General features: G+C 37.4%; 1 protein-coding gene and 1 long non-coding RNA gene across 2 annotated transcripts in view; both read right to left on the bottom strand.

The window, feature by feature from the left end:
* Positions 1 to 9,736: 9,736 nt before the first annotated feature.
* On the bottom strand, positions 9,737 to 42,599 carry LOC129267237 (uncharacterized). The gene is made up of 22 exons (XM_064103269.1): positions 37,179 to 42,599; positions 35,646 to 35,828; positions 34,436 to 34,593; positions 30,616 to 30,650; positions 29,465 to 29,797; positions 28,113 to 28,360; positions 26,389 to 26,517; positions 26,117 to 26,279; positions 25,825 to 25,858; positions 25,171 to 25,439; positions 21,218 to 21,248; positions 20,270 to 20,538; positions 19,746 to 19,853; positions 17,045 to 17,365; positions 15,834 to 16,082; positions 14,911 to 15,246; positions 14,155 to 14,372; positions 13,467 to 13,601; positions 12,689 to 12,845; positions 11,851 to 11,884; positions 11,072 to 11,364; positions 9,737 to 10,439 (listed from the first exon to the last, which is right to left on the bottom strand). The coding sequence occupies exons 1-22, from the start codon at positions 42,597 to 42,599 to the stop codon at positions 10,372 to 10,374; spliced, it is 9,192 nt and encodes a 3,063-aa protein (XP_063959339.1). The 3' UTR covers positions 9,737 to 10,371.
* A 26,080-nt stretch (positions 42,600 to 68,679) lies between these two features.
* The window catches only part of LOC135155055 (uncharacterized), a 3,614-nt gene continuing 204 nt past the window's right edge, over positions 68,680 to 72,089 (bottom strand). Inside the window, exons 1-2 of the long non-coding RNA XR_010294406.1 lie at positions 72,023 to 72,089; positions 68,680 to 71,450 (exon numbers count right to left, since the gene is read on the bottom strand). The exon at positions 72,023 to 72,089 is cut by the window's right edge and continues 204 nt beyond it. This is a non-coding gene — a long non-coding RNA (uncharacterized LOC135155055). The remainder of the gene's footprint in view (positions 71,451 to 72,022) is intronic.

Genomic DNA, 72,089 nt, shown 5'->3' on the forward strand with positions numbered 1-72,089 from the left:
GTCTCTGACGGGAATCGAAGCCGGGCCCCCAGCTTAGAACGCCCTAGACAGCTAGCAGCCGTCTCTTTCGAGGAATTTTTTAACATTTTTTTAAATTTCTCCTCGTAGACAGACGGCTCGCTATCGTGCAGCCACCATTAGGGGGTTAACGATGCAACCCCCCCCCCCAACGGGGCTCATTGATTTTTGTCTTTATTTCATAAAAATATATAAAAGGGAACTGTTCCAAAATAAAGATTATTATTCCGTTTTGGCCTGAAATGCCCCAAAACGGGGGAAAATAAGGGGGGGGGGGAACAGTGACTTACTTCGGCTGTCGCGCTACTTCACTTTCCTGTTTTATCCGAACTTAAATACATAAGCATATGGCCATTGAGTCCCCTGTACAGATCGAGCTACAACTTCGGTCTCTGTATTTGGTGAGTGTAGCCAACGGAGTTCAGATGAACAACCAACATAACAGAGACCGAAGTTTTTTTGGTCTTGGAACGCCGGTGCCTTAACCACTAGACCACAGAGACGGGGTAGTGGCAAGGGCGACCCCGATCCGATTGACCGTTAGATAAACAGATTTTTGACATTATAGGCCTACCAATTATAATTTTCTTTGTCGGGTGTAGGTGGGTTTTGAACAAATGACAAGCCGCCATGTCTCAGCTGAATCAAAGCTATTGCTTAGATACGGTACACGTATGGGAGAAAGTATACAAATGTGATAAATTATACATGTACAACAGCTTTGTAAACTCTTTTATTTAATTATTTTTGTGAAATAAAGGGATGAAGAGAACAATGGTATGCGTAGCTTAAATCAAGGTCCCCAGAGCTATCTGCCCTTTGGAAAAATTGGTGATGCCGAAAAATTGTCTATGCCGGGAATCGAACCCGGGCCCCAGCTTGGAACGCCGGTGCCTTAACCACTGGAGCACAGATACGGGTTAGTGGCAAGGGCGACCCCGTTTGGATCAATCGTAACTCTTTGCAAGACAGCACCAAACGTTTCATGGCTCATTCAGGGTGACCACACGTCCCGTATTTCCCGGGATCGTCCCGTATTTTGCTCCTTTGTCCCGGCGTCCCGACAAACCTTTCCCGGGACGCCTATTTATCCCGTATTTCAGAATATTGATAAAAATGTAGTTCATACTTTTAAAAGTGATGAATTGTCATTAAATAACCAACAGATGACGGAGCAGAGACAACAATAAAATCGATAACTGTAAAATTTTGCAATTTCTGCGGTGATTTTCTTGCTAACCCAATACATTGCAAACGAACTGGCCTCCTGCCTCTGCGTGCCAGGCTTGGCATGATCGGAGCAGATTCTCAATAGTGCAAACAATCTCACATGATAAACAGTTTTCCACCAAAATAATCACAAAATCGGCGGGAAATTGTTATAATTATATTATGGATTCTCAGATTGGTGATTTGGAGATGTAATCAGAAGAACAAGTTATTGAGTTTTCATAACTAGATCTAGTTGTTTCAGCTTCGTTTTGAGACTTGGTGTGTATGATGCCGCGATGTTTCATCTAATTTTTAAGTTTGACAATGTTTCACTTTCAAATTTTATTCATTTCTAAAATATTTTAGTTTTTAAAAATTTCAAAAATATATTTAGAAAACACCAAATATCATGATTTTTGTTAGATGATTGGACTTGCTTGAAGTTTGAACTTTTTTCCACTTTCTTTCTTTTCTATCCTTCCTACTTGCCTTTTTTGTTCCATCTATCTTCATTTCCTACCTTTCTTTCCTCCTTTCTCTTATTTTACTTTTTTAAAATTCAATTTCCTTTTTTTTCATTCTTTCTTTCCTTAAACTTTTCTTTGCTCCTTTCTTCCTTCCTCCCTTTTTTGTTTTTTCTCTCCTTCCATTATTTTATTCTTTCATTCCTTTTTTCCCTTCTAGTTATTTCCCCTTATTCTTTCTTTCTTTTCCTTCCTTCCGTCCTTTCTTTCTTTCTTCCTTCCTTCTTTCAGTCCTTCCTGTTTTTCTTCTTTCATTCTTTGTTTTTTTTCCTTCTAATTCTTTCTTTCCTCCTTTTTTCTTACTTTCTTTTTGTTCTCTCCTTTACTTTGTCTTTCACACATTTGTTAATCTTCCCTCTCTTTCTTATTCTTTCTTTTTATATTCCTTTCAAAGTAACTATGACGAAACATTTTATTCTCTCTTTCTTCTTTTCATCCTTCTTTTATTCTAATTTTATTTATTTTTTTCCCTTCATTTTTCTTTTTTTCTTCTTCTCAATTCATCTCTTTTCTTTCCGCATCTTTTCTTTCTCTCCTTCATTCTTTCATTCACCCTCCCTTCCAAATCTTTATATTTTTTTTTTTCAAAAAGTCTAACACTGTGTAGCCTTCTTTGTTGATCTTTTTCAATCGTCCCGTATTTCATTTTGTGAAATCTGGTCACCCTGGGCTCATTGTCAGTGGCGTAAAAAAAATTCGAGTGCTAAATATGACGTATCGGGTACAATTTTTTTTAAAAAAGAAAATAAATCATAAAAAATCGAAGCGAGCAAGCAAAATGTTCGACATTTTCATTCAAGAAATACAAGTTTGTGATAGCCATACATATTCAAAACACGAGATGTTCTGCATAATATGAAAAACTTACATTTGTGACCAAATCTTTTATGACATGACCTTTAACCCGGACGTTTAATAAATACCATGTGATCCATATATTGACATTTTACTTTTCATTACCTTCAATTTATACCAAACATGGTTCGTTGAGTTCGTAAAATAGAAAAATCATAATTTAATAAGAGGAACGTAAAATGGCAGGTGTGGCCAGTGGCGTATAAGGGGGGGGGGGGGAAACGTGACCCCCAATCGGCCGCCAAGATGAGGGGGGGGGGGGAGAAAGAAAGAGGAAGGTAATGTGTTTTATATTGCATAATATAATAAGACATAAGAAAAGTTTTTTTTTCATAACTTTATGAAACATAGTTTGCTTAAGGCCTTAATAATCACTCCCTGTGCTCGCATTGTCTATTTAATGAACTAAATAATACTGTTTAATGAGATTTTCATTTGCTTTAATTCAATATAGAACATGATATGTTTCATTCTGTAAAATGGCAAAATTCTAATCAGAGGAATGTGAAAAAAATAGCCGTGGTCTATGACCCCAATAAAAAAGCCAGACTCTTTCGGGTTCTCTGAAGAAGATAGGGCCTACCCTATACGACAACTTTGAAAAAAAAAACATAATGCATTCATACCAAACTTGACAGCCATTCCATTTTTTTTAAAATTATATCTACTCGACTATAAGGAGGAAACAATATTAGAAGAACGAGGTACACTCAAGCATGCATGAGATGTGCACACTGTCCGGTTTCAACGCTATTTTATGTGATATATATATATATATATATACACACACATAAATACATTTGATAAAAATGAAATTCCTTATTTTTCTTTTTGAGAAAAAAATATGATTTTACATCAATTCTTTACGTATTCTTATTGTCGAATTGCAACAACAAAAAGACAAAACTGTCCTGGATAACTTGTGCCCCGTAAGAACAATAATCTAGAAAGAATATAATTTTCATTGAACAATTAAATGAGAGGTTCAAGGAGGAAACAAGGTTTGAATTTTAAGGTTCACCTAAGAATACTGTAGAAACTCAGTGAAACTATTATTTCACAACATGCATTTTTGACAGTATTAAGCATAAGTACATCTTCTTTTCAGTTGATTTTCAATCTTTTTTTTTCTCACTGTTTGAAGACCAAATGACTATTTTTTTTTACTACTGTCAGAGATCCTTCACAGGTCACGTGTTGTTGATTTTCGGGTGGCTTGTAACATTACTAAGCGCTGTGGCTTGAGCTTTACACCAACATGATCAAGCGTAATAGGGATGAATAAAACGTTTATTTCCGAAATCATTGTTCACCATGAAGATTAAACTGTTGTCACAACATTATCATAATACCATTTCAATGAGCAGATATTGATCACATCATAAGGTCATGTATACAGCACGATTAAAGCATTTTGTTTGCGTTCTCACAAAAACATTATATGATATTCCGGTTTGATGTGAAAAAAATACAAGCAAACATAAAAGTGAACCAGAATTAAAAGAAGTACAAATTCAAGATGTTATTAACAGTAAGCCTATATATTTATTGAAATGATAATCGTCGCAGCCTCTTGGCTAAAATACAATGTACAAACATGTATGCAGAGTGGAGAATAATTATGAACACATGATTGAAAAGAAAAGGGGAAAGGAAGTAGAAAGGATAGAAGAAGGAAAATTGGAGAGTAAGATAAGAAAAAGGATTTATTTCATAATGATAAAAAGCTCAATATAGGCATACCCGAATGATAAAAGAATCGAATATTTAGAAACTAATTAGAATCTGAATAATATATCATATCTTTAATCTGAGAAATATAATATTATTTCAAGTAAATTGTTATAATTACATTATATGCATGATAATATGGACCAGTAGGAGGAAGTGTTGATTTATTGATCTGTAAAGGTAAACAAAACATAAGTCTAAAGCAATCAATTTAGTTAAACTAAGACGATGAAATAGGCTGGCATACTGGATAAACATTTATCATATATCACATGCCCAAGAAAAAACAATCATATTAAAGGAGTACAAAATTATGTTATCAGGAATAGGTCGTTATCAGAGTACTGATTCAACATCTTTTACCATTTATATACACACAGAAAAACAATCACCAAAAATGGATTGAAATTATGTTATCAGGAATAATTATCAGAGCACTGATTAACATCTTTCACCATTCATATACACACAGAAAAATAATCTAATCACAAAAATTGATTGAAATTATGTTATCAGGAATTTATGGTTACCAGAGTACTGATTAACATCTTTTAACATTTATATACATATACAGAAAAACAATCACAAAAATTGATAAAAATTATGTTATCGGGAATTGATCATTATTAGATCACTGATTAACGTTTTTTACCATTTATATACACACAAAGAAAACCAATCACTAAAATGGATGAAAATTATATTATCAGGAATTGATCATTATTAGATCACTGATTAACATCTTTTACCATTTATATACACACAGAAAAACAATCACAAAAATTGTTTGAAATTATGTTATCAGGATTATTGATCTTCATCAGATTACTGATTCATCATCTTTTACCATTTACATACACACAGAAAAAACAATGACAAAATGGATTAAAATGATATTATCAAGAATTACGAGCCCCACCCATTAACCGCCCGCTATCTTACGCCACCCGTCCATCTTAAACACACACACCCACTCACCCACCCACCCATATATTTAGTTCGTTCACATCCTACGCCACAAAGAGCCACTTCACGGAGCAATCTGACTCCTCCTACCAGCATTCGGACTTTCCAAAGACAGTAACTCCAGCTTGCTCAATATGGATGCAATATAAGATGACATTCGAATTACATACACACAGTGCCGCATGTACTTGGCCCCTTTGATAGAGGAGAAATCCAAGATGTATATAAATATTCATTGAAATATGGTAGTATAAATGAGTTGTAGTAGTAAAAAGTGAAATTTACAACTATTTACATAATATAAATTGTACGACATCGGAGTATCCACAGTGTAAAATCGTCTTCACACTGTTGAATTTTATCAGTTAAACAGTGTGAATAATATATTCTCATGGTCCACACTGTGTGACAATGTTATTTCCAGCTGGACATGACTTTAAGAATGACAATAAAGTTGCATAAAACGTGTGCATTGATTTTCATTGGTAGTTTCACATTAATAATTGGGTGATATTTCTAAAAACTTTTTTTTCGTTTTTTGTTAAATAAAATTATATACAGCATACGAAATAGGCCTAGTTATCGGGCCGTTGCAGAAAAAAAAACGCAGCAAACAATCAATGAAGTTCAAGTCCCAAAATAATATTTAATGGATTAAATCACGCTGCATCTGATTTATTTTGTTTTATTATACTTGATATAAATAACATATACAAATATGTGCATAACCTAATAATATTTTTCGAGTTTTCTTAAGTTTGCACAAGCTGTTATAAGACAAGATGCATGCGAACCTCTTAACCAGACCTTTGAAGAGATGGGCTGTAAGCGGAATTTAAAGTAATAGCTATATGGAGATAAGACTTAACTAATGTATGGAATTTAAAATATGAGGTACTAAGAGTAAATGAAATGTTCAATAAGAGATACTAAAAGTTAAGAGATATATTCGAACTTACATTGCGAGCGATCATTATTAGAGTACTGATTAACATATTTTACTATTTATATACACACAGAAAACCAATCACCAAAAATGGATTAAAATTATGTTATCAGGAATTGATCATTATTAGATCACTGATTAACATCTTTTACCATTTATATACACACAGAAAAACAATCACAAAAATGGACGACAATTATGTTGTCAGGAATTGATCATTATTAGAGCACTGATTAACGTCTTTTACCATTTATATACACACAGAAAAACAATCACAACATGGATTAAAATTATGTTATCAGGAATAATTATCAGAGCAATAATTAACATCTTTCACCATTCATATACACACAGAAAAACAATCACTAAAATGGATTAAAGTGATCATTTCACTTTGTCCTGATTTAAAAAATTCTCATTTTGGTTCTTGAGAATGGGCTTAACATTAGGCTTATAGTGTAAAAATACCATCCCAAAAGTTTCAAAGTATTATATCCACAGGATCAATTTTAAAACCTTAAAGATGTAAACCAAAGTTTGAAAATAATTGGGAGTTGGTTTCAATGACTATGTGTATACAGTGAACCTGTGCACCACAACACACGAACTCTAGATGAACACAGCATGGCCTACATACAGTGTGTACTAGGTATACACTGAATGTTCAGTGTAGCTAATAGCGTGTGTGTGTAAATAGGAGATACACACAACTGAAGGCAGTCAACATAGCCAACGGACATTTTGAATTGGAGTAAACTGGTCATAAGCTTAACCTGTCTACTAGACGGTTCTCAAAATCAAGCTAATAAATTGCTACTTGTATCTAAATTAGAGTTTTTCATTCTATATTGTGGTTTGTTTCAGGGTTTTTGAGGACAAATACATGCACTCATACACATGTTTTGTCTCAGTTTGAGAATTTTTCAAAACAGCTGCTCACAAAGTTAAACGATCCCTTTAAAACAATGTTATCAGGAATTGGTCATTATTAGAGTACTAATTAACATCTTTTACCATTTATATACACGCAGAAAAACAATCACAATAAATGTATTAAAATAATGTAATCAGGATTATTGATCGTCATCAGATTACTGATTCATCTTTTACCATTTACATACACACAGAAAAACAATGACAAAATGGATTAAAATGATGTTATCAAGAATTACGCGCCCCACCCATTAACCGGTCGCTTTCTTATGCAACCCGTCCATCTTAAACACACATCCCACGCCAGAAAGAACCACTTCACAGAGCAATGTGACTCCTCCTACCAGCATTCGGATTTTTCAAAGACAGTCACTCCAGCTTGCTCAATATGAATGCAAAATTACATACACACAGTACCACGTGTGCTTGACCCCTTTGATAGGGCATAGGAGAAATCCAAATTTCATTTGAATATTCATCGAAGTATGGCAGTATAAAGCATTTATCATATGACAATTATTAAGGGGATATTCATTTCATTGAGTAGTAATAAGTAGTAAAAAGTGAAATTTACAACTATTTACATAATATAATCTGTACAACATCGGGGTATCCACAGTGTGAAATCGTCTTCACACTGTTAAGTTTTATCGGTTTAACAGTGTGAATAATATATTCTCATAGTCCGCACTGTGAACACATAGTGGTAGCACTGTGTAACACTGTTTTTTCCAGCTGGACATGACTTTATGAATGACAATGAAGTTGCATAAAACGCGTGCATTGATTTTCATTGGTATTTTCGCATTAACAGTTGGGTGATATCTGTAAAAAAAAAATCCCTTTTTTATATAATTATATACAACATACAAAATAGGCCTAGTTATCGTGCCGTTGCAGAAAGAAACGCAGCAAATAAGCAATCAAGTTCAAGTCTCCAAAATAATATTTTATGAATTAAATCACGTTGCATCTGATTTATTTTGTTGTATTATACTTGATATCAATAACATATACGAATATGTGCATAACCTAATAATATTTTTGAGTGTTTTTAAGTTTGCACAAGTTGTTTTAAGATTTGGAAATTGGAATTGGAATTGGAATTGGAAATTAGAGCTACTGTATTCTGAGTAAATAGATATATATGTGATCAGCCACTCCAAACTAAATTAAGTGGCCCAAAATGGATTTTGAGATTTTCCCTGCGCTTAGAAAAGCATGTCATAGGCTTTCAAATGATATAACTAATCAAAATTTAGGCTGTGTAAGAGTTAAGCTATACAATAATGAAACAAATGAGAAGGCCCTTACGATGGAGTTAAACGATACAGGAAATTTACAATAAAATATGTTACTGGTAACAGGTAGGCTATATTATATTTGCATTAAGAGCTTTCAGAATATAAGGAATATGTGGTATTTACAATAAGAGCTACCATATGAAGAGTAAATGGACGAGTTATACAATGAAAGTGTGGTTAAGAGTAAAGACTGTAATGCACAAATTAAAATATATATTTTAAAATAAAATTTACAATAAAAGCAATTTGAGATCATGGTGATATGAAAAATGCACAATTGTAAACAAATACGCTGCATCTGATCAAGTTTGTATAACATAATGATATTTATGTTTCGAGTGTTTTAAGAAGGTTTTTGCATAAAAGCTGTTATAAGATGAAATATATACTCTAATGAGCTAATAAGTTAAGAGATAAACGTAATTTGCATTAAGAGCGACCAAAAGTTTAAAGATATATAAAAACTTACAATACAAGCTTTGACGAGTGAAGCGTTATTTGAAATTCACAATAGGAGCTGTTATGATTTAAGAGGTTAGGATTAATTTTGATTTTCTTTTAACAGGAGCTATAAACAATAATACAAAAACAGCTACAAGCAGATGTATGTACGTGAGTCAAAAGATTTGTGACATTTACAATACGAGTTATCGAAATAAGAGATACAGAAACATTTAAACAATAATTATGAAGAACATATATATATAATTTACACTGAGGGCTACTAAAAAGGGATACAAGTCATATATACATGGATGTAAGTTACAATATGATCTGCTAACAGTAATGGAATATGTAAATTTTGCAATTACAGCTAATGTACTATAAGTAAATAAATATAGCTGCAAACAAACAACAAGTGGCTCTAAATCAATTTCAAGATTTTCATTGAGCTCAGAAAAAGAATGTATTAAGCTTTCAAAATTTATCAACAATAACCCTCAAATATTCTTGACTGAATGCAGAGGAAATTCAGCAAGCGCTACAAAAGAAAAAAAAAATAGAAAGCAACTTTTTGAGGTTCCAGGTTCAGTCAAGGAAGAGATGGGCATACTGTGGTATCGCTTATGAAACGTTCGGCCTTTTTTATGTTCACTCTAAATTTACTCCAAATCGAATGGTCCTTGATTTCACTATCAATGTGAATGGGAAAAGCTAGTGAAAATTTTCCCTTTTTTTTAGAGAGTAAGATATACACGGTATATGATTGTGTCAGACAAGAGTATATTCTGATTTTTTTTCTTCATGATTATAATGACATTATAAATTTAAATATAAAATACGCAATAAAATTATACTAAAGACAATTTTGCTGTCATAATTCTTATAAGACAATTGTTTTGCAATCATTAGCATTGTATTTTAGAATGGACTAGCAGACGCTTTCTGCAACTTTCAGAATTCATTAAAAATATCCGTCAAATCATGATGGATAGATGATAGAGGTCATTGTCGAAAGTCGGTGGATCAGGACAACACCTCGTCTTAGGATTCGAACCTGACATTTATGTGGTTTGTCCAGAGTCCATGACGACACTGCTGTTTTGATTCACCGATCGTTTGATAAATGCTGCTTTGTCATTGAAGGAACGACTTTTGACAAAAGATTATCTACGTTATAGAAAACTCCTGCGAAGTAATTGCTAAATCTCATAAAGTTATTTTCATATAATCCATGAGGTTAATTGCTAATTAACCCCTTAATATTGACGCTAGTATCACATCACGACACATTTTGTTAAGATGAAATTAAGAGGTGAGCTATCCCCTCAGACATCCTCTGGTTAACCAGTTGACTCCAACTCTCGAATCTTCATACATTGGCAATCTAGTTCCAGAGGTAATGGTTTAGCATTCTTGAGGTCAATGAAACAGTCGCTTTCTATTTAGGACTATTTGACTCAAGGTCTATCACGCGCTGAGCAACGCTGGTCTTAGAAGAGATGGCCACTATAAAATAGTAGGAATAAAATTGGAAGATTGTGTCTTACTTTCTGAGGGATCACATACAATCGATCAAATAAAAAGATATTTCAGTTTCAGTTTGGTTGATTTTTCTTATCTCACAAAATATCAAATATAATGTAACGTCCATCAAAAGACAGTAAATCATTAATAATAAAACAATACAATACTTCACCATTATTCATAATAAATAAGATAAATGTTATACAATAAACGTTCAGATTGGAGACATATATATCAATAAGATGAGGGTATGAAGGATCAAGCAGAGCTTGTAATTTATAGTTTTCCTATTAATAAAATTATAATTGTCAACTTGTTTTGATATCAATATGTTGATATATATATATCAATATGCTGAATAAAACGATATGCCAAAATAATCATTTTACAATAATTTTTTTTTTTACAGGGTTATAAGCTTGTTCTCTATTTTTGCACATCTTAAGTTTCCCGAAAAGTTTCTAAATTACTTTAAGCAGCCACTTTGGAACCATTTTAGATTCTTTAAAACAATCATTACAGGTTCTTTTGTACAGAAATGACATTTCAGGAAACATTTTCCCCGAGGGTTCTAAATATAAATAATGAGGATAAAACTATATAGAGGCACTCACCACCATGCAGGATGGTCTCTGTTACATAGCTCTGACCAGCATCTTTCAGGGCTTGATGAAGCTTCTCTACCTGCTCACTAGGTCGGGCTCTTCGTCTCCACTCACTTAGCATCTCAACAAAACCTGATCTTGAGATTCTCTTAAACGACGAGTCTTGTCGATTGAGGTATTTCTCTACAGTCGAGTCTGAGAAACCAAGACGGCGGCCTAGCGGGATTGCTTCGCTTTGCTTGAGAATCACATCAGCCAGGGTTTCAATGAGATTGTTGGATAAACAGCTCATTCGCCCTTGCCTGTGTAATTATAGAAAATCCACAACGTTCATAGAAACTTTTATAATTGCATAAATAAAATAGTTTTCTTGTAATAGCTTATTGTGTAAGTTTAATGCATGCTAATTCAATTTTCGCGGGAAGTGGAGGGTGGGGATTCGCTATTTATTTCTTTACCCCTACCCTTTCCTGGTGTGTTATCGATTTGTCATGCATTCGATTGAGTACTGTTTTATTGAAAATGCTCATCATATTGATCATCACATCACTGTTTTATCATTACAATAACGTGTTCTATTTGATATGCTGTGACTCTATTTGTAAAAACTTTATTTTCGCTCTCACTATCAAATGTTAAAATATGTAATGAAATCCTTCAGTTGTAGAAATCACCACGCATGCATTTAATTATTTTTATCGAAAGCAATTAAGCACTTAAAGACGAAATATGTTTGCCGCAAGGTCTTATTCCAAATTAAGTAAATAATTTATTGACAAGCAACTTACGAGTCCCTACGATTGGCCGCGTAATCCGGTTCATCTGAAAGAAAAATAAATACAGCAGCAGTAGTGGTACTTGTACCTCTAGTAGTAGTAGTAGTAGTAGTAGTAGAAAAAGTAGTAATTCAAATTGAAACAAAAAACATATAAAAAACTATGATAAAAAAACAAGAGTTGATTATATAAGTGGCAAACAATATAAAAGAATAAGATATTACAAAAACTACAAAATACAAAGAGCAACCCCTTAAACCAAACATTTGTAAATCTGAATATGGAGGAATTGCCAAAAGCTAAAGACGCTTACCAAGGGCAGTCCCAGAATAAGATTTTTGAAACATACATTATACAATGTGAGAGACAGAGAATGAGTGATAGACAGGCAGAAAGGGGGTAGTTGGAGAATGGAAAAAGAAGCGATAGATGGAATAACATGAGAATAGAAAATAAATAGGAAAAGTTGCGTAGGAAGAAGAATATAACCAAAAAAAAACCCATGCTATGTGCATTAATCCACACGCAGTACATAAGCCTTTTGTTAATGTTTGAACGCTGACAATGAAAGACATGATTAAAGTTTGAAAAAATAAACATGTTAATGAAAATATGAAATGATAAGTCTGATTACGATGACACACTGACTTACATGTACTAGGTAAATATATTAGGCTAATCATCATGATATTTTTCGCAAAATCTTTATTAATGGGGGTGTGATATATATATTTTTTTAATGGTGATGGTTGCCAATCTAGGGATACCATACAAAAAAATAATAAAGTGCCTATACTTTACTAATCTAAACAGCTCTAATCAAATCATTGTTGAAAATTTTCACCAATACCTTCTATTGCTATGTTGAATTCTCTTACTGATGTGGCCTCGTGTCCTTCCTGTATTGCAATGCGAATGATCTTCTTTCCCTTTTCCTCCGGGGTAAACTGAAGCATGAACTTCAGAGGAGTACACTGATGACCACTCAAAACACTTTTGATGTGTATCTTCGTTGGAGAAAATAATATACAAAAGAACTATACATGTAAAATAAATCAAGGCAATATTCTCAGTTATTGTCATGATATCATAATCAGTGGCGTACCTAGGATTTTCTACAGGGGGGGGGGGTGGGCAAATTCGTCCGCCCAAAAATTTGACAAGCAAGCAAGCAAAAAAAAAAAAAACAAACAAAGGTCTTCAAGCTCGTCAAGGGAGGCAGGGATACGTCCTTTACATGGGTTGTGACTCGTCAGGGGGGGGGGTAGGCTGTCCCCCCTGCCCCCCGTAAGTACGCTAGTGATCCTAATGAGTACGATGACTATATAAATGATTAATTACTAAAGCGAAGGTAAAAGCGGAACAATGTCAGTAACACATCACTACGAGGATTTGCTGGGTTTGTAAGGTTGGGAGTGAAGATGTAGAATGGGAACACATCTTGAATGTAATCGATTAATGGATACTGATGCATCTAAAAAAATTGCAGCTATAATTAATTCTATATTTATTAGAAATCATTTTAAGCCAACATGAGTGCCATATTTGAATTGCCTTGTAAATTCATAAGGATTCACAAGCTATCATTCCATGATAATAGATATTGAAACTTGTAATAAACGCCATACCTTTCGTCTGTGTTGCTTCGACTCTTCATGACAAATAACCTCCAGGTGTTTTGCTGTTAACCCTATAGAGAATTTGAATCCCTCCTCGACTTGACAGTAAGGTACAGAAGAAGCCAGTTCCGTCTTGATTATATCCTGAAACATGCAAAAGATTGACATTTGATTCACAATAATTCCTTGATAATTCATGACAGAGAATAAAGTGTTAAAATAGTTAGTAAAAATGACCTTTATCGCAGGGTGCTTCAATAAGATGCGCCACTTTTTTTAATCAGATTAAATCCGGTAGTATTTTACAAAATTGATTCAGAGTAAATCCTTTGTAGTTAATGGCAAGTGTAAGCAATGATGAGTTGAAGGCTACTATCACTTATCCATATAAGGCTCTTAATTGACTTTTATGGTAATATCAATACAAGAATACTTAATTAGATTACTGCTTCATTCTTTTTATAATATCCGGAGTTAAGGTGTGCCATCGTCTTTTTAACGTTGCAGCAGAAATTATATAAATATTTACGAATAACGATTAATTCAATAATATTGCATAGAAAGTTCTTTTTTTCATGAACAAATTTTCCAATTTTGCATAGATTGAAATATCTTTGTACGCCGGTAATATTTTGAAAATCCTGAAAAGACGCATGCGTCAAGATGCCAAAAAATGGTGAAAATTAAATAGAAATACCTGATCATATGTATTGTATGGATAGATTATGTACACGTGTATAGATGGTTGCTGTTCCGGTGTCTTCATAGTGGGCTGGAAGACTAAGCATGTCAGTTGAAGTTCTCGAAGATTCTTTGAAGACACAGCCAAAACTTCAATATGACGCGTACAAAACTCAATCGTAGATTTTGAGATTCGTGAATCGTCAACAGTCAGCATTCTGCGACCGAATTTTCCTGAAGTTTGGAAATGGACGTGTTGTTAATTCTGGATCTTCATTAAAATTTGGTTATCGCGCTAAAGTGCCGGGAAGACGAATATATTTCAAAATCAGACATTTCTCTTTTACATCAATTGAGTATTTTCTACTTAACTATGCATACATTAGTTCTGTGGAAGTGAGTTCGAAATGATGCGGATTCGGTGCAGATATTATCCTAAAGGTTCTTATCCTTATGAGGTAATTGTTCACCTGATGAGATTGTGGCCGTCAACGGAATAACTTTGGGTCAAACTTGACCTGGTGTGTGTTTCATAAAGCTATTTGTAAAATTACGCACAACCTTACGCACGACTGGAACATGTTTTTAGGTCATGAATCAAATATACAGGGATATCAATTAGCTCAAGAAAGGATCACCAGTCGTGCGTAAAATCATTCGTATCTTACGAACAGCCTTATGAAACACCCACCTGAACTTCTAAGAGTGGATACATTCTGATTTCAAACTACAACCAAGGTGAATTGGACGATTTTCATGACTAAATTCATACCTGACTCGGTCTTGGTGTACAATACAACAGAAGAATCGTCGTTTTGTTCCCGGAACTTAACACAGTGTGGCAGTACTATCGATGCCGGCTTGAGAAGTTCTTGATGGACAGAAGTCTCGATGACCGGAGTAATAAGAACTTCATCGTCGTGTATGGGAATTCTGGGAGTATTGCGGATTGATACGCGAATGGTGACGGTTGATCTCATTCCTTTCGGAATAGCCCCTTCAGGAATAGATACAGTAACTCCAAGTTCATCGAGGGTCAGCCTTCCTTTCTTATGATCAATGATGCCGTACGAGATGAAAAATGGATACGTTGAATGACATGACAGGCCTTGGAGGGGGTGGGTCAATATAACAAAAATATATTAAAACATACTATTTTGTTATAGATGATTCTTTTAAAGAGTTTCACAATGAAGTGAAAATCGTCAGAGGCGATGTACGAATGAAACGGATGTTTTAAAGGTTCTATGACACTTGCTAAGGCGAGAATTGCTCCAGTGTAAATTCCAAACACTGATAGAATGACTAACCCCAACCCTGGATTTAACGCTATACTCTATCCTAAACCCAATCCTAAGCGTGTATCATTTTCCATCGAGGCAGCACCCCAGGTGATGTGGAAGATGTGTAAAAGTTGAAAGATGTATCCAAATGACCTCCATTCTTTAGTGAATTTTTTTTATTGTTTTGCTTTTAAAATTTCTCTGGACCAATAAGATTTGTAGAGAAAACCTTTTTTTTAAATTTCAAATTTACATCAGCACCCACAGTAAAAAAACATCGATCCCAGGGCCCTGACCCTAAGCCTAACATTAAAAACTATTGCAACTCTAACTCTATATCTTACAGGATATATAGCCCGGAACAATTGTCGCCGGAGCAAATGTCGTATCACCGTTGTGGTAAAAGCGTTACCTTTTTCTAAGAGTTCTGCGCAATTAAAACGAAAAGCCTGAGCTACAACCAGAAGCCTCTCACGAGTTCCACCCTTGTTGGCCCATTGTATCAGCAGTTGCAGAGCAGCAGAAACAACCATGTGTGGTGCAAAGTCTACAGATGTGTTAATTATCTCCATGACGATGGAAGGCTGAACTCCCAAATGACGAATTAAGACGAGTAGATCTGAGTCAGACCGAATGAGTTTTGCTATTTCATCATAGCCTCCTGACAAAGAAGAACAATATTTGACACGATTATGATGCTCATATTTACATAAATACAATTGAAATGAATATGGAGGGTCTTGACATAGGACTTCATAAAGGGGATTCAAGGCCCGGTCCCACAGCACTTGCCGATGCATAGCGGATGTAAAACGGAAAAAAAAACTTGCCATCCGTTGAAATACGCTCTCTCCTTCGAGCATCCGTCATCCGTCAACTGTGATTTCATCCGTGCAAACAGTTATGAGCTGCACAAAACTTTCAGAACGGATGAACTTTCCACCGTGTACGAATGTATACGCGAAATAATACGAACAACTATGTCCGTTTTCATCCGTTTAACGTCCGCTTCATCCCCTCTGCATCCTCGCAACTCAGATCCACTGAAGCTTAACAAGGGAAAGAGGGACGAAAGATAATACATGGAACGTCTATACATCGTTAGTAACAAGGGAATAGAAAGGATGTAAGTGTATGCATCTCGTAAATAAAGTATTCAAAACCCCCGGTACCCCTTCGGATCTTATGTACACTTACGTACACTTATGTGCACTTATCCATGCTTATTTATAATCCACCTCCGTCCGTTTTCATCCAAAAGATTTCCGATGAACAACCGTTTAACATCCGCGGTACTTATACCCACGTTTATTTTTGAAATTTTTTGGAACGGATGAAAATGGATGGAAATTTTGCTCGTCCACTGTATCCTTTATTAATGTGTTTTGCGTCCTTCAGCTAGTGGGACCAGGCTTTTAAGACTACCGCAAGGAAAAAAAACCGCTCGGCTGAACGGAAAATTGACTCAGACTAATGCATTTCAGTTTCAACCAATATGCCCATTCCTGTAATATGTGAAGTACACTCGCCATTTTGCTTTAGAAGAACTTAAAATGAGAACGTTTCTGAAAATTCATTCACAGGTTGCATAGGCTAGTAAGTTAAAGAGAGATTTAAAATAACCTGTTTTGTCACCGGTGATGTTGTACTTCATTATAAGCTCGTGGAGTTCAACCTCCCTTAATCCTTCTTGTAAGCCATCATGCCACATGAGAAGGATTTGCTTTGCTGTAGCATCCAGTAATGAAGGAGTCTGCTGAGTGACGAAACCGACTATGCTGATGTCATCAATGCGAAGGGCTTTCCCAAGTGAACATGCTATTTGTAAGGTTTTGACTTGACGAGCCACACTGCAAAGTTCTTCTGAGTTTGGTATTCCACCGTGTTGATCAAGATCCTCATGCGTTTCCCCGTGCTTACAAGAAGGCCCGAGTGGATCATTATCTTAAAAAATATATAATTATGAGAACAATAAATAATCATGATTGATTTGGACTTGGAAATATAATTCCATACCTTTTTTGCTTATTTTCCAATTACATGCTTCCTATTCAATAAAAATAATACATATTTTATCGTTATACCAAGGCCTTAGATATACAGTGCGTTAAAAAAAAACACTTTTGAAATTGCTGCCAAATAAAAAAATGTATCACTTTGGGGGAGAAGACTTATATATTATACTATATTATACATATACATATATATATATATATATGTATATATATATATATATATATATATGTGTGTGTTAAGTTATACATGTACCACAGCTTTGGCAACTCTTTTATTTAAATATTGTGTGAAAGAAATGGATGAAGAGAACAATGGTAGGCGTAGCTTAAATCAAGGTTCCCCAGAGCTATCTACCCTTTTGGAAAAATTGGTGATGCCGAAAAAATGTCTCTGCCGGGAATCGAACCCGGGCCCCCAGCTTTGAACGCCGGTGCCTTAACCAGGGCTAGGGCGACCCCGATCCCACTAACCCATCTCTGTGGTCTAGTGGTTAAGGCACCGGCGTTCAAAGCTGGGGGCCCGGGTTCGATTCCCGGCAGAGACATTTTTTCGGCATCACCAATTTTTCCAAAAGGGTAGATAGCTCTGGGGAACCTTGATTTAAGCTACGCCTACCATTGTTCTCTTCATCCATTTCTTTCACACAATATTTAAATAAAAGAGTTGCCAAAGCTGTTACATAACTTAACACATTTATATATATATATATATATATATATATATATACATATATATATATATATATATGGAAAGCCAATAAAATAAACTTTTAAATGACACCAAAAAGTGAGAAAACTATTCATGCTTGAGTGAGCACTACCCACTGAAACAAAGGGTATGTAAATTAGTCTGGGCAGGAATAAGCCTTCCAATTTCTGCCAGTTTTTAGAGGCGAGTCCATTGGAACTTGAATGTGTTACAATTAATGATCAATCGTGATCAATTGTGGCTGTTTTTAGCAAATCTAATGATTATTAAATCGAAATTTATTGCATGAGTGAACAGGAATTGCAATTTTAGTGCAGCATTTTAACTTTTCATGTGGATCTCCACATAGTATTTATGGGAGTCATGAGAATAGGGGATGAGGTAAGGATTTAAATGGTTGATGAGATAAGGGTCAACAGAATATTTAAAATGCTACACTAAAATTCCAAATCTTGTTCACTCATGCATTTAATTTCAATTTAGTAGCTCGTGTAATTTGCCTTAATAAGAAACTTATCTCATTTGATCATTAATTTAGTATAAACTCTTCACTTTGCAAGTTCCAAAGGACTCACCTCTTAATAAAGTGGAAGGTAAATTCATGCCCAGCCTGGCCAAGCCTAGTCTCTCGGGGGGTGGGGGGAGGGGGGGGGGTGAGAAGGAGGGAGGGGATGGCTAGATGTTCTTTTGACCCTTATCCCATTAACCTACTTCACCCATTTAAGTCCTTATCTCTCCCTCATACTTTCATGTCCCCTATAAACACACGTCTGAGATCCGCGTGGAAAGTTAAAATGCTGCACCAAAAGTTGCAATTCATGTTCACTTGTAATGCATTAAATTTACATTTTATAACTTATGAAATTTCATCAAACAACCAAAACAAGCGATCGATCATTAATTATTATCACAAGACCCTCAACTTTGCAAGTTCCAAAGGCAAATGATCCGCCTCTCAAAAACTGGCAGAAATTGTGAGGCGAATTCCAGCCAAGCCTAATTTTCATACCCTTTGTTTAAGTGAGCAGTGCTCACTCAAGCATGAATAATTTTCAAACTTTTTGTGTCATTTGAAAGTTTACTTTATTGGCTTTCCAGAAAATTTGAAACTTTTTCCCCAAAGTGATATAGCTTTTTGTTTGACAGCCATTTCAAAAGTGTATAGTTTTTTGGGACGCACTGTAGATGGTCGGATCAACTAATGAATTGCTATAGATTATAGAGTAGCATAAAGGAAACAAAATAATGGTGTTATTTATCTGTAACTTTTTTCATACAAATAATTCTGTGACATCATTTGAAAATGATCAGGTTTAAAAATTTGCATTGAAATAATATGTACGAAATTATACCTCTCGAGTGACCGTCGAATAAATATTGCAAACTAGAAGTATATTAAATAGAAGATCAAACCAATGTGCAGGTAGGGCCTATACATGAGGCGAAAAAGTCATAAAGAAGAGCGTGAAATTTCGAGCGGTTTCGACGTGTCGATAAAAACAACAGGAGGCATTATGCCCACCCCGGTAAGTTATCAGAAATCAATTGTATCATCTCGATAACCCATATCCCAAAACGATTTTATTTCGTTTCTGCTTACCTGTTTCGGAAAAGTCAATGATCTCCATCTTTTCAGGTTCGCTTTCGAGCTCATTGGGCTTGGTCATTTCCACAACATTCTGTTTTAGATCTGCAGATGTATCTTCTTCTGAAATAAAATAGTTCCTAATACATCAATATTTCATTCAACTTGTAAATAAGTACTACTGAAGATAGTTTACATTCATAGTTTACATTACATTATAGTTTACATTACATTTACGACTTTTTATGTAGTGAGGATTACATTTGTTCACAAACGGGCATATTGAACAGCCTTCCTGTTTGCAGTCAATAGTTATATCGCTATGCAGTAACTGATATACTATGCAAAGTCTTCTTCTTTTTTTTACTGTGGAGAAACTTAAATCTCCCCGATGCATTCCACGTATTTGTCAATTGAATACAAAAGTTGTTTTAATACAAGTCTTCAGTTTCGTCGTTTTACTATTTTATCGGTTTAAATCCAATCCAAGCGAGCCCATTAAACAATAAAATTAGCCGACTTCAGTTTCCCCCCCATACCTTCTAAATGTTCAGCCTTTTCCACTGATTGTACAGATTCCCAAACACATTTCAAAGTTTCTATCGCCTTTTCTCCGGGAGGCTGAGATGATTTCCATTTAGAAAGCATCAGGATGTTGGTGTCTCTCCTGTTAGGAAATGTCCGGTGTTTTATGTGTTCAAGCTCTGTCGAAGTGAGACCAAGTTTTATTCCAGTCTCGAAGTACTTCTCTTGTTTTATCTTTCTGGATAAATGGAGTAGCGTCTTGTCTGGGATTTCACTGTACACTCTAAAAATAAATCAGTCAAAAATGACTAGTTAATAGGGTCAGCTGGGTGCAACTGTTATTCTAGTCATATTTGACTATTTTCTAGACATATTTTACTAGAACATAGTTATTTCTGACTAGAAAATATGTCAGAAATGTGAATATCAGTGATTGCCATATCAGTTGCTCCTAGTTGACTACTGGTCTAGTCAATTTGACTGATTTGTGTTAAGAGTGTATAATTGTAAGGAAAAAACTAGGAAATGAATCTTCATTTAATGATTTTGTTGTTCATAATGAAAAAGGTTTGCAATTCTCAAATCTCAATGTGTTGATTGACTTTGCTCAAACTTTGTAAGAGAGGATTTTACCCGTTTTTAATTGACTGGAATCGTACAGTCTTAGCAGAATATGATTGAGGATGATGCAGATTATTACCAACAAATTAGAAATCGTAATACATCGGTCACATTTGCTCTACGGCGGCCGTACTGCGAGTTAAAAACAGGCGTTTTAACATTTTTTGTACCATTTACATATAGGTGGTTCGAATAAAAATGAATAAAACGGCTGTTTTTGACTCGCCGTGCGGCCGCTGTAGAGCAAATGTGACCAATGTATAAATACAAACAAATAATTGGATAAGTTCAGATATAGAAACAGTATAACATATTTACAAACTGTGAAATGAAGTGCTTACCCCGATGAACTTGCTTGTAATGCAAACCGATCTGTTACAGAAAATGAGGAAAGAAAAGTGACAAAAAAGGGTTTCGGTCAAATGATATCTGAATCCATTTTCTGTTTATCTAGCTTCCAAACCGTTTTCATACTTTCCCACAAAGATACACCATCGAGCTATTGGCTTACATTTTTGTCCACTATTGCCTTCATTCCCAAAGCGCTCACCTATCTCTTCTCGCTTTGCTGTAATATCACCTTTTCTACCCCCCCCCCTCTCCTTATGCATTTCTTAAGCACACGCCTATAAACTCCATTCTCAGACACTAAACAATAATCCTGAAACACCATTCATATATCTCACAACCAAAAACATACATTCCATCAACGCACGCGCATCCGTGCATCCATCCACACTCCCCACACCCTCATACCCTACCCACACAGGCAAACTCACTCCATCGCATTTCCCACACCCACACCCTCGTACACAGAACACACGGGGCAACACATCTTCTCACTTGCACTCGCCCACCTCCTCGTGCACCACCAAAACAAACAGGCCAGCACACGCACACTGTCCACACCACATTCTCGTACCCAGAACACACAGACCAACACATGCACACACATTGCCCACATACTGGTACCCATGCAGAAGACGCAGGCCAACATATATGTACACACTCTGCCCACAAATCCTAACACATGTCTTACACCCACATCGTCGTATGTGAACCACCCGGACAGAACACATATGCCAACAAATCCCCGCACATTGAACACACCCCCATCCTCGTGCAAACTCTCGAACACGCAGCCAAACATATACATGTATACGCACACTGCCACACCCACATGTTCATTATACACAACCGGAACACACCGGCCAACACGAACACCAACAGTGTTTCCGTGTTACGCGTGTTTCATTAATATCAACCTTTTCTATGGCTGGACTTGCCCTTAGATTTAAGGTCTGATTCTTTTTTTCAGATACATGGAACCGTGATACTCTCCCCCGATCTGTTCTTCAACCCACTTTTACTTGGTTGTATCAAGCGCTAATCTTCTATTTTAGGATTCATACAACTGTTAGCACGCGGTGTTTCTGCATCCTATATCCTCCGACCTCCATCCGAATCAATAACATGTTACCCATCTTAGAGTATGGTTTGGCTGCTGGACATCCAACAACCTCAAGACAGGTATACAAGCTTGAGCGTTTTCAGAGTATAGCCACGAGACCAGTGGCGTAACAGGGGTCGGTTGCCAGGGGGGGCAAGAGCCAAAAATTTCCCGGTCATATCATGGTATGAACAGGATTTTTTATGATTGTGCCCCGAGCATTAGGGCAAAGCTCAATGCGTGATAAGTATCCCCCCCCAAAAAAAAAAAAAAAGAGGGGGCACAGCATGCTTAATATAAGTCCCGAGCGAGCGAAGCGAGCGAGAAAAAAAAGAGCTTTTCATGAGAATTGAGATTGATTGTGACATGGTATTCAGAAAATAACATCATATCTTACATCTTCCTTTCCTTTTCTTTCATCTTTTCTTTTATGTTCTCGGTTGTAGAACTTTTGGGGCCAGTGCTATGCGGATCGGGTCTGGGGCAATGGCGGCCCAGGATTTTTAACCTCGGGGGAGGCAAAAGAACATTTGGGGGCGGGTCAACACACAAATATTTTGCCTATTTCTCAAAATCGAGCAAGAAGCGCGAGCTATTTGTTTTTAATGTAGACCCTATTGACTTGAAAAGGGACCTGTTGAGGACTAGATGTTTGCATTGGGTCATGAAGTTAATACCTCACCAAATAAATAATGTGAGCGCGAAGCGCGAGCTGAAAATTTTTAACATCCTGAGATGATAACTGGACGGTTTGTAAGCACTTTTTTGTAATCATGAACTGGATGGCTATCTAATTAAACATTTGATGCGAGCGCGCGTAGCGCGAGCTGAAATTTTTTATTTATGAAAATTATGAATAGGCAGGATGCGTATCTCGCCAAAACGAATAATAAAAACTCTAATCACGAAAAGCATATTGACTTGAACAATGGATTATTAAGCCCCATTTGAACAGATAATTTACTTATCTCAGTCAACAGCTACTGCGAGCGTGTATAGCGCGGGCGACATTTTGAATTTTAAAAATGACCTGAGAGATTTATGTGAGTGACAAAAATTATTGGGAGCTAACAGTGAATGGATGAGAACATTTACACAATTTAAGGAACGAAAAAGCTGTTTCGGAGCACTTAGCAGCTTTAGTAGACTGCCTATGACAACATTTACTATACATTTCTTTTATTTTTAAAATTTTGGGAGTGGGGCCAACTCACTGGGGGCAAATGCCCCCCGTGCCTCCCCCTTCCTGCCGCTACTGGTCTGGTGCGGAGCCCCCGGAACGTCGGGATATTTTTAAACATTGCAGATGGCCACTGTTTTATCAAAACGCGGGTACATACATAACCCATATAACTTCAACGCAGTTGCGGATAAAAAACAAAATATTTCGAGGCAGCACAACATTGCAAATGTGGAAAAATTTATAAAAGTCGCCAGCGAGCGAAGCGAGCCAGAAAAAAATGGTCTTTAAAAATGATTTTGAAATTAAATTCTACTTATGTCCCGGGGGGCCACTTACATTGACGAGTGGATACCATGCGCGACCAAAAAAACACGTAAAAAGGATGTCTTTTTCAAGATAGGGCACGTTACGTACGTAACGTGATAAGGGTTTTTTTTTCCTGGGACACTTTGTCCTGATTGCGACCATTATATATTGCATACAATTTAGCAAGCTTATTATAGACGCCATCCACCTTTCTTACCGTTCTTTATATTTTTCAATCCTTGGCAACCCGGTCGTGTTATTAAGGTGGTTGCTTGCTTACAAGCATTCATGCTTCCTTATGAATCAGGTAAAAAATCACCACCACCACCTTAAAGTTCGCTTATTATTTACGTCCCTTTTCTCTATATATTCTGATTTTCCAATTAAGCATTTGGTTCTTCCTTCATTTCCCGTTTCTTTCTGCCTCTTTCTCCCATTTCCCCGCTATTCTTGCCCGTGCATGCCATTGCTGAGTCATCCCTTTTTATTTTATATCCCTCTCTTGCTAATCATGCTATGGTATTAGTATTTCAGGATATTTATACATCCTCACGTGTTCTTCTCTCCTTCTTTTTCCCGCTTTCCTTCTATTTTCCCTATTTATGTTCTTCCTTTCTTTCCCTTTCTTTTATTTTTTTCCCTTTCCCTTTTTCCCTTTCCTCTTTTTCTTTCTTTCTTTCCCTTCCCCTTTCTCTCTTTCTCCCTTTTCTCTTTTTTCCCGCTTTTTTTTAATTTTCCCGGTGAAATCCCTGCCCCCCCCCGCCTGTTACGCCACTGCACGAGACTTGCCCTAAAACAGCGTTGTGGTGAGATGCTCTATAGGCTCTAACTATTCACTGGTCGTCGCTTCTCGACGGAATTGTCTCCTATGTCCATTTGCATTTAAGCGTCTTCATAGAATTGCAACTATCTACCCCCGGCATCTTGAACAAATTTTATTATCGTCATTTGCCCTCCAGAACCGCCCTCCAGTCTATTTTCTTTTCGCCCTCTTGACGCCTTCCAAGACTTTGGAACTCTTTCCATTTGAGTAATAGATATGATGGTGTCTCAACTTTCTTATTTTTGTTCTTCGTTGAAGAGAGACCTTGAATGTCTTTACTTTCTTGTCATTTTATTTTAACCTTTTTTTCACCTCGTTCTCATTATACTCGTGCACCCTCAAAACATACAGGCCAACACAAGCATGTGTATCCACGCACACACTTCCCACACCCATAAAAACATCCTCATCCTCGTGGAACATCCTCGACATACACACACAAAGCACAAACACGTACGTTTATCGATTCTCACACATCCCCCACCCACTCAAAAAGAACACATTCTTATTTTCGTCTCTATAATCTCCATACCTTCATCCATGGAGTCCAATGATGTCATTATTGAGATTAGTTTCTCCACTGCTGCTTGACCAGAGGCTTGTGTCTGCCGCCATTTTACTAGGATGTCATAGAAGGCCTGTTGTCTGTCTCCCAATCTTCGGTACTCTATAGCATCCAACTGTGGGATCGGGAAACCGAGAGCTACCCCTAAATCATAAAAGTGATCCACTGTCATCTTTTCAGCAATGTCGAGGACATCAACTTCATTGAGGCAACCTTTTGAGACTTCTTCAATAATTCTGAAAGAAGGGGATAAAAGTAATTAAAGTGCAGTAATCAAAGTTAGACGATCATTATCCGCTTACGAAGTAAAATTCAAATTGGCTCTATAGTTGACCAAAACGGTAATGCAGATAATGCAAAAACAGGATATTACATAGAAAAGTCTTCTTTTCAGATAAATATCATGGACAATTACTGCCTCCATCAAAATCAACCAAAACCTCACAATGACACAGTCACATTTGACGCTAAATTCGAAGTTCAAAATAGTACATAGTGTCATTTAAGACCCTCTCCCCATATTGACCATTCACTACAGCAACGTGGTCGCTCTAGTACAAAGCCTAGGAGAATGAATTAACTCAGTAGTCAACGACTTGATATAAAAAAGTTGCATCTTACCGTCCAAAAGCAATGGGTTCCAATTCCTGTTCATCTGTATCAAAACAAAAGAGATAATAAAATCACAGCTGCATTCTGACTGACATGTTTCTTTTAAATCACTCGCATTGACATCATGGAATGAATCAACTGCCACCTAAAAACATATACATAATGAGTTTTTAAAAAGATAAATGTCCATGAATAAAATCATATAAATTGTTTTGTATGTGAGTGGTGCATTCAAATTGCAACTGGGCAGATAATAGCCTCTCTTTAAAAATCATATGAACACTAGCATGGCCATACATACCAGAGCATCTAATGACAAAACTAATAGCTACTAAAACATCGTCCTGTCTCCCAGTCCGTGTAAGAATGACGGTCACTGGAAGATCCGTGTCATCTTCAAGCGGAGGTACAGGGAGAACAATTCGGTGTTGCATTCTACTTTGAACGTCTTTGAGTAGGAGTACCTGTCGTCCACAACGCAAAGAGAAAACGGGTGAAAAAGTTTTCATTGTCAAGATGATAACGTCATTTCAATGTAATCATAAACTAATGTAAAACAAACAAATCAATTACCTTCTTGTCCAATTCATCATCACCACGATAACATGCTACATTGATATTCCCAGACTTGGAGGCAATACTGATGGGAATAGAGGGATGAGCCTTGTGGAAAGACTGCTTCTTCTCCTCCTCTTGGATTTCCTGTTGAACCAAAATGCAATCGGAGGTCAGAAATATAATCGTAGTGCTACATTTTAAAGTTTACTAACATCTCAATATGAGGGGGAAATTCAGACTCTCTTGCTAATTATGCATAAAAAAATTATAACATCTAAAGCTTCAGGAATGTGACAACAAATCAACATATAGCAACAAAAATTAAAAATGAATAGTCGCAGGCAGACAGTATGGCACATAAAACGTGGCTAGATGTACTGTCCGTTCATCTTTCCGCGATACTTGATACAGTTTAATCGACCATATTTACTGTACACGGGATTATTCAGTATTCGATGGTTTTCCGGGGTTTTCTCTTGTTCCAGTCATAGTAACTACTTCTAATACTAGGTTTACTTCTATTACTTAATATCCGATACTTATCATAACGATTCCATACCCTTCAATTGCCACTGTTTTAATGAACTATCATCATCATTACCAGGACCAAAATCCAATTGAAACGAGTTAGATTTCCAAGTGGTTTCAACTGGTTTCAATTGGTGTTAACTGAATGAAACAATTTCCAATTGACACCAGTCGGGCAACTGGAAACCCTAACCATTCGAGTAACTGGAAATGTCTTCCAACTGGAAATGACTTCTAACTGGAACCAGTTGGGTAACTAGAAATATTAACTGGAACCGGTTAGGTAACTGGAAAGTTGGGTAACTGGAATTGGAACCAGTTGGATAACTGGAAATCCTAACTGGAACCAGTTGGGTAAATGGAAATCCTAACTGGATCCATTTTGGTAACTGGAAATGACTTTCAATTGGTTTCCAATTGGAAATTTTCCAGTTACCCAAATGGATCCAATTGAAATAAGTTGATTTGCATATTATCGGCCAATCTGTACAGATTAATGTTTTATGTGATTCATCATCATTTACAATGTATCTATTTATTTCCTTTCATTCCCAAGTACCTCACTTGTTTAAGATGAATATTTAGAAAAGTTAACAGTGAAAAACATGTTCATAAATATTATAGATTAATTTTTTTAACAGATTAAAAGATAATTAGTACACCAATATCTATTACCACATCACATCAAATACAAATACATATATTCGAAGCTCCTCCATACAAATATATAATGTATGGGATTCTAAATTTTATTAATGCCCTTTACATGGGTATTAATAAACATATAACAATGCTTTTGTGGTGGCATGAGCAATAGTTAATACAAATGCTAATCAATTTGTAAGTAATTAAGTTCATTCGAACTGGTTTCAACTGGAACCAATTGAAACCAGTTCTCTCCAATTGGTTTTAACTGGAACAAATTGAAACCAGTTGCCTCCAATTGGTTTCAGCTGGTATTAATAGGGAAATTGGAACAACTGAGATGTAGTTGCCTAATTGATTTCAGCTGGAACCAATTGAAACCAATTGCCAACTGGTTCCAGTTGCCCAATTGGTTTTAACTGGAACCAATTGGCCACTGGTTTCAATTGGAACCAGTTGTACCAATTTCCCTATTAAAACCAGTTGGCCAACTGGTTTCAATTGGTTTTTGCTCTAATTGGTTTCAACTGGATTTTGGTCCTGGGTTGTCATGCTTTGATACGTACCACATCCATTCCAGGAATGTTGGCATGTAGTCGAAGGTGGACTTTAATCTCCTTTTGTTCTCTTATTCTATCTGGAATATACGGTGTGCACAAAAGTCGGTGTCTAACCACATGTTGCTCAAGAGGAATTAGAACCCACCAATTTGCAGTGTGTGAGATGTACAGCTCAAGATGGCTTTTGCAGACCCTGCAATGTGGTGGCTTGTCGGGAGAGTTGGACGATCTCTTTCGTGTGGTTTTTGGTAGATCTGGGTATGATAATTGGTAATGTTTTTAGAGGAGTTAGTACGTAAAGGCAACAATCAACCACAAACCCTGGGGAGGCGCGGGGGGGGGGGGGGGTTATTACACCCACAAATGGAATAATCGCCCATAAATGTAATAACGCCCACAAATGTAATAACACTTTACCCACAAATGTAATAATTTCACCCACAAATGTAATAATGACTTTACCCACATATGTAATAATTTTTGATCGCCCACAAATGTAATAAATTTGAAGGGATTTTTGGCGAATCCGTTCTAAACTAAAATCCTATAGTAATGCGTTCATATAGCACAAAAGTGCAAAGTCTTTTTTTCAGACCCGGTTAATGAAACATTATAGTCCAAGTCCAAAGTCTTTTTTCCAGACCCGGTTGTTTAAAAAATTATAATATACGTCCAAAGTCCTTTTTCCAGACACGGTTGTTTAAAAAATTATAATATAAACCCAAGTCTTTTTTCCAGACCCGGTTGTTTAAAAAAAATTATAGTATAAGTCCAAAGTCTTTTTTTCAGACCCGGTTGTATCAAGAATTATAATATAATTTAACCTTTGCATCATCCAATAGGCTTACCATTTACTGGATCCCATTCATATGACACGATATCTGGCTATTACACCCACAAATGGAATAATCGCCCATAAATGTAATAACGCCCACAAATGTAATAACACTTTACCCACAAATGTAATAATTTCACCCACAAATGTAATAATGACTTTACCCACAAATGTAATAAATTTGAAGGGATTTTTGGCGAATCCGTTCTAAACTAAAATCCTATAGTAATGCGTTCATATAGCACAAAAGTGCAAAGTCTTTTTTTCAGACCCGGTTAATGAAACATTATAGTCCAAGTCCAAAGTCTTTTTTCCAGACCCGGTTGTTTAAAAAATTATAATATACGTCCAAAGTCCTTTTTCCAGACACGGTTGTTTAAAAAATTATAATATAAACCCAAGTCTTTTTTCCAGACCCGGTTGTTTAAAAAAATTATAGTATAAGTCCAAAGTCTTTTTTTCAGACCCGGTTGTATCAAGAATTATAATATAATTTAACCTTTGCATCATCCAATAGGCTTACCATTTACTGGATCCCATTCATATGACACGATATCTGGCTTTACTTCATCTGGGTTGGTGACTAGTGCGGCATGTGGTATCCTGATCTTAACAGGTTTAAGGAATATGATGTTTGGAGGATCACATCTGACCCCATAGCAGGCTACTGATTCATCATCCTGGATGTCAACACAAGGAGGGTCCCGTAGAAGGGTAAGGGTGATCTTTTGTGATTCACCCAGATGTACAGCCTTGGGTGGAATGAACATTGATACGCCATGGTCCTCGAGTGAAATCTTCTGAGAGAGATCTTCTTCGACTTTGACGCAGCATACAGAAGGTCCCGGTTGTTTTTCTGTTTTGTAAATAACCATTAAGTCGAAAATATCATTTTGATAAAAGTAATTTTGATAATTCAATCAAGCAATATCAATAGTTTCTTGCTCGTAACTAATGTAACATTAAACATTAAATTTGCCACGCCCCAGTAAGAAGAAGTGATTTTCAAGCCTTCATGGTATTTTTTTCCAGGTGCATGATGGATCCCAAAATAGCCATAAACTTTTTATCATGATATACGAACCCATTTCGAATTATTTATCGAGCTTAAAGTCATTAATGTATCATTATTTTTCGACTTATTAAACAATGACAAACTCTTTATTGATTACAACAAGTAAAGTGCTGTCGTGGTTTACATGGAAATATATCAGTGAAAAAACAAACGAAAAAAAAAAAAACATCAAAAGTCATAAAATATAGGCAGCAGAATAATTATTGCAACCTATCTATCTTACCTAATTAATACGAATTAACACAAAATCAATTTGTGAAGTAATTTTGTGCGTTACGCACATGCAAGACAGACAGCCGGAATGTGATCGTCATCTATAAACTACCTTAACTAATGAAAAAGATATATATGGGATCAATAAACTAGAATTTGTAAAGTAACGTACATAAATGCCGTTTTTCTGTCCGGAATCTTTGCTGACTTTATCATCACCCCCTCCTATTAAGTTAGTCGTCAAAGTTATGATATTCTCAAGCATTTAGGGTTAATAATGTCACGTTGATGATTGTGATCATAACATTATTGACTAATGAAAATTCATTATGGGGTTACAGTAGGCAATTAAACCTACTTCACAGTTTTGTAGAAAGAGTTCCTACCTCGGTAAGACTTGATGTCTTCAAGGGAATTCAACCTGAAAAAAAAAAATCACTTGCCATATTATTGCCAAAAATCATTATTTTGTTTTATTACAAAGTTCTTTTTGAAAATTGTTCATAGTTATCAAATGCTTTGTTCATTTCGAGCTTATATTTTTTAACTAAAAAATATGCCAACGGTCATTATTTTGATAGAAGAAAGGAGTGCTGTTAATCATTTTGACTTTTATTTTGTCGTTTCTAGGAATTACATTGGATAATATTTTAGAATTGAAAACAAAACTTTATTCTCTATTTTAGCAAAGAATTAAAGGCAGATTTTTTTTTATTTTTTTTTTTTTGGGGGGGGGAGAAAGTATAATCACATGGGATTTGATGTAAAATTGTGTCGAAATATGCTTACTTTGAGTCTTTAATGTTCTTTTTCATAATTGTTCTTCATTTATATCCTTAATGTAAATCATGTATATTAGACGGGTCAATATATGGTTTGACCCGGAACAAATTGCAACAAATGATTTTTCAACGGTATTTTGTACTATTTGACCTCAGGAATAACATACTAAAAATCTACCAAAATCCGCATCCGGGAAAATTGTTATTTTCAAGATGGCGTCCAAGATGGCCGCCATTCACTAAAAATGGATATAACTCACTCATTATCCACCCTAGAATCATATTTGGGTTCATATTCCATGGTCCAATGGGTAAAATAATGTATTTATACAAGTTAGAGTGAATATTAGCACCCCAGGGTACCAGGGAAATCCAAGATGGCGCCCAAAATGGCTGCCGTAGTCTAAAAAATCCACAATTCATCTATTACTTACCTAAGTGGCTTTAATTTGGTTTCCATTCAATTGTTTTAATGATGAAGTAGTACGTCGGGACAAGTTACAAGGACAGCCAGTGGTCTGGTGTGTCTAAAAATACAAGATGGCTTCCAAAAATTGAGTTTAAAATAGCTATTAAACCTTAAAATGGACATAACTCATATCACATCCACTTGAGAGATATGATTTCGTTGTCTAGACCATTGTTTCAATGGTCAAATAATATATTGGGACAAGTTACAAGGACAGTGAGTGGTCCGGTATGTTAAAAAATCCAAAATGGCTTCCAAAAATGGAGTGAAAAATGCTGTTGCTACTAAAAACACCCAACATAGTTTGTTCAATATCCGGGAATATGATTTTTTTTGCCTATACCATGGTTAATTGGGTCAATAATAAATTGGGATCAGCTACAAGGACGATTGGTGGTCAAGTATGTCCAAAAGTCCACGGTGGCTTAAAAAATAGTATCAATCAGCCGCGATGGTATTTAAAAATGGACATACATGTAGTTCATGTTTTATTCGTCAAGGGCATATGATTTTGTTGCCTATATCATGGTTTCAAAAGGCAGAAAATTAGTTACAAGGACAGTCAGTGGTCCAGTATGTCGAAAATCAAAGAAAGCTTCCAAAAATTGGAGTCTAAAATGACTCTTGCTACTTTAAAAATGGACATAGTTCATTTAAAATCCACCTAGGAGATATAATTTGGGTGTCCACACTATGGTTTCATGGTTAAAATAATACGTTTGGACTGGTTACATTGATTTGCAGTTGTCTAGTTTGCCTAAAACACAAGAGGGTTTTTAAAAAAGGAATATAAAACGACTCATATCATTCAATAGTGGTCAGAGTTCTACAATATTCATCTGCAAGAAATAATGTTGGTGTCCAAATTGTGGTATGAAGGGTCAAATAATACATTCGGACAAGTAACAAGGATGGTTAGTACTCCATTTTGTCAAAGAATCCATGATGGATTCTAAAATTTCATCAAAATGGGTGCTGTTATCAACTCATGAAGCAATATGATAACTTGTCCCCATGCTTTTAAGTGTAGGCACCAAGATTATTTCTAACAGGTAGATATTTTATGGAGCAGTAGTCACTTTACATGCTTTAGAACCCATTTTTAAGTCAACTTGGATTTTAAGGCAAAATGGATAGCTGCATATCATGGTAACCAGTCCCAAAGTATTGTTTGACCCTTGAAACCCTTGTGTAGACACCAACATAATATACCAAAGGTGTATTTGTAATGTTCTACATCCACTTTTACGTAACAGCAGTCATTTAAGACCCCCATTTTTAAAGCCATCTTTGATTTTTGGACATACCTGACACCTGACTGTCCTTACTCTGCATACTTTTAAGTAGCAACAGTCAATTTACACCCCATTTTTTTGAAGTAATCTTGGATTTTTTAACATACAGACACCTGACATGGTCTAATAACTTACCCTAGTATATTACTTGACCCTTTTAAACCATGCTTTTAACACCAAAGTCATATTCCCCAGACAGATATTAAACAAACTATGTCCTTTTATAAGTAACATCAGACATTTCTTACTCCATTATTGGAAGCCATCTTGTAATTTTGGACATACTAGACCACTGACTGCCATTGTCTTGTTCTTATATATAATTTAACCCTTGAAACCATAGTTTAGACACCGAAATCATATCTCACAGGCGGATTTTAAATGAGCTATGCAACTTTTAAGTATCAACAGCAATTTCAGAATCAAGTTTTGGAAGCCATATTGGATTTTTGGTCATACCAGACCACTGACTGGCCTTAAAACCTGTCCTAACGTATTATTTTGACCCTTAAATCAGTGGTTTAGACACCAAAATCGCATCTCCCATGCCGATATGAAATAAGCTATGTCCGCTTTAAGTAGCAGCAGTCAATTTAGAATCAATTTTTGGAAGCCAACTTAGATTTTTGGACAAACCAGACCATTGACTTTCCTTTTAACTTATCCTAAAATATTATTTGACCCTTGAAACCAGTGGTTTAGACATCAAAATAAAATATCCCAGGTCAAAATGAAATGGGCTATGTCCGCTTTAAGTATTAGCAGCCATTTCAGAATCGATTTTTAGAATCCATCGAGGATTTTTGCACATACCAGACCAGTGACTTTCCTTGTAACTTGTCCCAATGTATTATTTGTACCATTTAAGCATGGTATAAGACACAAAAATCATATTTCTGGACAATGAGCAAACTATGTCGGATTTTTTAAAGTAGCAACAACAATTTTCGACCCCATTCTTGGAAGCCATCTTGGATTTGGAACATACTGGACCACTGACTGTGCTTGTAACTTGTCCCTAATGTCTTATTTGACCATTGAAATCATGGTCTAGACACCAAAATCATTATGTCACAGGTGGATATGAAATGAACTATGTCCATTTTAATTATCAACATCCATTTTAAACTCCATTTCTGGAAGCCATCTTGGATTTTTGGACACACCAGACCACTGGCTGTCCTTGTAACTTATTTCAATGTAACATTTCACCATTAAAACCATTGAATAAAAAACAAATTTAGATAAATTGTGGACTTTCAGCCTACGGCAGCCATTTTGGGCGCCATCTTGGAGTTGCCTGGTACACTGGAGGGCTTATAATTCATTCTAGCCTAAATCAATTTTTGTATCCCCAGACCATTGAATATGAACCGAAATAGGATTCTAGAGTGGATTATGTGTCAGTTGTATCCATTTTCAGTGAATGGCGGCCATCTTGGACGCCATCTTGAAAATAACCACTTTCCCGGATGCGGATTTTGGTAGATTTTTAGTATGTTATTCCTGAGGTCAAATAGTACAAAATACCGTTGAAAAATCATTTGTTGCAATTTGTTCCGGGTAAGGCTATCTTTGGTCGTATATTGACCCGTCTATATACCGAATTGTAAATACTGAATAGATAAGGTGACTCAAATAAGGATTAAAGAAAAAATACCTTGTCAATATCATCTGTTTGACCACTTCATCCTTGGCATAATGGATTGGTTGCTTGCCTGACTTATCTTCCACATCTATCTTGGCTCCATTTTCAAGAAGATAGAACACTAAGGCCTTTCCGGGAGAAAGTTCTCCACCGTAAAACTCAGCAGAAATCTGCAACTTTCAAGAAATATGCCTCTAGCTGAAAACTATTAAGAGTGCCCAAGTTACAATGTTGACATCCATGTACAAACACTAGTGTGCAAATTGCCCTGATGTTTTTCAGTAAGAAACGCTTGAGAATGCAATCAAGAGCTGCTCAAAATGTCATAGGTAACTGTAATCATGAAACTAGCAATGGCACCACCTAATGAAGAATTTATCTTGGCCAAGTATTGAACAAAGGCGTGATTATTTTCTAGCCACCCTAATGTCATCACGTCTGTGTAACGAAATTGAAATGGTATTCATCTCACGAATTTGATACTAGAAATGCCGGTTCCCTCAAAGTAGTTATACCAAAATGTGACAGAATTGTTTTAACAAACGATCAAATGTGCCGGTGCGAAAGTCTGGAATGAACTCCCCAATAATTTGCAAAACTCTAATTCCGGAAACAGCTTCAATTCGAAAAAATACATTGTTCCTAAATGCTTAAGCGACCTCCCCCTCGTAAATGAATTTAACATAACCGTTCTGTTGTTTACTTATGTAATTTCCATATCCTCGTGTTAACATTTCTTTCTTTTGAACTGATTGTAGTTATAATTGTTCGATTGCTTCAATTTCTTTATTTTATTTACGCTTCATTATTTATCTAAGATAAGATACAGTCTTGATTTACACGTATATGTAACATATATGTATTTAGTCTTTTACGAGAAAATATCATGAGTACATAATATTTTTATACAGGACCAACATGAGCTTGATATGTTGTTTTCATATATTTGAATAAATAAAAATATAGTTTGTAAAGTTTTCAAATATATGAAAGGTGCAAAATAATATGAGAATAGCTCTCATATGCAGGATGAATTGTCTTTGTTATATAACTGCCTTGTTAAACTGTAGAGTACTATGAACACCCTAAAGATCCTCTTCAGACAAACATAACGTTATGATTTGTTCAGCAGCGTCAGTGAGATAATGTTTATTGACACTTTCAGCACTAATCATCTTGCACATGGGCCAATTGTAGGCTAAAAATGTTCAGTGTTACTCACATTCCTAAGTGTGTCACTATATTGTACACTTCTCTCTGTCCTGTAGCAAAGTTTGATTGCTTCATGAAGACACGTCTGACCGTCTACTGACTGGACATTAAGATCTGCTCCATGATTGACTAGATCCTCAACATCAGAGGTATGACCGCCTTGTATCGCGTGATGAAAATGACTCCGGGTGACCTGGGCATAGAGAATGTTTATCTCATATTACCATAAGGATTAACGAAGACGTGTTTTTAAGCATTTTTTTTTTTTTGGGGGGGGGGGGAGGGGAGGGGGAATGCCTACTCTTACATTATTGCATCAAGTACACCCAAGAACTTTTTTATTTGAATTAATAGAGAAAATATCAAACAAACATACATTTAATACTGAAAAGTTCTTCAAAGTCGGATGTAAAATAAGAATGGTTATCACATTAAAATTTTTCGCTTTTTTCGTTTGTTACAAAATAAGTTATGCCAAACTCAATAATATATATAAAAAAATCAATGGCATCCCTCATTTTGAATTCATTGATTTAATAATACAATATTCCATTTTTCTTCACAGATTTGACAATAAGGACAAAATTTACTAAACAACAGACTAATAAAAATGGTTAATTTAACATGTCCAGGGAGCTTTTTTTCACATGACAATGAGGAGAAAATTAAAATATCACATAATCATCATTCCAAAGATACGATAAGGGGAAGATCGGACACTTCGGAGAATTTTCAAAACGCTTGGGTAATATTCATGGGGAAGGGCGCCCAATAGCGTTGAGTAGGTAAATATTTCGCACATCGGCACGCTGCTGTGTATGAAACATATGGGGGAAATGAGAGAATTGGGAGAAGGTACAAGGGCAACGAATGTGGACAATTTCACCTTTTATTACCCAGAAACCTCTCAAATATATTCATCTGTACTTTAAGGTTTAAAAAAAATTGAAGGAAAAAAAAATCCTGAAATGTAAATATCGTCTATTCCTTCACCGCTTCACCATTTCTCTCATAAGTTTTTCACACAACATTATCGGGATACGGAAAGGTAAAAAATGGTCGTTATATATTTAACGATGTATGGCACTCATCTCGAGCGTTTCATTGCGCGCCCTTTGTCCGGTCTGATCGTTGTATTATATAATAAATCGAAAAGTGACTGGGTGATGTTTCAGTCCCCTCATCTGCATACCGACCAGGATGTAAATAAATTATGCGAATCTTTTGAATGCCATAACTTATTCCTATTTATATTACATTTTGATGAAATTCTATACTTGTTTGATTTAAATCTTTATTAAAATCAAATTTTGTTGTGGTAGACTTGGACGAGAAAATTGTACTGAGGCACATATTTTGTGCTTGAAGTTTTGTTTGAACTTTCATCTGATGTTTGATGTATTATTGTATTGTGTTTAAATCTAGTATATAACGATGGAGTAAATTGGATCAATTTTGGTAATAAGAAATTCAAAACTGATATTAAACTGAATATCAGTACATAACAGTAGAAGAAGTGTTATTAGTATATTAAAGATCTTACCTCGGACGTGGAACATGTGACTAAACTCTCAGCGATATTTTGGAACCCAGGCAGCAAAGTGGGCTCTAGAGGAATCGTTCCGTGGATTTCGTCTACCTCAGGACGTGCTCTTGGTGACTGGAGATCAGCAACGATATCACGGCGATCATCCTGAACGGTAGAGAGTACTGTAGCACCGCCATAAGCCATCCATTTGTCTGTTTTCGCTCCTCGACTTATCAAGTATTCCATAACTTCAACATGACTATTCTGGTCAGTAAATCGCAATGCAGTCTGACCATCACTATCTTCTCTGTTCACGTCAGCTCCTCGACTAATGAGATATTTGGAAACATGAAGATGACCATTCTGAGCTGCAAGGTGTAATGCAGTCAAATCAGTATTATCCCCTCTATTCACTTCAGCTCCTTGACTGGCGAGATATTTGGCTACATCAAGACGATCAATCTTAGCTGCTATATGTAATGCAGTCCTACCAATATTATCCCCTCTATTCACTTCAGCTCCATGACTGACGAGATATTTGGCTACATCAAGATGACCATTCTCAGCTGCACTGTGTAATGCAGTCCCACCAGTTATATTCTGTGTATTCACTTCAGCTCCTAGATGGATGAGATATTTGGCGACAGCAAGATGACCATTCTGAGCTGCAAGATGTAATGCAGTCCTACCAATATTATCCCCTCTATTCACTTCGGCTCCTTGACTGACGAGATATTTGGCTACATCAAGATGACCATTGTCAGCTGCACTGTGTAATGCAGTCCCACCAGTTATATTCTGTGTATTCACTTCAGCTCCTAGATGGATGAGATATTTGGCGACAGCAAGATGACCATTCTGAGCTGCAAGATGTAATGCAGTCCTACCAATATTATCCCCTCTATTCACTTCAGCTCCTTGACTGGCGAGATATTTGGCTACATCAAGACGATCAATCTTAGCTGCTATATGTAATGCAGTCCTACCAATATTATCACCTTTATTCACTTCAGCTCCTTGACTGACTAGATATTTGGCTACATCAAGATGACCATTCTCAGCCGCACTGTGTAATGCAGTCCCGCCAGTTATATCCTGTGTATTCACTTCAGCTCCTAGATGGATGAGATATTTGGCGACAGCAAGATGACCATTTTGAACTGCAAGATATAATGCAGTCCTACCAATATCATCGCCTCTATTCATTTCAGCTCCTTGACTGATGAGGTATTTGGCAACTTCAAGATGCCCATTCTCAGCTGCACTGTCTAATGCAGCAATTCCATTCTTATCCCTTCTATTCACTTCAGCTCCTTGACTGATGAGATATTTGGTGACATCAAGATGACCATTATGAGCTGCAATATTTAATGCAGTCCAACCATCTGTTTCCCCTATATTCACATCAGCTCCTTGACTGATGAGATATATGCTAACATTAAGGTGACCATTATGTGCTGCAATGTGTAATGCAGTCCAACCAGTATCATTACCTCTATTCACTTCAGCTCCTTGACTGATGAGATACTTGATGACACCAAGATGACCATTACGTGATGCAATATATAATGCAGTCAAACCAGTATCATTGCCTTTATTCACTTCAGCTCCTTGATTAATGAGAAGTTGGATGACATTAAGATGACCATTCTCTGTTGCAAGGTGTAATGCAGTCAAACCAGTATCATTCTCTCTATTCACCTCAGCTGCTGGACCGATGAGATATTTGATGATATCAGGATGACCATTCTTTGCTGCAATGTGTAGTGCAGTCAAACCAGTAACATTCCCTCTATTCACGTCAGCTCCTTGACTGATGATATATTTGGTGACATCAACATGACCATACTCGACTGTACTGTGTAAGGCGGTCGAGCCATTATTATCTCTTTTATTCACATCGGCTCCTTGAGTGATGAGATATTTGGTAAGATCAAAATTACCATTCTCAGCTGCAATGTGTAATGCAGTCAAATCAGTATTATTCCCTCTATTCACTTCAGCTCCTTGGCTGATGAGATATTTGGAGACATCAAGATAGCCATTATGTGCTGCAATGTGTAATGCAGTCGAACCGGGATCATTCCATCTGTTCACTTCAGCTCCTTGACTGATGAGATATTTGATGACATCAAGGTGACCGTTCTGAGCAGCAATATATAATGCAGTACTTCCATTAGTATCCCCTGTATTCACTTCAGCTCCTAGACTGATGAGATGCTTGGTGACATCAAGATGACCATTCTTAGCAGCAATCTGTAATGCAGTCCAACCATCTTTTTCCCCCCCTCTATTCACATCAACTCCTTTACTGATGAGATATGAGATAACATCAAGGTGACAATTATGTGCTGCAATGTGTAATGCAGTCCAACCAGTATCATTGACTCTATTTACTTCAGCTCCTTGACTGATGAGATTTTTCATGACGTCAAGATGACCATTCCGGGGTGCACTGTATAATGAAGTACTTTCATTATTATTCCGTCTATTCATCTCAGTTCCATGACTGATGGGATGCTTGGTGACATCAAGAGGACCATTCTGAGCAGCAATATGAAATGCAGTCCAACCATCTTTTCCCCCTCTATTCACATCAGCTCCTTGACTGATGAGATACTTGGACACACCAAGATGACCATTCTGAACGGCAACGTGTAATGCAGCCCAACCATCTTTCCCCCCTCTATTCACATCAGCTCCTTGACTGATGAGATGTCTGGTGACATCAAGATGACCATTCTGAACTGCAATGTGTAATGCGGTCCTACCAGTCTCATTCTCTTTTTTTACCTCAGCTCCTTGACTGATGAGATGTTTAGTCACATCCAGATGGTTATTCTGAGCTGCAATGTGCAGTGCAGTCCATTTAGTATTATCCCCTCTCTCAACTTCAGCTCCTTGACTGATGAGATGTTTGGTGACATCCAAATGACCATTCTGAACTGCTTTGTGTAATGCAGTCCAACCATCTTTCCCCCCTCTATTCACATCAGCTCCTTGACTGATGAGATTTTTGGTGACATCAAGATGACCATTCTGAGCTGCAATGTGTAATGCAGTCCATTCAGAATTATCCTCTGTGTCCACTTTAGCTCCTTGACTGATGAGATATTTGATGATATCAAGATGACCATTCCTAGTAGCACTGTGTAAAGCAGTCAAACCAATATTGTCCTCTCTATTCACTTCAGCTCCGTGACTGATGAGATATCTGGTGACATCAAGATGACCATTCTCAGCTGAACTGTGTAAGGAGGTCGAGCCCTCACTATCTCTTTTATTCACATTTGCTCCTTGACCGATGAGATATTTGGTGACATCAAGATGACCATACTCAGCCGCACAGTCTAATGCAGTCAAACCAGTATCATTCCCTTTATTCAGATCAGCTCCTTGACTGATGAGATATTCGATGACTTCCAGATGGCCATTCTGACCTGCAATTTGTAAAGCAGTCCATTCAGTGTCATCCCCTCTGTTTACTTCAGCTCCTTGACTGATGAGATATTTGATAACATCAAGATTACCATTCTTAGCTGCATCCTGTAATGCGGTCCAACCAGTATTCCCTCTATCTACTTCAGCTCCTTGACTGATGAGATATTTGATAACATCAAGATGACCATTCCTAGCTGCGCTGTGTAATGCAGTCACACCAATATTATCCTCTCTATTCACTTCAGCTCCATGACTAATGAGATATTCGCTGACATCAAGATGACCATACTCAGCTGTACTGTGTAAGGCGGTCGAGCCATCATCATTTCGTTCATTCACATCAGCTCCACGACTAATGAGATATTGGATGACATGAAGACGCTCATTCTTGCAAGCGATGTATAATGCGGTATTTCCATTATTATTCCCTTTATTTACTTCAGCTCCTTCACTAATGAGTATTATGATGACACCAAGATGACCATTCAGGGATGCAATATATAATGCAGTATTTCCATCATTATTCCGTTTATTCACCTTAGCTCCTTGACTGATGAGATGTTGGGTGACATCAAGATGACCATTCAAAGCTGCATAGTGTAATGCAGTCAAATCAGTATTATTCCCTCTATTCACTTCAGCTCCATGGCTGATGAGATATTTGGAGACATCAAGATGGCCATTTTGTGCTGCAATGTGTAATGCAGTCGAACCGGGATCATTCCATATGTTCACTTCAGCTCCTTGAATGATGAGACATTTGATGACATCAAGATGACCGTTCCCAGCTGCATAGTGTAATGCAGTAAAACCAGGAGCATCCTTTCTATTCACGTCAGCTCCTTGACTGATTAAATATTGGGTGACATCAAGATGACCATTTTGAGCTGCCCTGTGTAATGCAGACCAATCAGTATGATTCGTGCTATTCACTTTAACTTCTTCACTACTAAGATACTTGGTGACATCAAGATGACCATTCCCAGTTGCATTGTGTAATGCAGTCAAACCAGTAGCATCCTTTCTATTCACGTCAGCTCCTTGACTGATGACATATTTGGTGACATCAAGATGACCATTTCCAGCTGCATAGTGTAATGCCGTCAAACCAACATCATTCCCTTTATTCACTTCAGCCCCTTGACTAATGAGATGCTTGGTTACATCAATATGACCATTCTTAGCTGCACTGTGCAATGCAATGCACTCACTATTATCCCTTTTATTCACTTCAGCTCCTTGACTGATGAGATATTTGGTGACATCAAGATGACCATTCTGAGCTGCACTGTGTAATGCAGTACATTTAGTATCATCCCCTATATTTACTTCAACTCCTTGACTGATGAGATATTCGGTGACATGAAGATGACCATTCCAAGCTGCATAGTGTAATGCAGTAAAACCAGTATCATCCCCTATATTTACTTCAGCTCCTTGACTGATGAGATGTTTCGTTACATCAAGATGACCATTCTTAGCTGCACTGTGTAATGGAGTCCAAACGGTGTCATCCCCTCTATTTACATCAGCTCCTTGATTGATGAGATGTTTGGTCACTTCAAGATGACAATTCTTAGCTGCACTGTGTAATGGGGTCAAACCATTATTATCCCCTCTATTTACTTCTGCTCCATGACTGATGAGGTGTTTCGTCACATCAAGATGACCATTCTTAGCTGCATAGTGTAGTGCGGTGAAATCATCCTCACCCCCTTTATTCACTTCAGCTCCATGACTGAGAATAATGTTCACTGCCTTTAGAAGTCCCTGTGCGGCAGCAAGATGTAAGGGTGTTAGTCCCGTTGACGTAGCCTTTTTGACATCAGCTCCATGTTTTATGAGATATTCAATGATGTCTCCTTGTTCGTTCTTAACTGCAATGTGTAAACATGTGTTTCCATCTTGGTCTGTCTGGTGTATGTTAGCACCCTCTTTGATCGATTGCCTTACTTTGCTAATCTTCCCTTTCGAAACTGCCCTTTGCAAATCCATAATGTCAAAGATACCGACTTACTGCTGTTTAGCCTTGATCACATCATGTAGCTTCTAAATTAAAATGTTTTATTCGGAATCTCGAACTTAATTTGATGGCATGGTTGAAGTGTTTTCCGCCCCTTCTTTATTCCTTGCGAGGTAAATGATACACGAAGTTTTGTGAAACTTATGACAGTCTACTCGCCGCCATTCAAGTGCAATAAAAACCAGTTCGTAAATACCGACGGAGGCAGCCATGGCTATTGTGCATCACAGTCACCGGGTCAAAGTGACAAAAACTCGGCTTTCCGGATGTAGCTGTTTTTCACCGGCAGGAAGTTGGTTGGATATTCGATATTCAAACTGTGAAGTACGTTCGATATTCAGGTTCGATATTCAAACGCGTGTAAATTTGGTTGATTTTCGGTATTAAAAAATTAGGGGTTTTGAAAGCTATAAATAGGGGGTTTAACACGTCTTTGGTTTAAAGGTGCAGCACGTCTCGGGCAACCATAAATCCACTGGCTTGCCCTAGTACGAGGACATTTAAGGGACAACGTCAGTGAATATATGAGCATGACATTTTGAATTATTTTTTTCGAGGGGCACCTAAGGATATCCCGACGGCCTAGCCAGGGTAACCACGTATCCTAACTTGTAGAACTCGACTCGGACAACCAGATAAACACTAGCTTGACCCGGCGCATGTACATTTAGGGGGCTCAAATTAACAAAATTAAAGGGAATAAAGGGCTATTTAGAGCATTATTTTAATTTAAAAAAGTATTTTTTCAAGGGGCCCCCAGGGATATCCTGACGGCCTAGCCAGGGTAACCACGTTTCCCAACTTGTGATATTGACTAGGGCAACCAGATAAACACTAGCTTGACCCGGTGCATGCACATTTAGGGGCCTCAAAGTAACACAATTAAAGAGAATAAAGGGCTACTTAGAGCATTTTTTTAATAAAAAAAAATATTTTTTTCAAGGGGCCACCAGGGATATCCCGACGGCCTAGCCAGGATAACCACGTATCCTTACTTGTAAAACTCGACTCGGGCAACCAGATAAACACTAGCTTGACCCGGCGCATGCACATTTAGGGGCTCAAATTAACAAAATTAAAGGAATAAAGGGCTATTTATCGCATTTTTTCTTATTTAAAAAAGTAATATTTTCAAGGGGCCCCCAGGGATATCCCGACGGCCTAGCCAGGGTAACCACGTATCCAAACTTGTAGAAATCGACTCGGGCAACTAGATAAACACTACTTTGATCCAGCGCATATAATTTTAGGGGGCTCAAATTAACAAAATTAAAGGAACAAAGGGCATTTTATCGTATTTTTTTTTCATTTTAAAAAAGTATTTTTTTCAAGGGGGCCCCCAGGGATATCCCGACGGCCTAGCCAGGGTAAGCACGTTTCCCAACTTGTGGAACTTTACTAGGCAACCAGATAACACTCGCTTGACCCGGCGCATGCACATTTAGGGGGCTCAAATTAACAAAATTAATGGGAATAAAGGGCTATTTAGAGCATTATTTTAATTAAAAAAACTATCCCGACGGCCTAGCCAGGGTAACCACGTATTTTAACTTGTAGAACTCAACTCGGGCAACCAGATAAACACTCGCTTGACCCGGAGCATGCACATTTAGGGGGCTCAAATTAACAAAATTAAATGGAATAAAGGGCTATTTAGAGCATTATTTTAATTAAAAAAAGTATTTTTTAAAGGGGCCCCCAGGGATATCCCGACGGCCTAGCCAGGGTAACCACGTTTCCTAACTTGTAGAAATCGACTCGGGCAACCAGATATACACTAGCTTGACCCGGTGCATGCACATTTAGGGGGCTCAAATTAACAAAATTAAAGGGAATAAAGGGCTATTTAGAGCATTATTTTAATTTAAAAAGTATTTTTTTCAAGGGGCCCCCAGGGATATCCCGACGGCCTAGCCAGGGTAACCATGTATCCTTATTTGTAGAACTCGACTCGGGCAACCAGATAAACACTAGCTAGACCCGGCGCATGCACATTTAGGGGGCTCAAATTAAAAAAATTAAAGGAATAAAGGGCTATTTATCATATTTTTTTAATTTAAAAAAAAGTATTTTTTTCAAGGGGCCCCCAGGGATATCCTGACGGCATAGCCAAGGTAACCACGTATCCTAACTTAAAGAACTCGACTAGGGCAACAACATAAACACTAGTTTGATCCGGCGCATGCAAATTTAGGGGCTCAAATTAACAAAATTAAAGGGAATAAAGGGCTATTTAGAGCATTATTTTAATTTAAAAAGTATTTTTTTCAAGGGGCCCCAAGGGATATCCCGACGGCCTAGCCAGGGTAACCACGTGTCCTTACTTGTAGAACTCGACTCGGGCAATCAATGCGATAAATAGCCCCTTATTCCTTTAATTTTGTTAGTTTGAGCCCCCTAAATGTGCATGCACCGGGTCAAAATAGTGTTTATCTGGTTGCCCGAGTTGAGTTCTACAAGTCAAAATACGTGGTTACCCCGGCTAGGCCGTCGGGATATCCCTGGGGCGCCTTGAACAAAATACTTTTTTTAATAAAAAAATGCGATAAATAGCCCCTTTTTCCTTTAATTTTGTTAGTTTGAGCCCTAAATGTGCATGCGCCGGGTCAAAATAGTGTTTATCTGGTTGCCCGAGTTGAGTTCTACAAGTTTGGATACATGGTTACCCTGGCTATGCCGTCGGGATATCCCCGGGGGCCCCTTGAAAAATCTTTTTTTTAATTTAAAAAATATGATAAATAGCCCTTTGTTCCTTCGATTTTGTTAACTTGAGCCCCCTAAATATGCATGCACCGGGTCAAGCTAGTGTTTATGTTGTTGCCATAGTCAAGTTCTACAAGTTAGGATACCTGAGGGCCCCGGCTAGGCCGTCGGGATATCCTTTCGGGCCCCTTTGAAATATTTTTTTTTTTTTAATAAAAAAAAAACCAAAAAAAAGCCCTTTAGTCCTCTAATTTTGTCAATTTGAGCCCCTAAATTTGCATGCGCCGGATCAAACTAGTGTTTATCTGGTTGCCCGAGTCGAGTTCTTCAAGTTAGGATACGTGGTTACCTTGGCTATGCCGTCAGGATATCCCTGGGGGCCCCTTGAAAAAATAAAACCAAAAAAAAAAACAAAAAAAAAGCCCTTTAGTCCTCTAATTTTGTCAATTTGAGCCCCTAAATTTGCATGCGCCGGATCAAACTAGTGTTTATCTGGTTGCCCGAGTCGAGTTCTTCAAGTTAGGATACGTGGTTACCTTGGCTATGCCGTCAGGATATCCCTGGGGGCCCCTTGAAAAAATACTTTTTTTGAAATTAAAAAAATATGATAAATAGCCCTTTGTTCCTTTAATTTTGTTAATTTGAGCCCCCTAAATATGCATGCACCGGGTCAAGCTAGTGTTTATGTTGTTGCCCTAGTCGAGTTCTACAAGTTAGGATACCTGATTGCCCCGGCTAGGCCGTCGGGATATCCCTGGGGGCCCTTTGAAAAAAAAATACTTTTTTTAATTAACAAAATGCGATAAATAGCCCTTAATTCCTTTAATTTTGTTAATTTGAGCCCCCTAAATGTGCATGCACCGGGTCAAGCTAGTGTATATCTGGTTCCCCGAGTCAATTTCTACAAGTTTGGATACGTGGTTACCCTGGCTAGGCCGTCGGGATATCCCTGGGGGCGCCTTGAACAAAATACTTTTTTTAATTAAAAAATGCGATAAATAGCCCCTTATTCCTTTAATTTTGTTAGTTTGAGCCCCTAAATGTGCATGCGCCGGGTCAAACTAGTGTTTATCTGGTTGCCCGAGTCGAGTTCTACAAGTTAAAATACGTGGTTACCCTGGCTAGGCCGTCGGGATATCCCTGGAGGCCCCTTGAAAAAAATACTTTTTTTTATGAAAAAAAATACGATAACAAGCCCTTTGTTCCTTTAATTTTGTTAATTTGAGCCCCCTATAATCATATGGGCCGGATCAAAGTAGTGTTTATCTGGTTGCCCGAGTCGAGTTTTACAAGTTAGGATACTTGGTTACCCTGGCTAGGCCGTCGGGATATCCCTGGGGGCCCCTTGAAAAAATACTTTTTTTTAATTAAACAAATGCAATAAATAGCCCTTTGTTCCTTTAATTTCGTTAATTTAAGCCCCCTAAATGTGCATGCACTGGGTCAAGTTAGTGTATATCTGGTTGCCCGAGTCGATTTCTACAAGTTTGGATACGTGGTTACCCTGGCTAGGCCGTCGGGATATCCCTGGGGGCCCCTTGAAAAAAATACTTTTATTTATTAAAAAATTGCGATAAATAGCCCTTTATTCCTTTAATTTTGTTAATTTGAGCCCCCTAAATGTGCATGCGCGGTTCAAGCTAGTGTTTATCTAGTTTCCTGAGTCACGTTCTACAAGTAAGGATACGTGGTTACCCCGCGCCGGCTGCGCGTTTCCGTTTTACACCCTGGCGAAGGCATTTTCCGCAAAAATAGCCACAAAGCGACTAGTGAAGAGTCTACACACGTCGCTGGTTGCAGCGTGCGACACAGGCGAGCCCCACACCACCGCATGCAATCTGCACAGTTACTGATCAGAGCATAGAGTTCCTCGGCACTTCATGTACAGAGAGCAGTTATATGAGTGAAATCCGAACATGCTTTTGCAGTTGCGTTTTTTATAATGAAAAGTTATGAAAAAGTTTTTTTTTTCTAAATATAAATTATTAACTAAATGAATAGAATGACAGACAAAATAAAAATAAACAGATACATATAATAGAAAGAAAATTGAAGTTTGATGGATTGATACACTTAGATGCCGAAAGATAGATATAGAAGACTGATAAATAGATAGAGACATAGATAGATAGACAGATAGATAAATATAAGTAGAGAGAGAGAGAGAGAGAGAAAGACAGAGAGATGGATAGATAGATAGATGGGGGGGGGGGGAGAAAACTTGAGAGATGGAGAGATGTTATAGATAGATAGATAGATAGATATATAGATAGATAGATAGATAGATAGATAGATAGATAGATAGATAGATATATGGACGGATAAAAATAAATAGAGAGAAAAAAAGACAGACAGATGGATAAATAGAGAGAGAAAGAGAGAGAGAGAGAGAGAGAGATAGAGAATCTGAGAGATAGATAGATGTTAGATAGATAGATAAAGAATGAGAGAGACAGAGAAGATAGACAAATTAACAGATAAATAGAAACTGTAGTTACATAGATAGCTAGCTTAATAGATAGATAGAAGATAGATAGAGAGAAATAGAGAAAGACAGACAGATGGATAGATAGATAGAGGGGGAGAGAGAGATAGAGAATTTGAGAGATAGGTAGATGTTAGATGGATAGATAGATAAAGAATGAAAGAGACAGAGAAGAGCGACAAATTAACAGATCGATAGATATTGCAGTTACATATAGATAGATAGATAGATAGATAGATAGATAGATAGATAGATAGATAGATAGATAGATAGATAGAAGATAGATAGATAGATTGATAGAGAGAGAGAGAGAACTAGAGAAAGACAGATGGATAGATAGAGAGAGAGAGACAGAGGAGATTAATATATAGATACTGTAGTTACATAAATAGATAGATAGATATATAATTTGAGAGATAGATACATAGACGGATAGAGAGAAAAAGACAGACAGATGGATAGATAGATAGAGAGAGAGAAAAAGACAGACAGATGGATAGATAGAGAGAATTTTAGATATATATAAAAACTATCAAAATACAATCACAAGCAGTCAAAGACTGAAATAAGTGAATGTTAACATACAAATAGAATCATAACAAAATATAAAGTAAACATTATAAATAAATATCAAATACAATACAAATTCATACAGATAAAAAATAAATGTATCATAAATAAATACAAAAGGCCAAAAGTAAAGTGTCACCAAAGAAGAAAAAAGCGGAATGAAAGATTAAGAAGAAAGAGGTGAGAGAAGGGAAAGAAATTGGGATAAGACAAAGAGAAGGGAAAGCAAAAGGTGGAATTTGAAAGAGAATAGGAGGCAACCTTCAGAAGAAAAAAAACTCATTATGCAATACAAGACATTTAACAATGGTAACAAGTAAATAAAGTAGTAATTGAATCGAATCGAGCACAAAAAAGGGAAAAGTAGAGCTGAGGAAATAGACTCCCGAAGGAAGTCGAATCAATGTTGATATTGCACATGAGTAGATTAACAGATGGATAGAGAGAAATAAAAGAGAGACAGATGGATAGATAGAGAATTTGAGAGATAGATGTTAGATGGATAGATAGATAGACAGATAGATAGGTAGATAGAGAATGAGAGAGACAGAGTAGATAGACAAATTAACAGATAGATATATCATGTAGTACCATATATTGATTTATAACATAGATATTGGATAGACAGATATGATAGATATAAGGATAGATATAATATGAAAAAAAGTAATTATGTGTTTTATTTTTCAATATTTTAGCTATTATTCGTTTTCATTCATATAAACGATCATGTGCGATAAAGTAAAAAAAATCATGAAGCCAACGTACAGCGGAACAACCAAAATACAGAGACTGAAGCTTTTGGTCTATAAGCTCAGCTGCATTTGCACGTATGTTCTGCGGATATCTTCGGTGCGGACTTTTGGATCGCGCCCAGCTGATTATGTAAACAAACGTAGACGTAGACTCTTCACTAGTCGCTTTGTGGCTATTTTTCCGGAAAATGCCTTCGCCAGGGTGTAAAACGGAAACGCGCACCCCGGCTAGGCCGTCAGGATGTCCCTGGGGGCCCTTTGAAAAAATAATTTTTTAAATAAAAAAATGCGATAAATAGCCCCTTATTCCTTTAATTTTGTTAGTTTGAGCCATAAATGTGCATGCGCCGGGTCAAAATAGTGTTTATCTGGTTGCCCGAGTTGAGTTCTACAAGTCAAAATACGTGGTTACCCCGGCTAGGCCGTCGGGATATCCCTGGGGCGCCTTGAAAAATCTTTTTTTTAATTTAAAAAATATGATAAATAGCCCTTTGTTCCTTTGATTTTGTTAACTAGAGCCCCCTAAATATGCATGCACCGGGTCAAGCTAGTGTGTATGTTCTTGCCATAGTCAAGTTCTACAAGTTAGGATACCTGAGGGCCCCGGCTAGGCCGTCGGGATATCCTTTCGGGCCCCTTTGAAATATTTTTTTTTTTTTAATAAAAAAAAAAAAAAAAAAAAGCCCTTTAGTCCTCTAATTTTGTCAATTTGAGCCCCTAAATTTGCATGCGCCGGATCAAACTAGTGTTTATCTGGTTGCCCGAGTCGAGTTCTTCAAGTTAGGATACGTGGTTACCTTGGCTATGCCGTCAGGATATCCCTGGGGGCCCCTTGAAAAAATACTTTTTTTGAAATTAAAAAAATATGATAAATAGCCCTTTGTTCCTTTAATTTTGTTAATTTGAGCCCCCTAAATATGCATGCACCGGGTCAAGCTAGTGTTTATGTTGTTGCCCTAGTCGAGTTCTACAAGTTAGGATACCTGATTGCCCCGGCTAGGCCGTCGGGATATCCCTGGGGGCCCTTTGAAAAAAAAATACTTTTTTTAATTAACAAAATGCGATAAATAGCCCTTAATTCCTTTAATTTTGTTAATTTGAGCCCCCTAAATGTGCATGCACCGGGTCAAGCTAGTGTATATCTGGTTCCCCGAGTCGATTTCTACAAGTTTGGATACGTGGTTACCCTGGCTAGGCCGTCGGGATATCCCTGGGGGCGCCTTGAAAAATCTTTTTTTTAATTTAAAAAATATGATAAATAGCCCTTTGTTCCTTTGATTTTGTTAACTTGAGCCCCCTAAATATGCATGCACCGGGTCAAGCTAGTGTGTATGTTGTTGCCATAGTCAAGTTCTACAAGTTAGGATACCTGAGGGCCCCGGCTAGGCCGTTGGGATATCCTTTCGGGCCCCTTTGAAATATTTTTTTTTTTTTAATAAAAAAAAAACCAAAAAAAAGCCCTTTAGTCCTCTAATTTTGTCAATTTGAGCCCCTAAATTTGCATGCGCCGGATCAAACTAGTGTTTATCTGGTTGCCCGAGTCGAGTTCTTCAAGTTAGGATACGTGGTTACCTTGGCTATGCCGTCAGGATATCCCTGGGGGCCCCTTGAAAAAATACTTTTTTTGAAATTAAAAAAATATGATAAATAGCCCTTTGTTCCTTTAATTTTGTTAATTTGAGCCCCCTAAATATGCATGCACCGGGTCAAGCTAGTGTTTATGTTGTTGCCCTAGTCGAGTTCTACAAGTTAGGATACCTGATTGCCCCGGCTAGGCCGTCGGGATATCCCTGGGGGCCCTTTGAAAAAAAAATACTTTTTTTAATTAACAAAATGCGATAAATAGCCCTTAATTCCTTTAATTTTGTTAATTTGAGCCCCCTAAATGTGCATGCACCGGGTCAAGCTAGTGTATATCTGGTTCCCCGAGTCGATTTTTACAAGTTTGGATACGTGGTTACCCTGGCTAGGCCGTCGGGATATCCCTGGGGGCGCCTTGAACAAAATACTTTTCTTAATTAAAAAATGCGATAAATAGCCCCTTATTCCTTTAATTTTGTTAGTTTGAGCCCCTAAATGTGCATGCGCCGGGTCAAACTAGTGTTTATCTGGTTGCCCGAGTCGAGTTCTACAAGTTAAAATACGTGGTTACCCTGGCTAGGCCGTCGGGATATCCCTGGAGGCCCCTTGAAAAAAATACTTTTTTTATGAAAAAAAATACGATAACAAGCCCTTTGTTCCTTTAATTTTGTTAATTTGAGCCCCCTATAATCATATGGGCCGGATCAAAGTAGTGTTTATCTGGTTGCCCGAGTCGAGTTTTACAAGTTAGGATACTTGGTTACCCTGGCTAGGCCGTCGGGATATCCCTGGGGGCCCCTTGAAAAAATACTTTTTTTTAATTAAACAAATGCAATAAATAGCCCTTTGTTCCTTTAATTTCGTTAATTTAAGCCCCCTAAATGTGCATGCACTGGGTCAAGTTAGTGTATATCTGGTTGCCCGAGTCGATTTCTACAAGTTTTGATACGTGGTTACCCTGGCTAGGCCGTCGGGATATCCCTGGGGGCCCCTTGAAAAAAATACTTTTATTTATTAAAAAATTGCGATAAATAGCCCTTTATTCCTTTAATTTTGTTAATTTGAGCCCCCTAAATGTGCATGCGCCGGTTCAAGCTAGTGTTTATCTAGTTTCCTGAGTCACGTTATACAAGTTAGGATACGTGGTTACCCCGGCTAGGCCGTCGGGATATCCCTGGGGGCGCCTTGAACAAAATACTTTTTTAAATAAAAAAATGCGATAAATAGCCCCTTATTCCTTTAATTTTGTTAGTTTGAGCCCTAAATGTGCATGCGCCGAGTCAAAATAGTGTTTATCTGGTTGCCGCAGTCGAGTTCTACAAGTTAGGATACGTGGTTACCCCGGCTAGGCCGTCGGGATATCCCTGGGGGCGCCTTGAACAAAATACTTTTTTTAATAAAAAAATGCGATAAATAGCCCCTTATTCCTTTAATTTTGTTAGTTTGAGCCCTAAATGTGCATGCGCCGGGTCAAAATAGTGTTTATCTGGTTGCCCGAATTGAGTTCTACAAGTAAGGATACGTGGTTACCCCAGGTAGGCCGTCAGGATGTCCCTGGGGGCCCTTTGAAAAATACTTTTTTTTTATTAAAAAAATGCAATAAATAGCCCTTTGTTCCTTTAATTTTGTTAATTTAAGCCCCCTAAATGTGCATGCACCGGGTCAAGCTAGTGTATATCTGGTTGCCCGAGTCGATTTCTACAAGTTTGGACACGTGGTTACCCTGGCTAGGCCGTCGGGATATCCCTGGGGGCCCCTTTAAAAAAATACTTTTTTTAATTAAAAAAATGCGATAAATAGCCCTTTATTCCTTTAATTTTGTTAATTTGAGCCGCCTAAATGTGCATGCGCCGGTTCAAGCTAGTGTTTATCTAGTTTCCTGAGTCACGTTCTACAAGTAAGGATACGTGGTTACCCCGGCTAGGCCGTCAGGATGTCCCTGGGGGCCCTTTGAAAAAAATACTTTTTTAAATAAAAAAAATGCAATAAATAGCCCTTTGTTCCTTTTATTTCCTTTAATTTAAGCCCCCTAAATTTGCATGCACCGGGTCAAGCTAGTGTATATCTGGTTGCCTGAGTCGATTTCTACAAGTTTTGATACGTGGTTACCCTGGCTAGGCCGTCGGGATATCCCTGGGGGCCCCTTTTAAAAAATACTTTTTTTAATTAAAAAAATGCGATAAATAGCCCTTTATTCCTTTAATTTTGTTAATTTGAGCCCCCTAAATGTGCATGCGCCGGTTCAAGCTAGTGTTTATCTAGTTTCCTGAGTCACGTTATACAAGTTAGGATACGTGGTTACCCCGGCTAGGCCGTCGGGATATCCCTGGGGGCGCCTTGAACAAAATACTTTTTTAAATAAAAAAATGCGATAAATAGCCCCTTATTCCTTTAATTTTGTTAGTTTGAGCCCTAAATGTGCATGCGCCGAGTCAAAATAGTGTTTATCTGGTTGCCCGAGTCGAGTTCTACAAGTTAGGATACGTGGTTACCCCGACTAGGCCGTCGGGATATCCCTTGGGGCGCCTTGAACAAATACTTTTTTTAATAAAAAATTGCGATAAATAGCCCCTTATTCCTTTAATTTTGTTAGTTTGAGCCCTAAATGTGCATGCGCCGGGTCAAAATAGTGTTTATCTGGTTGCCCGAGTTGAGTTCTACAAGTAAGGATTCGTGGTTACCCCAGGTAGGCCGTCAGGATGTCCCTGGGGGCCCTTTGAAAAATACTTTTTTTTAATTAAAAAAATGCAATAAATAGCCCTTTGTTCCTTTAATTTTGTTAATTTAAGCCCCCTAAATGTGCATGCACCGGGTCAAGCTAGTGTTTATCTAGTTTCCTGAGTCACGTTATACAAGTTAGGATACGTGGTTACCCCGGCTAGGCCGTCGGGATATCCCTGGGGGCGCCTTGAACAAAATACTTTTTTTAATAAAAAAATGCGATAAATAGCCCCTATTCCTTTAATTTTGTTAGTTTGAGCCCTAAATGTGCATGCGCCGGGTCAAAATAGTGTTTATCTGGTTGCCCGAGTTGAGTTCTACAAGTAAGGATACGTGGTTACCCCAGGTAGGCCGTCAGGATGTCCCTGGGGGCCCTTTGAAAAAAAAATATTTTTTTTAATTAAAAAAATGCGATAAATAGCCCCTTATTCCTTTAATTTTGTTAATTTGAGCCCCCTAAAATTAAATTCCCCGGGTCAGAGTAGTACTTATCTGGTTGCCCGAGTAGATTTCTACAAGTGAGGATACGTGGTTACCCCGGCTAGGCCGTCGGGATATCGCTGGGGGCCCCTTGAACAAAATACTTTTTTAAATAAAAAAATGCGATAAATAGTCCCCTATTCCTTTAATTTTGTTAGTTTGAGCCCCTAAATGTGCATGCGCCGGGTCAAACTAGTGTTTATCTGGTTGCCCGAGTCACGTTCTACAAGTTTGGATGCGTGGTTACCCTGGCTATGCCGTCGGGATATCCCTGGGGGCCCCTTGAAAAAATACTTTTTTTAAATTAAAAAAATATTATAAGTAGCCCTTTGTCAATTTTGTCAATTTGAGCCCCTAAATGTGCATGCGTCGGGTCAAACCAGTGTTTATCTGGTTGCCCGAGTCAAGTTTTACAAGTTAGGACACGTAGTTACCCTGGCTAGGCCGTTGGAATCCCTGGGGGCCCTTTGAAAAAAAATACTTTTTTTAATTAAAAAAATGCAATAAATAGCCCTTTGTTCCTTTAATTTTGTTAATTTAAGCCCCTTAAATGTGCATGCACCGGGTCAAGCTAGTGTTTATCTAGTTTCCTGAGTCACGTTATACAAGTTAGGATACGTGGTTACCCCGGCTAGGCCGTCGGGATATCCCTGGGGGCGCCTTGAACAAAATACTTTTTTTAATAAAAAAATGCGATAAATAGCCCCTTATTCCTTTAATTTTGTTAGTTTGAGCCCTAAATGTGCATGCGCCGAGTCAAAATAGTGTTTATCTGGTTGCCCGAGTTGAGTTCTACAAGTCAAAATACGTGGTTACCCCGGCTAGGCCGTCGGGATATCCCTGGGGGCGCCTTGAACAAAATACTTTTTTTAATAAAAAAAATGCGATAAATAGCCCCTATTCCTTTAATTTTGTTAGTTTGAGCCCTAAATGTGCATGCGCCGGGTCAAAATAGTGTTTATCTGGTTGCCCGAGTTGAGTTCTACAAGTAAGGATACGTGGTTACCCCAGGTAGGCCGTCAGGATGTCCCTGGGGGCCCTTTGAAAAAAAAAATTTTCAACGGCCTAGCCAGGGTAACCACGTGTCCTAACTTGTAAAACTTGACTCGGGCAACCAGATAAACACTGGTTTGACCCGACGCATGCACATTTAGGGGCTCAAATTGACAAAATTGACAAAGGGCTACTTTTTTTAATTAAAAAAAAGTATTTTTTCAAGGGGCCCCCAGGGATATCCCGACGGCCTACCTGGGGTAACCACGTATCCTTACTTGTAGAACTCAACTCGGGCAACCAGATAAACACTATTTTGAAAAAAAAATTAATAAAAAAAGGCGATAAATAGCCCTTTAGTCCTCTAATTTTGTCAATTTGAGCCCCTAAATGTGCATGCGCCGGGTCAAACTAGTGTTTATCTGGTTGCCCGTCTCTATTTCTACAAGTTATAATACGTGGTTACCCTGGCTAGGCCGTTTGGATATCCCTGGGGGCCCCTTGAAAAAATACTTTTTTTAAATTAAAAAAATACGATAAAAAGCCCTTTGTTCCTTTAACTTTGTTAATTCGAGCCCCCTTAAATGTGCATGCACCGGGTTTAGCTAGTGTTTATCTAATTGCCCGAGTCAAGTTCTACAAGTTAGGATACGTGGTTACCCCGGCTAGGCCGTCGGGATGTCCCTGGGGCCCTTTGAAAAAAATGTTTTGTTAAATTAAAAAAATGCAATTAATATCCCCTTATTCCTTTAATTTTGTTAATTTGAGCCCCCTAAAATTATATGCGCCGGGTCAAAGTAGTGTTTATCTGGTTGCCCGAGTCGAGTTCTACAAGTAAGGATACGTGGTTATCCCGGCTAGGCCGTCTGGATATCCCTGGGGGCCCCTTGAATTTTTTGTTTTTTTTTAAATTAAACAAATATGATAAATAGCCTTTTGTTCCTTTAATTTTGTTAATTTGAGCCCCCTAAATGTGCATGCGCCGGGTCAAACAATTGTTTATGTTGTTTCCCGAGTCGAGTTCTACAAGTTAGGATACCTGATTGCCCTGGCTAAGCCGTCGGGATATCCCTGGGTGCCCCCGAAAAAAAAAATCAAAATTAAAAATTCCATGCCCTTTATTTCACTGACGTTTGTCCTCTCAATGTTCTCGTACTAGGACAAGCCAGTCTTTTTATGGTTGCCCGAGACGTGCTGCACCTGTTAGATCCCCTAATTTGCTTTCAAACCCCCTAGTTTTTTTGAAAATCGAATATTGGGCCAACTTCACATGCGTTTGAATATCGAACCTGAATATCAAACCAACTTCACAGTTTGAAAACCCCACCAGACAAGGAATATATTTCAAGTGTTTAAGTCTGCCATGTTTTGATATTTTATCCTGAAGTCAGGTAATACAATATTACATTCAATAAAGTTTGTTTGTCTGGGCTCACCAAACACTGTTAGTCCGGGTTATATAACTGAGCAAGGTGCCACTTGGAGAAGGAGAACTTTTCATATAGTGCCTCTAGACCAGTTTTTCACGCTGAATATGAATATATGAGGTAAACAGGCTGTATCCTGAAAATTAACCTGTGAGGGCGCTTTTTTCAAAATGGCCGCCATATTTTCCGAAAATTTGAATTTTCGTACATAGATTTTGACATAAGCATTAAATTGCCATAAAATTAGTGTCATATGAAAGCCAAATAAATTCCCTACAATTTGGTATTATTTATAGGGGATAAGTAGGTCATTTGCATACGGCACTTCGACAGAGTATATAAGGCCTGCTTTTACAAACTTTGCTCATTCTCCTGAGGACGACAAGATCGAACACACTTGTCGCAACGTCGAGATTGGGTGGTCCTTTTCAGGACCAACATATGCCCAAGAAAGATACATGGTGTACCGTGAAACCTACTATACTATTCTTCTTCGCCATGGAAACCTTCAGAAATTATACGTATAACATGTATAATACATGTATGTATAATGTATAGTTAAAACTTAAATGCAATTATCTCCGCTTGTAATCACTTGCAGAGTTAAGAGTAGGCTTTTTTCTATCAGCTACATAAAACAAAAATCGAAGCCTAACATTCTCAGGGGGTGGGGTGTCGAAGTCCCCCCCCCCCCGTGGCTATATAGTACAGCCAATTTTATTTTCTTGCAATGACTTGGATAGGAAAGAGTAGGCTTTGCTCTATCAGCTATATATTAACAAGTGCTGGCAAATAAAAACCTACCCTCTCCGGGATGCAGTTGAAATCACCCCATCCCTTTTGCATTATCGTCTATTTATTGGAAAATTCACAATTTTGGAGCCCCCATTTATGCAAAAAGGCGTTCTGATATATAGTTCTACCACTTTTACTGCCTTGAAACCACTTAGGGGTTTTGCCTTATCAGGCACATATAAAGAAGTGCTGGAAAATAAAAGCCTACCCCCTCCGAGAGGCTGTCGAAATTACCCCATCATTTTTGCATTATTGCCTATTTATCGAAAAATTCACCATTTTGAAGCCCCCATTGAGGCAAAAAGTCATTTCTGATTATAATTCTGCCTTTTTTACTACCTTGAAACCACCTGGAGAGAAACGAATAGCCTTTGCTTTATCAGCTACATCTAAAGATGTGCTGGCAAATAAAAGCCTACTCCCTTCAGGGGACTGTCAAAATTACCCTCCTCTTGAAATTCACCATTTTGGAGCCCCCATTGAGGCAAAAAGGCATTTCTGATATATAGTTCTGCCTTTTTTCACCCTTTAAACCACTTGGAGAGAAAAGAATAAAGGCTTTGCTTTAACAGCTACATATAAAGACATGCTCGAAAATAAAAGCATATCCCCATCAGAGGGCTGTTGAAATCACCCCGCCCCTTTTTCATTATTGCTTACTTATTTGAAAATTCACCATTTTGGAGCCCCCATTGAGACAAAAAGGCGGTTCTGATAAATAGTTCTGCCACTATTACCGCCTTGAAACTACTTGGACAGGAAAGAGTAGGCTTTCCTCTATCAGCTATAATACAAAGAAGTGGCTCTACTATATACCAGAAACACCTTTTTTGCCTCAATGGGGACTCCAAAATGGTGTGTTTTCCAATAAATTGGCAAAAATCGTAAAAAAGGGTGGGGTATCTATAGTCCCCTGAAGTGGGTCAGGCTTCGATATGGCAGCAATTCGACATAAATAGCTGAAAGAGGGGAACCTACTCTTTCCTCTCCAAATGGTTTCAAGAAAATTAAATCGGGTGTTTATACAGCAGAAATGCATATTGCCTCAATGGGGGCTTAAAAATTGTGAATTTTCAAATAATTAGGCAATAATGCAAAAGGGGTGGGATGGTTTGACAGATGGGTAACCTTCAATGTGCCAGCACTTCTTTATAGGTAGCTGATAGAGCAAAGCATATTCTGTCCTCCTTAAATGGTTTCAAGGCAGTAAAAGTGGCAAAACTATATATCAGAGATGCCTTTTTAACCTTAACGGGGGCTCAAAATTGGTGAATTTTCCAATACATAGGCAATAATGCAAAGGGGGGAGGGGGTGATTTCGACAGCCCCCGAAAGGGGGTAGGCTTTTATTTGCCAGCACATCTTTATAGCTGATAAAGCAAAGCCTATTCTTTCCTCTCTAAGCAGTTTCAAGGCAATAAAAGTGGCAGAACTATATATCAGCGACGCCTTTTTGCTTCAATGGGGGCTCCAAAATGGTGAATTTTCAACAAGTAGCCAAATACCGAAAATTAGTGGGGTAACTTTTACAGCCGCCTGAAGGAGATAGGCTTCGATTTGCTAACACTTTTTTATATGGAGCTTATAGAGCAAAGCCTACTCTTTCATCTCCAAGTCATGCAAGAAAATAGAATTTGCTGTACTATATAGTAGAAACGCCCTTTTGCCTTAATGGGTGATCCAAAATTGTGAAATATCCAATAAAATAGGCAATATGCATGATATAGAGGGGGGGGGTGTTGACTTAGACAGCCCCTGAGAGGGCCAGGGTTTGACGTGCCAGCGCCTATTTATATGTAGCTGGTAAACTCTACTCTTTCCTCTCTAAGTGGTCTCAAATCAATAAAATGGGGTGTGCAACAAAGCACAAACGCTTTTTGGCCTCAATGTTGGGTCCAAAATTGTGAATTTTCTAATAAATTGGCAATATTAAGGAAAAGCTCTCCCCCCCCCCCCCCGAGAGGGGTAGGCTTCGATGTGCCACTTCTTTAGATGTAGCTGGTAGAACAAAGCCTATTCTTTCCTCTCCAAGTGGTTTCAAAGCAATCAAAGTGGCTGTACTGTATAGCAGAAATGCCTGTTTTTGCCTCCATTGGTACTAAAAAAAACCCAGTTATTTTTCTTACAAATAAGCAATATACAACAACATGATATAGCAAGGGCAGGGGGGGGGGGTGAATTCGACACCCCCAACCCATGAGAGGATCAGGCCTTGATGTGCCAACATTTTTTTTTGTAGCTGATAAAGAAAACGCCTACTCTTAAATATCCAAGTGGTTAAAACGTGGAGATAATTGCATTTAATTTTTAGATACCGTTATACATTATGCATACATGTATTATACGTGTTATACGTATTAGTCTGATATTGAAGAATTCAAGTTTGATACCTTATAAATTTGCTTAAAAAATGAGACAGAGTTTAAATTTCATCCACATGATAATAGTATATCAATAATGTTTTCTGGAACATTTCAAGGTAATTAATTAATTTTTCTTAGAATTATGTAAAATCATGTATTTGCAAAATTTACAATTTTTGAAAAAAAAATACAAAAAATGCAGTTTTCTACTTGAAATCTCAGTCAAATGACCTACCTATCCCCTATAAATAGTACCTAATTGTAGGAAATTTAATTGGCTTTTATATGACACTAATTTCATGGTAATTGGATTCTTATGTCAAAATCTATGTACGAATATTCAAATTTTATAAAAATTCGGCAGCCATAAAAAAAAAGCGCACTCACAGGTTAATTTTCAGGATACAGCCTGTTTACCTCAAATATTCATATTCAGCGTAAAAAACTGGTCTAGGAGCACTATATGAAAATTTCTCCTTCTCTGAGTGGCACCTTGCTCAATTATAACCCGGACTATGTAGTGTTGTTGTCTCCACTCAACCCTTTGCATGCAGGAGTGCTTTTTCTGGTGGAGTTCACTAACTTTTTAGAATCACCGTACATGTATACAGTGTATTAATAAATTACAAAAAATAAAATTCATCAAGACAATGCATTTAATTCTCACACCACAGTGATTGATATTTTTCAAACCGGTTGTCAAAAGACAGAAACATTATTTCACATGAAATCAATAGTTATTGTCTTTCATAAGTCAGATACACTGCACTGAAACTTTTGGTAAATGGGAATACAAAATAGCTGAAGGTTTGCAATAAGGCTATGCAATAATATGAGAAAAAAAAACTCATTATTAGAAAGGAATAATAAAAAATATAGTAATCAATATTGCAATAAACAACACGTAATGTGGAAAAGCACCAGTGCATTACACAAATCTGTTTAATTTCCCCATTATAATTCTGTATTACCGGGGTAGTGATTTCAGTCTCCTTTGTAGAGGTAGAATCTCTGTAGTTACATAAAACAATGTATATGTAATCTGTTTAAAGCACATAATACATATCCATCTTCAAGTTTCATTTATTTCTCCTCAAGAGATCAAGATAAAAATACATAAAAAATAGACAATGTAAAAACAATGAACATCAAATTTAAAGAAAGTGAGGAAGGTAATGACCAAAAAGGAAGAAACCTTGTGTGAGGCCAACCCATAACAAAATTGTGATTAAATAAAAAATATTAAAAACATCATATAATCACAAATTCAATGAGAAAAAACAAAAAAAAAACATAACAAACAAACACCTAACTAAACCTTAACCGAATGAGAATGGGGGGGGGGGGGGGAACCAAGACTTAGACAATAAAAATGTTTTGTATTTCCTTTTAAAAACAGATACCGAAGGGCTTGATTGAATGTCAGAAGGGATTGAGTTCCAAATAACTGGTCCTTGATAAAATATACTGTTTTTGAAGATGGAAGTACTGCACTGTGGAATATGGATATTTTGGGCATTTCTTGTTGAATAAGTATGTACAGATGTGTTTAATAAAAAATAATTCTGAAGGGAATTTGGCAAGAGATCTTTTTTATAGAAAAACATGAAAAGTGCAATATTCATTCTATTCAAATCCATTATATTCAAAATTTTCAAAGATGTAAACAATGGTCCAGAATGGGAGAGATAAGGAGAGTGAGTTATAATTCTCATGGCTTTTTTCTGCAAAAGAAATATTCTGTTAATATGTGTTTGGAAGGCATTACCCCAGGCTATATTGCAATAATTCAAATATGGTAAAATCAAGGTATTATACAATAAAATAAGAATATTCTTCGGCAATGTGTGGAGTTTCCTTGTCCATTTGCCTTTCATGACTTACAGATAGCCAAACTGCAATGGCTAACTAGGAGTGTGAAATTGAATATGTATACATTTTTTTTAATTCTATGTGAGACTTCGCATCTGTAGTTAGTCAAAAGAAAGAAATGTCTGTTTTTCCTTTAATCTATGGGAACAGTAATGGCATTGTTAAGTGCTAATAATTCTCAATCAAATTTAATGAAAATGATTCAGAGTCATTTGCTCAGATAAAATTTCTGCAGTAAACGAATAGATCTACAAAACTCTGTAGTTTGATAGCATGTACATACACTGCACATGTTCATATTAAACAAATCATTTAGATTTAAACATTTTGCATTTTCGTAACTTGAAAAAAAAGGAACAAATGATCTGCTTCACAATTGTAACATTGAATGCAGATGAACAATATTCATTGGAAAATAGGACACATCAATATTTCTAATCAAACACAGGGCTGGCGATTTTCAAATTCTTTCTTCACAAATAAAACAAATCAGATTATTTAATTTTTTGGAAAACAAAGTGCGAACATCAAAAATGTAACCCTTACATTGCATCAATTTAAAAAAAATCGCTAACCTGGTAAATATTTGATTTCTATGTTAGTCTATTATCGCCAGCAAAATGAGGCTCATAAAATGCATCCTACAGGTAGTGTGTCTCCTGTCTTGGCTAGTAGAGGGTCGATGCACATGCTTGCTAGAGCCTGGCCATAGGAGTCTCATGGGTGAAGGGGCAGGGGTATCATAATCATTGCCAATCGACTCTTCCTAGGGCTCCTGTGATAATGACTGGTCCTTCTCTGCATGCTGAGGGGTATTAAAAAAGGAAAAGGAAAGATGAGTATAAGGTTTTTAAAGGTAACAAAAAAAGCCTCACAGGAAAGAGTAAAATTTATTTCCCATAAGTCATTTCTTGTAACCATTTTATTTATTTTACAAGGAAAACTCAGTCTACATGGCAAATTTGTACAGGATAGTAATTTTTATAAGCATTCATGTAATAACCCCCCCCCCCATCACATCATATTGCAGAGTTCAGAGTGGAATTGATTCTACGGTAACTCCAATTGTTTTTACCATAGCATGATCTAGATTACCTCAGGCGATGGTTCGTATAGGTTCAAATACACTTCACTACCGCTACTCTCCACTGCACCTATCCGAACCATCGAGGAACAAAAATTATCTCTCAAACACGAGTGACAAACTGTGTCACTTTATAAATGGTACAAAAGGCAATATATCATGACAAAAAGATACATTAAGCTTACTCTACAGTGCGTCTTGTATTATTGATGAAGAACAAAAAGAAACAAGATGGCGACGTAAACATTTCGCAAGTTTTCCCCATCTTTTCATATTTTTCTCGTTTTTTTAAAAAAAATACTTGTTTAAAAATGAAATCAATATCGTAGGAAATAAAGTTGTATCTCGTTTAGACTACATGATTTAGGGCTACATCCTTTAGAATTAGAAATCTCAGGGGCGAAAGTCTCATTTTGGGGGGTACACACACATGAATGAGAATGGGACGCAATCCCTGGCCCCCGGGGGGGGGGGGCACTCAGTATATAATGTATAGTGGGTATGTTCCGCGGAGGGGACCCCCATTTTTACACTCAAATTTCCGTTCCAAGGCATAGCATTTTTGTCTTATTGAGAAAAAGAACAAATAAAGCCGCTCCAAGGCATAGCATTTCCTTCTTATCGAGAAAAAAAGAAGCCAAATCCACTCCAAAACTTCGCATATTTTTCGTTACGCCGTTCCGGTCGCATTGATCTGCTACAATTTTGGTGAAAAGCGGCCGTAGAGCGCTTTTCGACCATCGCCTATAAAGCGCGAGCGCACCCGGCGGAGGCCACGCTAGCTGCGTCATGCACGATTGCCCGTTCCATAGGGATGCATACGCACTCACAGAGATACGGAGATCCGTTCCGATCGAGGACCCCCGTTTTCACAAACATTTGTAGTTCCGAAGCCCGTTCGGAGGACCCTCCTTTTTACAATAAGCCCGCTCCAAGGCTTTTTGCCTCGCCCGCGGCACACCCCTACCACTTTTTTGGTCGAGTGCCCCCCCCCCCCCGGGTCCCTGGCTCCGTTGAGAGTAAGCATTCTTTATTTAGTAAATGAATGGCCGTCGTTTCTGGGGATTTACCTCACAATTTCTGACATTTTACTGTATTTGTGAAGCCAACGCAGTTCAGCGGAACAACTAAATACTAGTCTACAGAGACTGAAAGTGCCTTGGCCCTTGGTCTAGCCAGCGCGCGAGTCGGGATCTCTGTCAATCATTCATGTCTGTACTAGTGTTGTGCATAATTTTTTTGCAACTTGGAAGGTTAACCGTTACTTAGGACAATAGCCAATATGCACATTCCTTTTGATAAAGAACTTAGTTGTATTATCAGAGTTCATTGAATTTACCTGGCATTTCTGGCATTATCGTGATATTGGGAACCACCGTTCACTTCATACAGCAGCGCTTTATTCAGTCACACGCAGGGTTCCCTATTTCCACCTCCATTCACTTTGTACACAAGTGCGCGTATACAAATCGACAAGTGGTTCCCGAAACCACGATTTGGCCGCATTTCTCAATCTGCATGCAGCTTCATCTTCACAACTTTCCTCCAGCTCCACGCAATCGCCGGTGCAGCAAGGACACGAATAACTTGTCCAACGCCTTCACTTCTGTGCAAGTTGTCAAGAAACATCTTGGCGACTTTGCTCCCTTTACTCGCTTCCACGCTGATCCACTTGGTCGCACACTCTCTACATTTCCGATGATTTTTTCCTTTGAATGATACAAATTTACTCCTAGTAGTTATTACATGAATGGAACAAAACATTGATTCCATGGACTTGAAATCCTCCGGAGCACTGCCACGGAATCGGTGTCAGACGATGCTATCTGCGAGCGTGCGCCGCGGGCCGGAGGTTCGTGCGTATGAAACAAAGAGCGTGATTGGTTATAAGCTAGTCAGTCCGCAATTCATGCTTTGAGTGCTGTATTGTGATTTGTTATTTTCACCGATGAAATGAGAAAATCTCGGCAGTTTTTGTATGATTTTTTTCATTTTTTTCAGAAAACGTGCAGGTTTTGTCTCTGACATATGGTTTTATAATTATTTTTTACACATGTCGACAAAGTTGTAGGTAGATACAAAATTTGAGGCACGAAACGGAAGAAAAAAGCACCTCGGCCCGCGGTCTAATATCGAATATCAAACCAACTTCCCGTCGGTCTAATTTTCACGCGATCGCGCAGTACGTCCCCATACGTAGTACTTCATGTTATTCCACATACGTACGATCTTCGACTCTGTTTCGCCAATTGTTTTGCTCTATAAATTGACGGTTTTATAAGTCTTTATAAGTTGTTTTTTTGTTTGTGGTCCATCATGGATGGTGACGATATATCGATTGACGACATTAAACTATGGAACGTGGCTGCTTTGAAAGACTTTCTTCGGAAAAGGAACTTGAAAGTAAGTGGAAGAAAAGATGAATTGGTTACGTTGGTATTCGCCGCGAAGAGGATGCCTGAGCTTGTCGCACCGCCCAAGTCTCAAGAAGTCAAGGACACGGATAAAGTACAGTATTTTTGAGACATTTTGAAGACTCCGACAGGATCGCTGCCGGATCCAAAAACTCTGAACAATTAGGTTTCGGAAGCCAGTTCCATAACCATGTGGCCGCCAACTATGGCGTTTGATATTGGAAAGTACCTGGATTCAATCGATGACATTCCTCTTCGCAGAAGGCTGATGTCAGACTACAAAGACCAGAAGGCATACAGTTATTTTGCATCAGGATGGATGGAGGAAATCCAGTACCATCATATTGATGATAAGACGAATTACTGTTTCTTGAAAACGAAATGTAATTGTAAACCTTCCCAGAGAGTCAGGATGTGCCGTGGAACGTGGCGGTTGCCGCCAACAAGAAGACGGGAGAAGTGCTAAGTGCATTTTGTGAATGTTTTGCAGGGTATGATAATTTTTTTTAAAACAAATATTTTGAATTTTCTTCATTTGATGATGAAAAAATAGTACATTTAGATTTAGCCCACCCACCCCCTAGATAATATTGATCTAATAATTAAAAGCATATTCCAGACCTCTGACATCTGCCAAAAAAAATCCTGTCTGTTGGGTTTTGTAATCAAGGACCATACATGTACATGAAGTTCTATTTCTGAAGGAGTATTAATGTCTTTATAGGTGTACATTTACTTTGTAGTTCATGAAAAATAAAAGAACATTGGGCAAAGTCCATACTCTGAAAGCAGACAGGTAGACTACATGTAATCCTAGCTAACTCAGTCATAGCTCATGAATATGAATAATTTGTTTTAAAATGATATTTGTATGGTTTACTTTATAGCTAATGTTTGTTTTTTTTTTTTATTTCTTTGTACAGGTACAGCACAACCTGTAATCATGTCGCTGCACTTCTATTTAAGGTAGATTTTGCATGGCGGAACGGACTTACCAATCCATCTTGTACATCTCGGGAATGTACCTGGTCAGCATTCGCAGGTAAACAGTCGGTGGAACCAGAGCGTGTATCAGAGATGACTTGGAGCAAGCCCAAGTGCTCAAGACAAGGTAAATACATGTTGGGTTTACATGTTTTTCACATGGTGCTGTTTTCCATATTCACCACCATACCTCAAATAGACTTCCTCTCAAAAGTTATTTTTGTAAAGCAGTGTATTGCATAAAGATTTTTTCATTGATATAGTATGTTTAAAGTAGTTGGATTTATTATTCAATAAACTTTAATAGTTAAATATTTTTCATATTCACACCCCCCCCCCGTATATTACATGTTAAATGTAACTTCATATAGCTTGAAAATTTAAAAATTCTACTTAATGTAAAGGCAAGATGATATTTTTTCAGTTGAGCTAATTTTCCCCTCATTTTTGTTTTCTTAATTTCAGCCTCATCTGATACAGCAGAGGGCATCAACCCAAAAGTGAGAAGACTCTTCATGTCACTGAGTGCACGCTCCAATGAGTCTCATTCCTCGCTTGAATCCATCACCGCTGCAATGTATCCCACCTTCAGAGATGCTTGCGCATTCCAGACGGTTATGGCCGGGAAGGAGACTGCATCTACCACTAGTGCACCAGAAACGTCTACTGAAGTAGAAGTAGAAGTAGAGTCTTTTTTACCACGATCCGGCCATTACATCCCTTGCAGCTCAAGCAACATCCGCTGATGAATTTCTAGACCGTTTGCCAATCTACTCCGCGAACATTGTTTCTTCAATAGAAAGAGCAGCAAGAGGACAGTCAGAAAATCAAAACTGGCATGAACAGCGAATCGTACGTGTGACTGGGTCACTTTCTCATTCTGTAATGACCAGAGGGCGCAAGTTATCTTTGAATATCGAACCCAAGTCGGACAGTCTCATCAAGAAGATCACTGGTCAAGATTATTCTGAAAAGTTTGACCTACCATCACTCAAGTATGGTAGGGAGCTAGAGCCAGAGGCCAGAGAGAAATATGCCAGGCAGCAGCGGTCGCACCATGCTGGACTTATTGTGCAAGAAGGGGGCCTCTTCGTGGACCAAGATAAGGTATTTCTTGCTGCCAGCCCTGATGGACTCGTATCATGTGAATGCTGCGGGAAAGGACTTGTTGAAATAAAATGTCCATTCAGCATTGCGCATACCGCACCATCCGTTGAGAATATTAGTTACATGAGAGACACTTCAGATGGGCCTCCTAGTCTTCAGAAGAACCATCCTTACTATTCGCAAGTTCAGTTCCAGATGGGGATCATCAAGCGGTCTTGGTGTGACTTTTTCATTTACACTCGCCATGGGAGCATGACATCCAGAATTAGCTTTGATGAAGAACGATGGCAAGAACTGGTGCAAAATGCGGAAGTGGTGTTCAAAACAGAAATTGCAAAGGAACTAGTGGCAATGCACTCGCCTAATTCTTAAAGACTCATTGCAACACTTCAATACGTAACTTTTTCCTGTCTTTAGTCGATCATGAACAGACATTTTCAAATTTACCTATATGCATTAAAAGATAAAAATGAACATCTTTTCCAATACAGTTTGTAAGTCTTTACTTTTTTAATTCTATTATTGCAGTGAACATCAGTTTTTATTGTGATGTTTTTGTGGAGGAGTATCAGCCGCATAGAAACGTTGTTAGCACTAACAAAGCTCTATCAGAAGCCCTGTTACAACCGGTATATTGATTCATCGTTGTCTAATGTCGCAACAATACACCTTGGATCAATATTTAATATCCATACCCGAAAGATGTGAGTGGGTCGAACTGTTAGCAGGGTACATGATGTCTTTTCCAATTATCTTGTGTAATTTTGGATATCAGTCATGCATTTGAAGCATATTTCCTCAAAATCTTAAACGGGTACTCATTTTAATCAAAATTTTTATACTCTTGGGTGATTCTAAATGTGCAAGACAATATACATACTTTTAATATTAATTGATTAAAAGATAACTTATGTATATTCACTTCCAATTTCACTCATTCACAATATTTTGCTGTAACAATGTAATATGCTGGTTATGGGTACTTGGAATTGAATGTAAAAATTGTTAATTTGGTTCATTGTTTTTTTATTATTATTATTTTTAACTACAGTGTACATGTAGATGGTACTGGCATACAAATATAATCTGGGGCATTGAAATCTCCAAAATTCAAAGAACAAGGGAAAAAAGGGAAAGAAAATAAATTATTTTCTGAATATGTAATGATATTTACAATTAGATTTTTATCTTTTAAAATGACTTCTCAGAAATTTTGCCCAAAACACCATGTTTGGCATCCTTCAAAATTTTTGGTTCATTGCGCCATGAAGAGATAGTATGTACTTACAATAAATTTTTTTCTGTGTGTGTAAGAAGAGCTCTTTATTTTTCACAGATAACATTCACAAAAATGGTACGTGTATGTAGAGTACAGTGCGTCCCACAAAAACAAATCCGATGTGTCCGATTCATCATGGGCATCTTTAATTTTCCCCTCATCGTCAAGTTCTTTTTTTTTTTAACTGAGTCAAAGCATCAACGAGCATGAAGAGTTTGAAATTACAGTGTTAAAATAACCAGCACAGACTTGGCCATAATTTGCCATGCATGATGGGTATACTATTGAAAAATAATGACTCAAAATATAAAATATTTTACTAATTCTGTCAGTGTTAAATTTGAAACTAAAATACATTTGATAGAAATATGGGTTTCCTTTTTCTAGGATACACTGTACATATCAAGAAGGCCACATGAAATGATTAGGTTGAGACTTCTATTTTGTTTTTTCTACTTTATTCAATGTAAATTATGATAGATTACTCTTAACAATTTACTGCATAGACATAGTACAAGCCGTTACTTGCAGTGATTCTAAAGTTGTGTACAGATGGTCACTTTGCAATCAATTTTATATGCATTCTTACACATTATACATGTATTTCAAATGAGTACACTTCATGTTTTATATACACTGTAACTACAGTAATTACATACATGAAAGATACCTGGTAAAATGGCATATATTATTGTTTTGTATCAACACTTCATTTTGTTTGGAAATCGAAATGTATTTGAGATTCATAAATAAAAAGGAAACAAACTGGAATTAAAATACCCTGTATACATTCAACAAATCAAGCTGATCACTTTTCTAAATGATGTTCTGTCTGTCCTATTTTCAGTTGCATGAATTTACGTGTGTGTGAGTGTGAGCGAGAGAAAGAGAGAGAGACTGAGAACTAGCGAGTGTGAACTTGAGAATGGGTGATGTACAGTGGGTAAAGTTCACTTCTGTTTTAACATCGTCACCAGGCAATTTAATTGATTTAACAAATTTTGCACATATGCGTCTCTACAGTTATGAGGATTTGTAAATAAGCCTGGTCTTGTTAACAGAAATGGACCCTACAATAAAATTTTAACTTCTAAAATGAAGGTTTGTTCAAAACGAACATATTTTTACATGTACAAGAAAATGTATTTACCATAAATCGTACGAAAACTCAATAAAAAAATTACAATGATTATTGACATACCGGTACTTGAATAATATATAAAAGCATATAAAAAGAACATATGATTACATGCCAGAAAACTAAATCAATTTACGGTAGTCAATACAGTCAACCTTGCCTAAAAGTTATTTGATTGGGTCAAAGAAAATCATAAATAAAAGAAAAAGTGACTTTCACGAAAGGTTTAAACCAAAAAAGGAGGAGTTGATTTAGAAATGCCATTGACTTCTACCAATAAGGTCGACTGTATTATGGACACCAACCTCACATATTTTACTTAACCAAGGGGCTGCGCAAATTGACAAGAGCTGCACATACAACTACAATATCATCAATAAGGGGAACAAGAGAAATAGGCAGAGTCTCCTTTAAGATGCCAAACCATTTAATTCTTCCTATTGCCCTTTCAACATGTATCCTAGCATTTGCAATTTTCTTCGTTTTTGCAACATCACCAGGGGTTTGTTGTTCTTTACCTTTGCTAGGAGGGGGCATTTCTAGTTTTGCACCTCTCAGTAGTAGATCTTCCTTGATTAAAAAACCCCTATCTACAAGAACCACATCACCAGGATCAATTAATTCCAAAATCCCTGATTTTCGAGTAATGAGCACATCAGAAGCTCTACCACCCCAAGCATGTGAAAGGAATGATATCATACCATTGGGAGCAATTGCTACGAGAAATTTTACAGTATTATGTTTCTTATAGTCAGACCAAGTAAGAGCTTGCTTAGCTAAATTCCTTGGCCGACCAATAAAGACTTCAGTGCAATTTAAGGTACATCTTATATGCTGGTGGTTTTTTTGCAGGGACTTAGGCATTTTCATTTGGATTGATAGCTTGTCAGGCCAATGAATTAATGGCTTTAGATCAGCTGCTAAGAACTTTATCCATGAATTAAAGATCTGAGATACTGTACTGCTTGCGACGTGAAATAAGCCTGCCAAGAAAGAGACAGTTAGTGCTAGCCTTAGTTTCATTAACACCAAGATTAGCTCTTGTCTACTATTAAGTGACCTTGCGGGACCTGGCTTCTGAGGTGTTCCAATACGTTTTGCTCTCGGTGATGACCTGGGTGAACTTTCCTTTTTTGTTCCTGTCCAGTAACGTAGCTTTTTCACTCTTGGTTCTACATATACATGTATGAAGTGCTACAAATGTATCTGTACTCTCTATTCCAGTATAGTCCTTCACTGCTTTATCAGACTTGAGAACTACATTAGAACTATCTTACGATACACTACGCTTTGGCAACCTTTTCAGGTTTTTTATTTTTTGCTCAAGTTTCTTCAACTTCTCATTCATTTCCATTAGCTGGTCTTCTTTTTTGCTGCACTCACTACAGTTCTCAGATGATGATGTTGACGGTTCAGCATAGTCTTGGTCATGAAGAGCAATGTCATTTCTTGATGTACATGTAGATTCTGGTCTCGATCTCTTTGCAGGAGGAGTGTCCATATCCCATGTAGTATGGATATAGTCATGATCTTGCAGGAGTGGTTTAAAAATGGTACTGCTTCTGGAATACCTTAGTGGTCTGGCATCGAGTCAGTGTGGGGAGCTACATGTTTCCGCTTGCGTTTCTGTCTTTGTTGCTTGACCACTTCAGAGTAAGGTCTCTCTTTTGGTGCCGCTCTTGGAGATTTCACTTGTTTAGATTTGTCTAGCTCATAACCAAGTTTCCTTGTTGGATCAGGCCATGCAGATGTTGGCTCGTTATCATTAAAATGAAGGGAGCATACCCTATGACACTGTTTTGGTTTCCAATGACGAGCCTTTTCTGTCTGCCTATTCACGATTCTAATCCATCTTCTCCGAGCATCAGGATATTTGCTTTCCAAAGGAAATGTAAATAGTTGAAATGTAGGCTTGCATATGCAGCTCCCAAATTTAAGTCCGTGTATTTCACAGAGTTGGGAGTACCACTTATTCAACCATGCAGCAGATCAATCCCAATGCAAGAAATTTGACGACACTAGAGAGCCTACAGATCAATCCCAATGCAAGAAATTTGACGACACTAGAGAGCCTACAGAAATATACAAAACTTGAAAATTAGGAATTTTTTCAATGTCATCTTGATATTGTACCAGCATTCACATATATTTTCACAAAATAGGTTTCATGAAGAGTATGTATGCATCCATTTTTTATTCATTCTGACATTAAGATAACTTTGCTGAATTATTAACCTGGATCTGGAAACTACGAAAATCAAAATTAAGTACATGTAAATAAATAAATAAAGGAATTCCTTCAATTTTCACTATGAATATAGGTTTCATAAAGAGTACGTACATGTATGCATCTATTTTTCTTTCATTTAAGAAAACTTTACTGATATATTAATGAACCTGGTCCTGGAAACTGTCTAACGTTAACGTACAACTACAAGAATTAGAAAAATAATATATCTAGATTCCAAATCAATAAATACTAAAATAGAGGTCTATATATGCCTAATTCGAAAATCCACTGTCTATATAAAATATATTCCAATGAATCTTGTAATTAAGTTGTCTATACAAATGAAGAATAGACAATTTATTTAAACATATAAATATTATAGGACAAGACGAGATTTTCGTTCACCGCACTTACTCTAATGACCGTTGTCCCACATATAGAAATATGTGTTGTATTCCAGTGCACTGCTTCGAGAGAGAGG

This window comes from Lytechinus pictus, chromosome 8 (assembly GCF_037042905.1).
Source record: "Lytechinus pictus isolate F3 Inbred chromosome 8, Lp3.0, whole genome shotgun sequence".
In the NCBI taxonomy this organism is placed as follows: Eukaryota; Metazoa; Echinodermata; class Echinoidea; order Temnopleuroida; family Toxopneustidae; genus Lytechinus; species Lytechinus pictus.

What these genes read in the sequence shown, in the direction of transcription:
- LOC129267237 (XM_064103269.1), bottom strand. Translation starts at nt 42,599, where the DNA reads ATGGATTTGCAAAGGGCAGTTTCGAAAGGGAAGATTAGCAAAGTAAGG. An exon ending in AAACAGATGATATTGACAAG is followed by an intron (nt 30,651 to 34,435) that starts GTATTTTTTCTT and finishes TTTTTTTTTCAG; the next exon opens with GTTGAATTCCCTTGAAGACA. An exon ending in ATGATGAATTGGACAAGAAG is followed by an intron (nt 26,280 to 26,388) that starts GTAATTGATTTG and finishes TGTGGACGACAG; the next exon opens with GTACTCCTACTCAAAGACGT.